At 47.9% G+C, this 60948-nt stretch overlaps 1 protein-coding gene across 1 annotated transcript; it reads left to right on the forward strand.

Annotated features, from left to right (window-relative positions):
- Positions 1-44108: 44108 nt before the first annotated feature.
- PODXL (podocalyxin like) lies at positions 44109-59264 on the forward strand (the record flags this gene model as incomplete). Its single annotated transcript, XM_080359975.1, has 10 exons — positions 44109-44149; positions 44413-44854; positions 44976-45264; positions 47504-47658; positions 48641-48706; positions 54524-54680; positions 56019-56080; positions 56181-56345; positions 57733-57789; positions 59070-59264. 10 exons carry the CDS (start codon positions 44109-44111, stop codon positions 59262-59264), a joined length of 1629 nt encoding a protein of 542 aa, XP_080216101.1.
- Positions 59265-60948: the final 1684 nt, after the last annotated feature.

Below are 60948 nucleotides of genomic sequence, written 5' to 3' on the forward strand. Positions count from 1 at the left end.
ATAGTAATACCCCTTAGCTCTAATATGTCTAATTTCATTGCCAATGTCCCAGGCTGAAACAAGAATTTCTTTTTACCGGCACAAGGTTGTAGGTGGACTCCCTCCGGGTTGGCTTGATTCTCAAGTAGGTGAAGTGTTTGCACAAGGTTTTGTGGCAATAATTTCACAGTGTCTGGGTGGTAAATTTGGAAGTGGCTTAAGCTGAATCCTGCCTAATCTGTCCTAGACCTGAGTACCAGAGAGAAAGTTAAGCCCAACACAGGTTGCCAGCACTTATCTGTGGCAGAGAAACATATCATAAACGTTTTCCAGGGTGCACCCATGTCAGCCCTTCACTGGGTGTCCAGGCACTGTGCAGAGGAGACATGATGATGATGGGATCTCACATCCTCAAGTTCTTTTCTTTCCCAGCTGCTTGGAAGGCTCTGAGATGTCTTTCATTTGCAAACACCATGCAAAAGTGTCACCCTGGAGTTGGGCTGATGTTGCTGGTACGTTCTGTGCTGGAGGTGGCCACCTGCACAGAGCTGGATGGTGAGGGACTGGCTGGACTGAGATTTCCCCTGTTGTCCTCTCCCCGTTTTTCCTTTTCCCCACCACACACCTTCTTGCAAATGCACTTGGCAAAGTACGTAGCTGCCCGGCTCTGTGCAGAACAACCATCAGAGGTGAGGGTAGGGAAGTGAGGCTGTACTGCCTGTAGTTCCACTCTGCCCCTATTTGTCACCAGCAGAGGGAAAGGGACACAGAGAGGTACAGAATCATTGAATCCTAGAATAATTTGTGCTGGAAGGGAACTTCAAAGCTCATCTAGTCCAACTCCCTGCCATGAGCGTGGACATCATCTTCACAAGCTCAGGTTGCTCAGAGCCCCATCCAGCCTGGCCTGGGATATCTCCAGGGATGGTTCATCCACCACCTCTATGGCCAACCTGGGCCAAGCTCTCACCACCCTCAGTGTAAAAAGTGTCTTCTTTGTGTCTACAGTTACACTGAGTTGTACTACAATGAAGGAGTGAAGGAGAACAGGCCAAAAACTCACTGTTAACTCTGTTAGTCTTCCTTGGCAGCCCCTGGGAGTGGTGCTGGGCACATGGATGGTCAGTGGTGGCATGGGTCTGGAGGACAGTATACCTGAAGAAGATGCTCCCAGAAGGTGATGCCTGGGTGCGAGTAGTCTTTGAAGAATTTGCATGTCACACAGTCTGCTCTCAGCAGAAGAAATCCTGATTACACCAGTATCAAGGTATAATTAGTCCCTATTTTCTACATTTCATAGAATCATATAATGTCCTGAGTTGGAAGGGACCCACAAGAATCATCGAGTCCAGCTTCTGTCCATGCATAGGACAACCCCAAGATGCACATCATGTGTCTGAGGGCTTTGCAGAAGCAACCTAAATTCAATGAACCTCTGGCTGTTTATCATAGTGGCGTCTGTTGCAACCAATACACATGCTAGAGAGCATCAGCTCTCTTCTACCATAGAGTTATTGTGGCCATATGTTGTGCAATCAGGAGTTTTCCTGTCTCCTCTGCACCTGTCCAGCAGAAAAATATAGGACTTGTATCTCCACTATTATTAACATTTTGGTGATACTGTTTTCATCTAAGACAGACTTAATTTCTTCTCCTGTCTCTCTGCCCCAGCCAGGAGTCACCAGCTATGGTTAAAGTCCATGCCAAGGAGTGAGACAGCATGTCTGACTGATGCAGTTTAGCTTTGTTGTCCATTAAATATGCCAAATAAACTGAAACATGTTGTGATTTGTACTTTTCTTTCTTAGGCTGCACGGATTTAAGGGGGTTCTTTGTGCAACCGATGTCCTTATGTAATTCCCATTACTGTTGATGAGAATGACGTATTTCCACTAACTGGATGAGTGTCCTTTAAATTAATCTTCACTATAACATGGGAGTAGGAAAATAAAAGGCAGACAGTGTTTCAATTAGTTTCCAGGTTTTTTTTTTCTTTTCCCCAAATACAGGAGAGCTCCATAAAAAATATGTTAAAAGAAAAAGAAAAGAAACACTATTAAGCAAGCAGAAGAGCAAATGAGATTATCTGTAAAACACTTCAGTTCCTGGAAATAATAAGATTTATTGTAACTACTGCATGTTCTTTCTGTAGGTCTCAAAACCTTTCAAAGAGCAAAACCACTATTGTCTTGTTAATGTTGTTGAGATGCAGGGTGCAATTTACAGCTTGCATTGGGAAAGTGAGGCAATGGAAGGGAAAAATGCATGTTAAAAACTGAACTGACATCAGTATTAGAAATGAGACTTGGGATTCACCTCATCTGGCTGCAATAATCTGGCCTAGCTTGAGTTGCCACCGAAGAAGTTAATTCCACTTACAAAAACATGTTTCTTCCCTTAGTCTGCTGCAAGGAAAGGCCAGTGTAAAGATGGGATGTTCTGGGGGATGAAGGATTTACACCAGCTCTGCCACGTTTTTGTTCCAGAGAGGAATTTTGGGGAAAAAGGAAGTAAACTGTGGCCATCCATATCTCACCAACCTGCAGTTCATACCTGGCATAAGGGGAACTGCTCAGAAGATGAGCTGGGAGCATCATCCCCATAGTCAACGTTGGAGCATGAGATTTTTGATGACACTGAAAGGAGGTGGAGGGGTTAACAATTATTCTGGGACATGAGGTTTCCATTTGACTCCCTCTTTAGTCTTTATTTTTCCATCACATCTAAAAAAGCACAAGGGAAGCAGGTGGACATGCCCTAAAATGCTTACAATCAAGGGCAGGACCAGAGAGAGGAGCAAATAGGACTTGCCCAAGGCTACCTGACTCAGGCTGACCATTAACCCTCCCATCCTGAGTCCCAGCTCACTGCAACACTCAGCATCCCTCACTGGCCACCATGCACCCCCACAAAGCCCTAATCACATCCTAAATCATAGAATCATAGAATCATTTTAGTTGGAAAAGACCCTCAAGATCATGGAGTCCAACTGTTAACCCAACACTGGCAATAAACCATGTTCCTAAAAACCTTATCTACGCATCTTTTAAACCCCTCCAGGGGTGGTGACTCCACTGCCCTGGGCAGCCTCTTCCAATGCCTGACATCCCTTTCTGTGAAGAATTTTTTCCTAATATCCACCACGCTACAGATGGGTGCTTCATGGAGGGGAGCCCACAAAGAAAAATCACATACAACCAGGTCTCCCCCATCCCTTTCCTCTCTCCAGGCTTCAAACCATTTGCCTCATCTCTAATAATTCAATGAGCTTTGTTATGACAGGATGATGCAGTTAATGGAGAGTGAAACTGAAGAAGAATGTGTGGAAGTTGCAGCTTTTATCTCTAAAACAAATAGTGAATTCCTTGGGTCTGCTGCAGCCCCAAACAACGATTCAGGCTGCCGGACCTTTGCAGGTTGCCCTGGTAACTTCCAAGCTGGTTTTGGGGCAAATCCTTGTCAAAGAGGGAAGAGAGGGAGACAAAGCCTATGGGAAGAGATGTGGAGTTGGTGCTTGGAGAAGAGCATGTACCCAAGTGGGAGGCCTGGGAAATATTTGGGTTGGAGGGACATATTGCATCCAACACCAAGGCCCAAAGGATCACCTTGGGAAATTCTCGCCCAATCCAGGAGACTGGGACCCCAAAGACTTCCCCTGCTCCATCTGGAAGGAAATAATGCTGGTTCATTTACCAGCAAAAGAGAGAAATTCATGCCAAATCCAGTTTAGAGGTCTCCTACTGGTCATTTAAAGCCTACAGACCTCTGCAAGAGTTTGTGAGGAGGATGAACAGAAGGGAGTTTGGGACAGGAGTGATATCACTCTGGGCTTGGAAAAAGAGATGTCTCTTTAGCTGGAGACATATAGAATGACAGGTTTCCACCAGTGCCTATTTCTAGCAGCAGAAATTGCATCTAGCTGCTTGCCTGTGCCTCCTAGAGGGCTCTTTGTTTTCCTTTCCTGCATCCCTCCTCCTTCCCTTTAAATACAAACCATTAGGTGAGCTCTGTGTAAAGGACAATGCAAGACAGAAGCAATATGAACCCTCCAGGTGTATCTATGAACGCTCCTTAGCCCCAGTGAGGAGAGCTTTCCCTCTCCACATTGTCCTTTCCAATGCGCCTGCCATACAACATCCATTAGTATTCAACACTGAAGCTCCACGCCACCTCTCTGGGAACATGCTTCATGCCATGAAGACATCTCCACTTGCCATGAAGACATCTCCAGTGCCTGAGATGCTTCTAGGCACCTATGTCTACTCCATCTCAAGTGCACCACGTCAACAGTTGAACTAGGGCTGAAGTGTTTGGAAAGGATTCAAGGAGGAGGCACTAAGCCAATGCTGTTGCATTATCTGGTGTGCAACATGGGCTTCTGTTGAGATTACATTGGTTGTTGAGCGATCTAAAAGCAATGCTTCTCCGTGTACTGTATGTGGGGCTCAGCCACAAATTCAGGTGCCTGATAAAGCCTTCTGCAGCCACCTGAGGTGCCCTAGGTTGTCCCAGGCCTGGCAGATGTGACAAGGGACATGTGAGATAACTATGCATCCTTGGATTGGCAGGTGAAGGCTGGGTAGGACCCTCTACCAAGCAGAATATCTCTTTTTATGCAATTGAATTGAACCCCAAGTCAATGCGATGAGTAGGGTTTAGATAGTGATTGAGACCACTTGATGTCTTTGTGTCCTTCAGGCTGGTAATTTCTCTCCAGGCTCTTCAGAGAAGGGACAGGATTTGGTTGCTTAGGCAGAGGCTGTGTGATGTGATTTTGCCCACTGTGGTGTGATGCCAGCTGAACCAAAACTGCTGCCCCATAGGGCTTGGGATTCACAGAAGTCTTGTGCATCCACATGAAGACATCTCCAGCACCTCAGATGCCTCCAGGCACTGATGTTTAAGCAACAGCACTGTCTTCTCCTTTTTCAGTGATGATAATGGCAGCTCCAACACCACCTCAAATGGAGACAGAATCATAGAATACCAGGTTGGAAGGGACCAAAAAGATCATCTGGTCCAACCTGAACTCAGTGATCTTTGTAGGTCACTTCCAACTTGAGACATTCGATGAACCTTTCTTGGCAAAAGCACAGTGTAGGCAAGTTGGCCCAACACCCTGTCCAGCTGAATCTGGGGGAGATTATTCCAATGACTGGTTGTTCTCATGGTGAAAAACTTCCCTCTTGTGTCCAAGATACCTACAGCTACCCTGGACACATGGATGCCCTAATGTAGGTGCCTTGATCCAGACCTGAATCCACTCACAGATGGGTACGTGTGTGCATCTGTGTGTGGCTGAGATGGTGAGCAGCCTCCTGGAGCATGTGCATTGCAGACGGGTTGGCAACCTGCCGAAAATGAGGTTTCTCACTTCTCTTAAAAAATTAAACCCAAGAGAATCAGCAATTATACCTGCCTGAGCGGCCAAGTCTAAAGCAAAGGGGAGGAACAGATGTACTTCAAAACAGGATCATAGTTGAGATCAGGAGCTTATTTCAGAGCTGAGCGCTGAAGCCAGATTTTAGAAGTCTTTGTCTGATATATCAATTCCAAAAGGATTTTTGCCTCTTCACTGGCAGGAGTTTGGGAAACTGCAGCTGCACTGTGAGCTGCATCCCAGACTGTTCTTAGCTTTCTCAAGACAATTCCTGCCCCTGGGGCAAGCTGCATTTCAGTTCCTCCTGCTGGGTCAGGTGCAAGGCTAAGAAATAGACCCCCAAATGACATTCTGGATGCCCCATCTTCCGAAATACATGGAAATTGCCTCCATTCCCCATCTCATGCACACCACAGACTTTGTCCCTCTTCTCACGAGTAGTCTTTTTGCTTTGCATCTAGCTGCAAGTTTCTCTCCATCAGTGGTCCCATTTCCTATCTATCAGGCAGGTGGACATCAGACCATAGGTATTTTTGTCTCTTCCTGAAGGAAGGGTAGTTTGTGGTTGCTTTTTGGTTTTGTTTTGATTGGCTGGTTGGTTTCTTTTTTTTAATTTCCTTACCGAAACAGCCACTTATGATCATGACCCCAGGAGCCCATGAGCTGTTGTTCATGCTGGAGGTATCAGCCCTGTGAGCTGCCATTCATCTTCCCACCCTAACCCCTAATCTGAATTCCAAATACTATGACTTTGTGCCCCATTGCACAAGGAAGATAGCTGATGACTTTCAATAAAATCGGATTACTGGCAAGTTAAATGATCCCAAGCTGGATCTCAGCCCGAGGATTTTCATACTGCATAGGCTTTTCTCGGTCATTTTTCTGTGAAAAGAGGTGAATATTGCAAGGATGCCTGGAGACGTAAGTCAAATGTTATGACGGACCTGAACACAGCTAAGAAGGTATTACATAGCATAGAAAATAAAAAGTTTTCTTTGGGAATTTATCCCAGCACTGTGAAGTACAAGAGCATCTCCTACTTTATGTTTGCTTCTCCTTCATCAAGTTTACTTTAAAATTGCAGAATAAATGGGGTTTCCATAGCCTTTGGGGCAACCATGAAAGCATCTTAGTACTTCCCCAACAAAGAACTCTTGTTTCATGTGAATTCTTCCTCCTCCTGAGACAGTTTCGTCCCAGCTGACTTACATACCTTAAAACCACAGGCTCCCTGTCCTGCTCTTTCACAATTTTAAGTAAATATTCATCTGAGACATAAGGAACCAGGTGTATGTGAATCTGTGCACATTATCACACCAATATAGGTTAAAATGTCATCTGACTGACTGAAGCCCATGAGATCTTTAATAATAATGATGTTAATAATAAATTTGTCTGTAAATTCTTTTATTTTTGTTTCTATTTTTCAGGCAGATGTGCAGACCAATCTCCAAAGGGTTTCTCTACACCTCTAAGTCATTCCTTTTCACGTTTGGAGTTAAAAGCTTAAGTCTTTACATAATTTCCTGACCCCAAGGTGCTGGTATTTAGGAAAACCTGCAGAGCTGGGACACTCGTGATAAAGCTCCCAGCTACATACGCTGAATGTTTTGGGGTGTAAAAGACTGCTTACCAGTTTCTATGAAATGCCAATGCGTGTTTGACAGCCCAAGAAGTGCACGGTTTCCCAAGTTTGGGCTTTTTCTGACTTTTTCCCCCAGCTGATGGTTAGGCATCGGAGCAGGATATGCTTTACAGACATCCAGTTTTTGAAGCAGTCACGCTAAATGTCCCTTTCTTTCTACCTTCAGCTGCTCGTGATTCATAGTCTCGATCTGACACCCTCTTAGTAATTATCCCCTTTGTGGCAGAGACGCAAGGCAGATTTGGAGTCGATGCAAGTGGGCAGGAGCCTGCACCCCGCAAAGCAGCAGAAATAGTGTGAGTCCTTTCTGCTTCCCCCTTGGAAAATGAAGTTTAACAGCATGTTTCTGGATGAATCGGTTTTCCCAATAAGTGGAGGCTGTGCTGTTATTTTAGCCACCATGGCAATCACCAGCACCCAGGATTACATCAACGGAGGAGCTGCATGGCCATACAGTGGGAGAGGAGGTTGGACACCCTCTGGAGATATCCCTGCTGAGTGCGAAGCAATAACCAGCACAGATGGCAGAGCTGTTATCACTTGAGTATCCACTGTTAACGACAAAAACCCCAAAGAAAAATTTCTGCACAGCATCTGTCCTTCCCTTGAGGTGGCTGCACCCTTCTCCTTGTCTATTAAGGCTTTTGCCTTAAGGTTCACCAGGTACACTAAGAGCTGACAAAACTCCCTGTAAGTGATAGCGTGCCTGTTCTGATAATTTAAAGAAAGTCCTACAGCCCAGATCAGCAATCTAAGCATCAAATGCCCATGGGCTGAGGTTTCCTCCTCCCTGCACAAGGCCAAAGGAGCACAGCCCAGATCTCTTGATGAGACCAACCAGATGAATTTGTTCTCCTCCTAAATCTCAGTGCAATAATTGCAGAGGAAACTCAATGGTTATTGAAGCCCACCTGATTTCTAAGTGGGTTTCAAGCCATTCTGTTTTCCTTAGGTCTACTTTTTGGCCTCAGCACAGGACACGTGGACACACATGGACCTGTTGGAGAGAGGCCAGAGGAGCCACAGAAATGATCCAAGGCTGGAACAGCTCTGCTGGGAGGACAGGCTGAGAGAGCTGGGGTGTTCAGCTGGAGAACAGAAGCTCCAGGGAGACCTTAGTGCAGCCTTTCTGGACTTAAAAGGGGCCAATAAGAAAGATGGGGAGAGACTTTTGAGCAGGATCTGTTGCAATGAGACAAGGGGTGATAGTTTTAAACCAAAGGAGGAGAGATTAAGGCCAGACATGAGGAAGAAATTGTTGCCCCTGAAGGTGGTAAGAGCCTGTCCCAGGTTGGCCAGAGAGGTGGTGGATGCCCCATCCCTGGAGACATCCCAGGCCAGGCTGGATGGGGCTCTGAGCAACCTGAGCTGGTGAAGATGTCCCTGCTCATGGCAGGGGGGGCACTGGGTGAGCTTTGAAGGTCCCTTGCAACACAAAATATTCTGTGCTTCTATGATTCTGTGATTTTAGTTTCTGCCAAGGCATCTCTGCTCTTGTCTATTCTCCCCACAGCCTTTGCCCAGCATGGAGACTCAACACACTTTGGGAGAGCCCTAGTCTCTGAGACACTGTTACCCCAAGTGCTGCAGGTTATTTTTGCAGTGTATTACAGTTGCTGGTGCAGTAAACAGAGAGTTCAAGGAGCTCAGCACCACTCCCCTCCTTTCCATCCCAGGGACACCATTATACTGGTGCACTTTAGGTTTTTCCCTAAGCTATCTTGACTTGGTAGTTAATACCAAAATATGCTGATTGGAAGAGCTGGGGGGGAAAATATGATCTGTTATTAAAAATATTCTGCAGAGAGAGAAGTAACTATAATACTGGCACAATTAATAATGTGCATCAACACATACAATCATTTATTACAACTCAAGTTTCAATGGCTTTTAGGTACAGCATAATGCAGAGTTGCAGCAAGAGGAGGTGAGGCTGGGCTGAGGGACATGGGAAGTCTTGCTGTGCTGACCCAGAAGCTAAAATCAGGACAAGAAGCCTTTTCTGGGGACAACATGCAAAGCAGGGAGGGAGGACTGAGCAATCTAACCCAAGCATCTCCTCAAGTCTTCTCAAGGTGACCTTGCAACAAGAACAAAGTCCACTTTTAACTGCAGGCATCAAGAAAACCAAATTTGAAGAGTCATTTTTGGAGTGAAGGTTATTTTTACCACCTCTGGGTCCAGGCTGGGAAGGTTCATGGATCAGCTGGATCTGCCGGTGCAAGGGGGAGGATTCGGTGCAAAGCTGTGAGCTTATTTTTAGTCTCCTCCTAACTGCAGCGAACGCTCCTTGCCTGAATGCTAGATAAAAACCTTTCAGCATCCTTCCCGCTCGCCATAAAAGATGTTAAGATTTGACAAAAAGTTTGTCCTCGGTACTTTGGGCATGTTGCTTCCTTCAAGTTGTTCTCAAACAGGTGCAAACCTTTCTCAGCAAATATTTTATTCAAATGTACATTATTTTATTTAATTACTATTTGAAAGCGCAGCTTAGTTTTGGAGGGGGCGCTGGAACAACGTGTGGGTCTGAAGCTTGGATGTAAGCATCAAGCCCAGTCTCTAGATCTAGGAGTGACCACAGCTGTCCCCCCAGCAAACCCCCCACTTTGCATCCCCTGGGCCTTCACCATCTCCTGCTCCAGGGATTTTTCATGTCACTAAGGAGGAAGAGGAGGGACCTGACGAATTTTGTACCATCAGAGCATAGCCAGTGCAGAGAGAAATCTCAGATTAGACCCACCTGCAGATAACAGCAAATCCACCCCCAGCCATGGTGAGAATCCCAAATAAAACCCTACCTAGATTAAAATCTCCAAGTAACCCCCACCCAGGTGGGAGTCCAAAACAATACCCCAAATCCCCAGCCAGATGAAAATCCCAAATCCACACCTGATAAAAATCTCAGATTTTCCCCATGCGGGTGGGAATCCCAAACTGATCCTCAAGACCCTATCCAGATGAAAATTCTAAATCCTTACTCATGTGAGTGGGAATCCAAAATCAATCTACAAACCCCCATCCAGATGAAAACTCCCAATTGTCCCACCCTCATAAACACCCCAAATCTCCCTACATGTAGTGGGAAGCCCAACCACCCCCAATGAAAATCCCAAATCCCTGCCCAAGCCCAACAAAGCACCCAGATCTCCCCATGCAAGTGAGAGCCCTGACCCCTCCCCAAACCCCCTGCCAGCAAAAACCCCAAATCTTCCCCAATGTCTCAACTCCAATGAAACACCCAACTCCCTCCTTACATAGATGGGAACACCCAAAGCCCCCCAACCCTCCCACCCTGGCAAAAACCCCAAATACTCCTATACAGGCAGGTGTCCCAAATCCCCCCCAAGCCCCCATCCCAACAAAACCCTCAAATCCTCCCCACCTTCCTAATTCCAATGAAGCCCCCTAATCCCCCCATGTTGCTGGGAACCTCAAGTCCTACCCGTGTTGCTGGAGACACAAATCTCCACCAAACCTCTCAACCTGCAAAAACCCCAAATCCCCTCCATGCAGATGGAAACTCCAACACTCTGCAAACCCCCATCTCAACAAAACCCTCAAATCCTTCCCACCTCCCTAATTCCAAAGAAACCCCCTAATCCTCCCCATGTAGGTTCAAACCCCACATTCCCCCTAACCTCTCACCCTGGCAAAAACCTCAAATCCCCCCAAACGCAGATGTGAACCCCAAACCCCCATCCCAACAAAACCCTCAAATCCTCCCAACCTCCCCAATTCCAGTGAAACTCCCTAATCCCCTCCATGTAGGTTCAAACCCCAGATTCCCCACTAAACCTCTCACCCTGGCAAAAACCTCAATTTCCCCTCCAATGCAGATGGAAACCCCAACCTACCCCCCAAGCCCCAATTCCCAACAAAACCCTCAAATCTTCCCCACCTTGCCAGCTCCAATAAAACCCCCAAATGCCCTGCATGTATGTTGAAACCCCAAATCCCTTCCAATCCTCCCACCTTGGCAAAAACCCCAAATCCCCCCATGCAGGCAGGTGTCCCAAATCCCCCCCAAACTCCCATCTCAACAAGACCCTCAAATCCTCCCCATCTCCCTAATTCCAATGAAGTCCCCTAGTCGCCCCCATGTAGGTTCAAACCTCACATTCCTTTAACCTCTTGCCCTGGCAAAAACCTCGAATCCCCCCCATTGCAGATGTGAACCTCAAACCCCTATCCCAACAAAACCCTCAAATCCTCCCCACCTTCACAATTCCAATTAATCTCCCAAATCCCATCCCCATGTAGGTTTGAACCCCAAATTCCCCCCAAACCTCCCATGCTGATGAAAACCCCAAATTCTCCCCCATGCAGATGGAAACCCCAAACTCCCCCAAGCCCCCATCCTAACAATAACCCCAAATCCTCCCCACCTCCCTAATTCCAATGAAACCCCCACATCCCCGCCATGTAGTTTCAAACCCCAAATTCCCCCTAACCTCTCACCCTGGCAAAATCTCCAAATCCACTCCCAATGCAGATGCGAACCCCAAACCCACATCCCAACCAAACCCCCAAATCTTCCCACTCAATTCCCGCCACCCCCCCCAACCACTTTGCAGCCACCCTCCATCCCCAGCCCTCCCCGCGGGTCTCTCCCCTCCGAGACGGGGGGCGGAGGAGGGGGCGGGCCGGGGCCTCCATGCACCTCCCCCGGCGGCCGGAGGAGCGCGGGGGGGGTCGGACCGGGGCCGGGGCCGGGGGAGGGCAGCGCCCGCCCGCCCCGCCGGGGAGAGCGCAGGGAGCCGCGCCGGGGACGGCAGCGCCGGGGACCATGCGGGCACCGCTGCTGCTGCCGCTGCTGCTGCTCGGTAAGTGCCACCTCTCCGAGTCTCCCCCAAGCTCATCTCCCCACTCATCTTCCCCTCTTTCCATCCCCCACTTGCTTTTTTCCCCCCGCTCCTTGTTGTTTTTTTTTCCCCACCGTTCAAGCATCCCTCTCCTTTTCGCCTCCCCCCGCTTTTTGCCTTTACTTTGAAGCAAATGGGGCAGAAAGGCGGAAAATAAACTAGAGGATGCTTAGTGCCCCCCTCCCGCTTTTTAAATCCAGGCTTATTAACCCTCTTATTTAGAAACTAAGCACATCAAACCGTCCGCGGCGGCTCAACTTGGGGCGCCAAGAGCCGCAGTGCTTGTTTCTTTATCTTTATGAGCCGAACGCGCCGCTTCTTCACTCATCCAGCTTCATAAAGCCGCTGGTCGAGGGTTTGGGCTCTTGTGAGACCGATATGGAAAGCGCTGAGCCTCACAACCCACTTTTGGGGTCCCATTGAGCAAAGCGAGGGGGGAAATTTGGCCTTGAGATGGTCCAACGCGCAAGGTGCTGCACGTATTGAACGTGAGCCCTCGTCCCTGGTTTGTGGAGGAGCTGTGGGAAAGGAGGGGGAAAAATCTCGTGGGAAACAGCAATTTCCTAATGGAAGTTGATGATGGAGTTGTGAAATGGGATAAACTTCTGGAGACCCTTCGCTGGGGAGCAGCTGTGTATCTATGCGGGATGGAGTGGGCTGCATCTCACTGGGGAGGTTTGGGAGTGGGAGTGGAAATCGTGTCTCGGGTCCTGCAATAGTGCTGGGATTAAGGGTGCTGTGGAGATGGCTGTGGGTGATACAGAGGGAAGTCTGGCTCTTCAGAGGGGTGTTTTGTTGGAGGAATGGTCATAAACTGCATTGAAAAGTGACGGGGAGAGGAAACGCACTGGTTATTTTTAAAGAGAATAAAGGCAGGGAGAGGCGGGTATTTCTACCCTGTGTTCAGAGAAGAGGAGGAAGAAGGGAAATAATAAAATAAAATAAAATAAAATAAAATTAAATTAAATTAAATTAAATTAAATACCATGCAATAAAATAAATAAAATAAAATAAAATAAAATAAAATAAAATAGGTGAAATCTTGCTTTGGGTCGTATCCCCCAGCAGAGCCTCCGCTGAGCTGAATGTGCTTTTATTCAAGGTAACAAAAGCTGGAGGATGCTCTGGAGGTAAAAGCACAAGTGGAGGCAGGGCCCCGGGGGTTTAAATATGGGGTGAATTCATGGAGGTCTGGCTGAAATCTCAGCCTTGCTGGGGTTTTTTCTGCTCCTCTTGGGACTCATCGTGTTGGAACTTGGTGGGTGAGCATGTGTGAAGCCCCCATCTACCCCTGACACTGATGTGGGCTTTAAAACCAGAGATTCCTCTTTCCATTAAAACTCAAGAAGTGTCAGCCTCATTAATATTGGCATAAAGCAAGAACCGTTAATGCAATTTTTCTTGTGCCAGCCAGAATTTAGCTGAGTTTAGCTGACTTTGCTGTCTCAGAAGGTTTTGTTCTGTTTTTCAAAACAGAGTGATAAATAAGCTGGGATTGGTACAAAACAGGCATTTAGCAGTAGGATGGTGGGGGGAACCTGTTTCTATAGCACTCTCAAGTGATCCTATTACGTTTTTCTGGGAAATTATTTGATTAAATCCTTCAAAACAGTGTTTTCCGCCATTCGTTACTGCGCCTAAGTTTTGAAATAAGCTTCTTAGAGGTGCTTTTATGTTGCTCTCTGGGTATTGGCACCAGGATTTTCTTCCTTAGGAGCCAAAACAGGCATCCCTCCTTGATGGGTGTTTGGGTTTGGGGTCTTAACTCTAAGGCTGGTATCTGCTGCAGTCATCTGAGTTAGTCCAAGCCTAAAATTCATCTTTCCCTCCCCTTCCCTAAAAATGGGAAGAAGTTGAATTTTTAAGCAAAACTGTAAGATTGTTGGTATCTTAAAAATCAGGATGGAACCCGCATGATTTGCTCTGTTTAAATTGGATGTGAAATTAGGATTTTGGAGCGTGGTTTTGGGTGTCGTGGGGAAGATGGTGACAACATCATGCGTGAGACAGAGCAGAATCAAGCCCAAGGTTGCTGAAGTTTTTAATAGCTTTAGTTTGCAGTATGACTCTTTTGCTAGAAATACTGGCTTCTGGGTTCATATCATCCCAGCCCCCTGATTCTGTAGATTCCGTCTTATTTCCCCTGCTGTAAATCAGAATAAAATCATCCCCAGACAAGGCACAGCCATTCTGTGCAAGAAATGCAGCAAATGTGACATCGGGCAAATAACATCTTGAAATTCAACCAGCCTGCAAGAGGCTCAGAGTTACCCATTACCGTGTGTTCACAGGACATTTTACTTTATTTATGCTTTCCTCATATTAGATCTTCTGTCCCACAGGGGGTATGATAACAAAATTTAATCAGGAAAAGAAAAATGATACTTCTTATCCTCACAGGTTTAAAAAGAGTCACAGCTCAAACCTGCCCTAGGGGCAAAAAAGGCAGGAAAGGGTTTTACTGGAGATCAACCCTTTGCCCAGCTGAAAGCAAACAGCAGATTGATGGGTTTTAAATCCTTGTTGCCAAAACACCCCTTTTCATACCCAAAGCTGCGCTGGCTCCTTGGTACCGGGAGTTCATGTTTGTCCAAGACGGGCTGTCAAAGATGTGTGTCTTTTTTAACAATCCATTTGATCTATTGAATACTAATCTTGACACAGGCAGGATCAGGCAATTTGGGCCATGCCTACGGCAGGAGGAAAAAATTGTTAACCAAAGAGTTTTAAAATCAACATTGAAGCGGAGTGTGTCTTATACATTTGCTGTTGGAGGAACTTTGATAAGGTTTTTACAGCTTTTTTGCAAGCCATTTCAGCAGTGCAATGCCTTTGACTCCCCAGTGGCAAAGCAGATAAAGTAATGATACCCCATGGGTCTGTTTAGGAGGCTTAATTAAAGAATTGTTTGTACAACATTTGAAAGATCCTTGGATGAAAGGAGCTGGAACCACGCAATACACTGATTTAACTCCAGAGAGCTGCTGTAAAGGCTTATGACGAGGAGACTGGTGATCATTCATGTTGGTGGTGATGTGAGACTGGCTGGAAATATCTGCTCTCAGCATTTGCAGGGAGGCTGGGGTTGCACTTTGCTTATTATTTCACCTATAAATCATGCATTTTATTTCCCCATCTGAACTTTCTAAAAGACTTAAGCCTGACGACACGAGCTCTGGGTTATTTTGGGGCTCAAGCCATGGAGACTGATGGAGGTTAATTACAGCCAGCAAGGATCCCTCAAGCTGTGCAGTAGCCCCTGTATTATTCTGGGTGTTATATCGCTATATGAGAGCAGAGATGAGCTGTTGGGGTTTAGGTGCAGGACCACATCCATCCCACCTGCTCGCACCTGCCCTGAATTTTGCTCCTGTCTCCACAATGTTGGATTAGGTGGCCCCTTTGCCCTGTTCCCAAGGACCCACCGCAGCAGCCAGAGCCCCTTGTTGCTCTGTGGGGCTGGGGAGGATGGTGTGAGTGGGGCTTCATCCTTACAGAGTGATGCTCTGGGGGGGAGATCCTGTCAAAACATCCAGCTGAGCTGCTCTGTGCTGTGGGGGCACAAGCCCCAAGCCCAGGTGCCCTCAGTAGCTACATCTTCAGGTGGTCCCAGCAGTAGCAGGACCAAGCACATAGCAAACAACCCACCCGTGGGTGCGTATAAATTCCTCCCTCTCCCAGCCTGACAGCACGCTTATGTCACAGCCAGTCACCTTCAGCTCTGCCAAGAGCCGAACGTCACGGGAGGGTTTGAAGTTCGCAGGAATCCGGGTGGCCCGGTTTGGTCCATTCCCTGTGTGCAGGCATGTGAAATCTTGCAGACTCTCTGCAGCGTTTTCACATGCTCCTGCCAACTTCCTCATCAAAAGCCTGTTTACGTGCACAGCTTCTTCCACAACTGGCCAATCTCCACCTAAGGATGTTGTTTCTGAATTCTTGCAATGCCTGCCCTTCCCTTCACATAGAGCTCCTGACCAAAACCCGCTTTTTCTTTTTTTTAATCTAAACGATGCACACAGTCATCTGGCATTTGTTGTTCTCCGCCTACCTGAGCTCAGTTCTCTGCAAGCCCCAGGGCTCTGACGAATAGTCCACGTTGCAGAGAGCAGTGCCTTTGGTCTTAGGACTGCCCAGCAAATCCACTGAGTCTTTCTCTTGCAGCATATGAGACAACAAGGCTTGAGCTTGGTTCTGCATGGGGACTCCCACTGCATGGTGGGGTTTGGGAATGCACCACCCATCTCCTCCAAAACCTTTTCCATGTGCCACTGGGTCTTAACCAAAAACAAATCCCTGTCTTTTCCCCTAAATTGTTTTTTGTGATGGTGTCCCACACCCCAGGGTGAGGCGCTTTCTCCCATTGCTTCTTTGTTATTTGGGAGGGATGGGGACAGCTCGTCTGAGCTTTGTCAGCTTTTAATGTCTCTAATATCTGTCTGTTGTAGTGCTGGGCTGAAGTGCCATGTTGTTTTGCTCTGAGGTATATGTAGATCCACTTAAAACTGAGTGGAGACAGGATCACAGCACCAGCCTTAATCACAGCACCAGTTTCAAGGTGCCTAAACATCAGGACTAGCCTATATCCTAATAAATGTTTCTTTTGAGCTAAACAGCCCTGTCCAAGTAGGTAGGCAGAGCTGGGGAGGAAAAGATGATCTTCCATGTTATTGTGCAAAAATCATATATAATAAGCAATGAACTGAAAAGCTGAAATGCTGCTTAAAGGACTGGTTGTGCCACAGCTTCTCTCTGTTTTGCAAGTATCTGCTTAAACTATGTGGAAAGACCACACAGTAAGTGTTCAGGGATGGGGAGATGCCCTCACTTGGGGTCTCGAGGGCTGCTGCAGTACAAATGGCATCAATGAAGACCCCGTGAGCAGGGGGCTGCAATGCAACAGCAGCTTTCCATGGCCAGAAGCAATCTCACGATGCTGCAAGGGGAGAAGTCAATAGTCACATTTAGAGGACTTTTGTGATACCCAGTAAATTTGGAGCTCAACCCTGTGCTGTGATTCAGGAGGAGTTGCTGATTTTGTATTGCTCATTTCTACCCGTCCCCTTTACAATGTGATCACCCGAACCCTTGCTCATGGAGGGGTATTTTTCTTCTAGCTAAAATTCCAGCTGATGGGTATCAGTGTCCTCGTCTCCTTCCACAGGCAAGGGAGACAGATAGGTTCCTTCGAGGATGACTCGGCCTGCTTCAGGGTAGCTGCTGGCTTTGAATTGCAAATAGTGCTAGAAATAGTGAATGCCTGGAGGAGTCTTGGAAAATGCCAATATTATTGTTACTGCCTTCTGGGAGTGCAGAGTTCTGAGGTGAGTTATTTTACAGAATCACAGAATGGTTGTGGTTGGAAGGGACCTCTGGAAACCATCCAGTCCAACCCACCTGCTAACGCAGGGTCACCAGAGCAGATCACACAGGAAGGTGTCCAGGTGGGTTTGAATGTCTCCAGAGAAGGAGACTCCACAGCCTCTCTGGGCAGCCTGGGCCGGGCTCTGGCACCTCAAAGGAAACAAGTTTCTCCTCATCTTCAGATGGACCCTCCCGTGCTTCAGTCTGTGCCCATTGCCCCTCATCCTGTCGTTGGGCACCACTGAACAGAGTCTGGTCCATCCTCTGACACCCACCCTGGAGATATTTATAACCATCGATGAGATCCCCTCTCAGCTTCTCTTCTCCAGCTGAACAGCCCCAGCTCTCTCAACCTCTCCTCATCACAAATATGCTCCAGACACCAGTTTAGGGTGACCTTCTTGGGGGTTACGTGCACATATTCGCTTGACTTGAGTGATAGTGTCTCAGAGTCAGCCTTTGGTATCAAATATTGCTGAAAGCCACTAGGAACCAGAAAATGTCAGAATGTCCCATCAATCCTAAAGAGAAAAAGAAACAACTCTGTCTTTCAAGACATGTAGTCAAATTGCTCCAAATCCCAAAGACATCAATATCCTCCATTGACCACTTACTTATTGGGACCCAGGTCTTCTCACTAAAGTTTTTTTCATCATGAAATGTGTCTGCTTTGCAAATCTTTGCATCTCTGCAGCACACGCTGCTCTGCATGTTGCAGGCACCTTTTCTGTCCCATAAATAACACAGGTGTCACGGCTTGCTTGGCCGCAGGCCAGGAGCACTCGGCAGACACCGGTGACACTTTGGTGACAAAGTATTGCAAGGAGACAGGGAGAATGCAAATGACTTATTAAAATTAACTCAGTATAAAACCTCAGCACCCAGCATAGAGCAGAAGGCATAAAGGAAGGGGAATGAGCCTTTATTTTCGTCGACGGGAATTCAGCGCCGCTGAAGCACCTGCTTGTAGATCTGCATCTGCAGTAAACCAGCTGTGGGAAGGCAAAATGCCAGGTTGAGATTGGGCTTTCAGCATGGCTCAACTTGTGTGTAAGGTTCAAATTCCTGTGCCTCGGTGTAGTGCTGGAGCTGGGTGGCAGCAAAACAGAAAAGGGCCCTGGTTTGGGCAACCTGGGATGAGCTGCCTGTGGAGGAAGGGAAAATTGAGAGTCCTGGTGTTGCCAGGTCTTCTGTAGCTGTTGGCAAGTTGGTTTTTCCTTCCACTAAAGGACTCAAGATAACGGCATGTAGGTTCAGATACTTAACCAAGGTGTTTAAGGTTGGAGCTGAGTTTATAGAATCATAAAACGGTTTGGGTTGGAAAGGACCTTCAAAGCTCATCCAGTCCAACCACCGTGCCATGTGCAGTGACATCTTCACTAGATCAGGTTGCTCAGAGCCCCATCCAGCCTGGCCTGGGATGTCTCCAGGGATGGTTCATCCACCACCTCTCTGGCCAACCTGGGCCAGTGTTTCACCACCCTCATTGTAACAAATTTCTTCCTCATGTTATTGTCCGTGAATCCAACTGATGATGGTGTTTCCAGGGAAAAGCATCTTCCAAAGACAACTCAGATGCGTCTTGGGATGACTTGACCCTTACAGATGTTTGTCTTCGTACACACTCTCCAACAAGGTCTGATATTACACCAAGAATATCCAGGATCTGCCCCTGGAAACCCTTATGTTGCATAACAATATCTGTATCTGCTTAAAAAACATCCAAATTATGTGGGTTTCAGGATTTGGAAGAACTCTTTAGTGGTGGGTCAGGAGTACACCTTAAAGGCTGCAAAATGGAAAGGTGGATGAGAAGAACGTGGTCTTTGGGTTTAAAAACCAGGTCTGTGTTTGGAGCCAGTTGCAGGACAGATGCCTTAGAAATTTGCAGACGGGATCTGCATTGAAACCTCTTCCGAAATGGAAAAGGTAATTTTTTACTTCTGAGTTAGCAGCATTTTAGATGTTACTTTGAGGTCTTGCTCATATTCTTAGTGTGCTTAATAAGAATTGGATTAATCCTGTGGCTTCTTCTCTGTCTTACAAGCTCTGTGTGCGGGGGCTTTGGTTTTGGGCCACATGGCTCATGAGACCAGTGAACGGGAGGAGGAAGGTCATTTTGCAATGGAAGAATAATGACAGAGGCTGAAATTTTCCCTCTCAGCCTTAATTGATTTTAGTAAATTTAACTGGAGGACGAGGTAGAAATTGGCTTAGAGCTATTAAGCTGTAGTACTTAAAGACGTATTAAAACTGTTGTAGAGAAATGAGGAGACAACCTTGTCAGACATTTATTCTAAGTGGCTTCTGCTAGATACAGGCAAAGAGAAAATGCCAGATTTCTAACTTTAGCAAGGGGGACTTGAAAGGCCCTGCAGAAAGGTTTGGAGAAGCTGTGTTTGAGAAAGTTCTCCTTTGAAACCTAAGAGCAAAGTCTACTTTGTTTCTGTCCTCCCTGGAGTCTGAAGGCAGGAGGGTGAGATAAGACATTCCACCACGTACACAAATGGGGAAAAAGAAAATGGAAACGTTTAAATGATACTGCTGCAGCCTGCGGGAAATGGATAGTTCTCAGGGTGACTGTTACACGCTGCTTATCAAGATACTGTATGCCTTGACTATGAGAAAAAGCAGAGTAGTTAAAGCGATGCACTGTGCTCCCCAGCACAGACTCGGTTAGCAGTGGTTGTACTGGAACAGCATCAAGGAACCAAGGTCCTGGAAATATATATATAGCATATATAAAAATATAATTTTAGATATAGAAATATATGTATATTAAATAAGCAATTAAAGTTGCCCTTTTGGGACATTTCTCGTGTATTAAGCAACAGAAGAAATATTTAAAGCACAGGTAAGAGAAGCACCAGGTCCTAGGTCAGCTAATAAGGAGAACCCTCAAACCTGGTTCTGATTGCACGACCCCAAAACCAGCGTTTTCATTCAAGCATTTTTTCAGCCATCTTGCTCACTCTCTGGCTGCTGGTGACCTGTTGGTTTTGGAGCTGAAACAAATAAAATAAGAAATTAAAAAAATAAAAATTCATTCCCGTGGGTGTCTCTTGGAAAAGTGGACAATACACAGTAAATGCATGAAAAGACCACCTCTTATTTTCTTTTTCTTTTTCTTTTTCTTTTTCTTTTTCTTTTTCTTTTTCTTTTTCTTTTTCTTTTTCTTTTTCTTTTTCTTTTTCTTTTTCTTTTTCTTTTTCTTTTTCTTTTTCTTTTTCTTTCTTTTTCTTTTTCTTTTTCTTTTTCTTTTTCTTTCTTTTTCTTTTTCTTTTTCTTTTTCTTTTCCTTTTTCTTTTTCTTTTTCTTTTTCTTTTTCTTTTTCTTTTTCTTTCTCTCTTTCTTTTTCTTTTTCTTTTTCTTTCTTTTTCTTTTTCTTTTTCTTTTTCTTTTTCTTTTTCTTTTTCTTTTTCTTTTTCTTCTTTTTCTTTTTCTTTTTCTTTTTCTTTTTCTTTTTCTTTTTCTTTTTCTTTTTCTTTTTCTTTTTTTCTTTTTCTTTTTCTTTTTCTTTCTTTTTTCTTTTTCTTTCTTCTTCTTCTTTTTCTTTCTTTTTTCTTTTTCTTTCTTCTTCTTCTTTTTCTTTTTCTTTTTTGTTTTTTCTTTTTCTTCTTCTTCTTCTTTTTCTAATATTGGTTTAGTTTTCAGATGGATTAGTGCCCTGATCTGGTTTGACACAATACTGTGAAGTTTTTGCGCACTGCCTCTTCCAAAGGGCACATTAATATATCCCAAATCAAAGCAATGTCATAAACACACCAAAATCAAATGTTACGATAAAAAACCGGGTGGCAGCGGCACGTATGCCGAAAATGTGACGAACTGGCAATTGCCGTGAGGCTTCCAGCAAAGCCTGATCCAGCCAAGAGTCAACCAGGGCAAAACACGAGTGGAACGGGACACGGCATCATGTCGGCTATGAAACCGGCAAGTGAAAATCACACATTTGACTCCCTTTTTGAAGGATGCGGGAGTTAATCTCAGCCCACCTCAGTGGCTCTCGAGATTATCGCTTCCACACCTGCCCAAGCCCTGGGGTAATTCACACGCCAAAAGAGCAGTGACCTCTTTGGCACAAGTGATAACTTTTCCTGTCCTGAACGGTCATATTGCAGAAAAGTTTTGAGCTTATTATAATACCCTAATATAGAAAATTATTTTGCTTCCTTCAGATTTTCCCAGACAGCCAAAGAAAAACCCCTCAAGACTCAGTATATGCAATTCTGAAGGCCTCAGTTTCTACCCATGATAAATCCCCATTAACTGCGTTCAACAGGAGAACATCCTTTTTTTCTCATTAAATCCTCACAAAGAGTTCAAAACCTCATCTTATGGCAGGGTGCTTTATTTAAATTGATGTGGCTTAAATTATGAATTTTAATCACGATTTAAAGTAAGGAAGAAGAAAGTCTTAATTTGAATGATGTGATTTTAATCATGTTTTTCATTTACAATTCATAGCTATATCCCTTAAGCAGGGCTTATTCTCCTTGGGTGCTCATTGTAAAATTTTGAGATTTACAGACAACTCTTGCCTTCCAGCTGTGTTTTTTTCAGGTAGAAACACTATGAACATATTTGTTTAAGCAGTTATATTGCCTGCCTGCCACCGCTCCATTTTGGTTTCCGATTTATGCATCTTTTAAGCCTTCCTAGGTAATGATGAATAATGTTAATTTTGGTCTTGTTGCTGGCAATCGCTCTTTACTTGTAGAGGAAATTTCTGTTAAACTGATAGATGCAAAATAGCATTTACAATTATTTTAAAATACATCAGGTAATCAATGGCCCGGATACTTGGCGCATAAACTTTCCAACATATGTTCGAGTTTAACACTAGGCAATTCATTGAGCAAATCTCAAGCATCGATCTTTGGTGGAGTTTGTAAATGAAATGAATTGTTTCATGTCCCTTGAGGGTTTTGAATAAACAGAAGACGCTTTCTTAAAACTCACTTTTAGTCTTTAAAATGGGAGAGGATGGGATTTTATTTTTAACCTGCCAGTTTCCAGTAGTTTTCGCAGCTTAGACTATTGATGGAGCAGCTGAATATGTCTCTTCTTGATCTGCAGAGAGAATTTAAATAGCTAGTCGAGGTTTATATGTGTAACTTGTGATTGTCTAACTGAAGGCAGAAGAAGCCCATGCTTAGTGTCTGGATACCCTGGATATCTGCCCATAGTGTGAGCAGACAGTGATTAAAGGAAGGAAAAGCAAGAATTAATCAGCCTTCCTTTACTTGCCTGCCCAGTTTTTGTCTCACATCCACATCCAGTCCCATTTAGCATTGGAAAATCCAAGTTCCCCAAGTGCCATGGGGGTCCTGGTTGGGTTTAGTCCTGCTGCGATGTATTTGGTCTTCACTTTGGTGCTGGATGACAAAATTTGGCCTTTCACAAATTAGGAGGGGATTGGGACTTGACGGATTGTGGCCCATGGCAGCACACACACCCTTTCCCAATGGGACAAGGCTGGCTTGGAACAATCCTTCTTGTGTCCAGGAAAACAACGTAGCCTAATAGAACCTGGTGGATCTCCATCCCTCCACACTGCATGCCTGTCATGCCTCCACATTGCATGCCTGTCATGGGCATCTGGGGAGGATGGGAGTGATAAACTCAATTTTCTCTCTTCTTTCTAAAGTAAAACACTATAATAGACAGTTCTACAAAGCCTGGTGGAGCCTGGAGCCCTGCATCCAGCTTACTTAGATGCACCTCCTTAATCCTGACAACTGATAGATCCCTGGTGCAGTGTCTGGAGCTCCTCAGCATAGGAGGACCTTTTCAAAGGACATTTTTGTTAGGCAGGAAGCTGCAAGAGCAATCATTGCCACACAGATGACTGCAAATGCCACTCTTGCCACCACTGCTCTGCACGTAGCTGTTACAGCTGTTGGGGTATCACCTCCACAGTGTGGATGCATCTGCTTCTTCTTAAACATGTCAGTTAAGTTGTCTGATATGCTGCAGTTAGGCCCAGCTCAAGGTGGAGGATGCTCTAACATCAACCAGGCTCTGGGTTGGATCCAGCAGCCCCCACTCAGCATTTCATTAGGCCAAGTCCTTCCCAGCCTGTTGGGAGGAGAGATATCCCATGATGGTCATGCTCCAGAGAAGCTCTGCCATGGTGAATGGTTCTCAAAGTCCGGTGTATAATTTACCATCTCACCTAAACCTCTGTTGTCTGAGGGATTTCCCAACAAGGAGAAGGTCGACAGCAGATGTGTTGGTGTTAAGGAATTACTAATGAGGGCAAGGGTGGCCGGTACAACCATCACCATGGGCTGCACAACTGAGCAGAAAGCCTGTCGCCCATCACTGCCCATGTTCCCCATGTTGGTGTTTCTCCAAATCGTGGCTCCATCTACTGGGGAATGATTTGGGGCAGATGAGTTGGGGAAAAAAACAAACAAACAGACAAAAAAAAGCAGCTCTTCTTTTGGCAAAGGAAGTGGCACAATCAGAAGAAGGGCAGAGTGGTGGGAGAGGGGTAGTGAAAATGGGCACGTAAGGTTGGGTTGGCAGCAAGAGAAGTAGGAGACCTCATGGTCAGCGTGTACTTTGTATGGTCCTTTATGATCGCCCTTTATGAAGGGTTGGGGAGGGAAATGCAGAAGTCCGAACTGATGGGTTAATAAAGGAAAGAGCTGAATTTATGCTTAATAAAAAAATCCATCCTTTTTTGTGCTTCTATTATGAAGTCTGGCCATGGGTGGCTGACAGCTGTGCAGGGCGAAGTTTTGAGGGCTATAAAAGGGCTTTGGTGGCACAACCTCTGAGGGATCAAGGTTATCCTACCTCTGATCACATTAGAAATGGAGATTACAGCATCTCAGCAGCATCTCTGATGAAGGCAAAGTGACTCAAGCCTGCCCACAAGCTCCTGCAGGACCCTCTGCTCATATTTCCCAGTCAGCCCAGAAGCTCCCATCATCTCAGGTCATGACATGGACAACTGGATAGACGTTGGGATGGGTGCAGAGCCCCAGCATGATGCTTACTGGTGGGAAAGTGAGGGGGAACCACGCTAGTGCATTTTGGACAAGACCCAATGCCAAGCTCTGGTGGTTGCTGAGGTCCCACTGCATATGATTCTGTGTATCTCAGCCTTAGAATCATAAAATAGTTTGCGTTGGAAGGGACCTTCAAAGCTCATCCAGTGCCACCCCTGCCATGAGCAGGGACATCTTCACCAGCTCAGGTTGCTCAGAGCCCCGTCCAGACTGGCCTGGGATGTCTCCAGGGATGGTTCATCCACCACCTCTCTGGCCAACCTGGGCCAGGCTCTCACCGCTCTCAGGGGCAAAAATTTCTTTCTTGTGTGTAGCCTGAATCTCCCCTCCTTTAGTTTAAAACCATCACTCCTTGTCCTATCATAATCCCTCTAACAGTCCTGATAAAAACCTCCAAAAACCCCTCAGAAAAAAGTATCAGGAAACCACCAAAATAAGCTGCTGCGTGTGCCTGGCTTATTTGATGAGAAATGCCTGGGGGAGAGCCATGCCAAAGGAATGCCGGCTATTTCGGGGCTGTATTTGTGTTTGAGCTGGCAGATGAGGGTTGCAGCTCTCTGCTTTGTCTTCCCTGAGAGCGTTTGGCGTGTCTGGCGGGATCACTCCAATCTGATTAGGAAGGGGCTCTCCCGGGGGGCTGCAGGGATGCAGGGATGGATGTAAGCTGCTTGCACCAGGGGCTGCCCCAAGCCGGTGAACACAGCCCAGCTGGCCTTTTAGGGATGGTTTCCTTATAATCCAGCTCAGAAGCAGTTTTGGGGTCGAGGTTTATCTTTTTCTTGGCTGGGAAAACTGATATCCTGAGGCGCTGGAAGGAGGAGGCTGAAGGCTGACGCTCATCACAGCAAAGGGTTTGGGGAAGGAAAGGGTAAGAAAAATGCAGCCCGTGGGCTCTTTCTGCAAGGATTTTGGCTTAGTCTGAGCACAGATACACATCCCATCAAGGGACAGAAGAGGGCAAAGGGTAATAAAATTCTGCCTCTGCCCAAATCTGACAAGAGCAGATTCTCACATCCTGCATCTGAAGTAGGTAAAGGTTTTCCTAATGCAGGAATTTATTTTATAGAGGCAGAGAAAGATGCTCAGATCTCTCAGGTCCTGTTTTAAGCAACAAGGCTGCTCTTCACTGAGATGGATGGATGTGTATGAGGTGCCTGCCATATTTCCCATATTTCTCCCCTGAAGCACAGGGAGAGGTTTGTTACAGCAACTTGGTGCCACCTGGACCTCACAGGACTTCCCAAAGTCCCAGCAAATTGTCCCAGCCTGTTCAGTCTATGGCTGTTACACAAAACCACAAAGAATGGGGAAAAGAGGAGACCTCTCCTTGATAATATAAATTCAGAATAATGCATTGGTTTTGCAGCAATAAATACCAGGGTTTGGATTTGGTTAGATCAGTAGTTGAGCCAGTTTCCCAGGGTGAGACCCAATGTGTGTGTGTAGCAGCACAGTGCCAAATGTCCTGCTGCTGTAAACTCATCTCCATCCCAGGTATGTTCAGCCCACCATCCGCTTGGGCTGTGTGCAAGATGGGGATTTTCTCCACTTCTTGCTTTTCTTCAACATAGTCCTGCTTGCATTTCAGAGACCTGGTTCAAATCCTGCAGCAGCAAAGGACTTGGCCATCTGCTGCGTCCAATGGTCTCAAAATGCAATGCCTGGTTTCCAGCATGCGTGTCCTATTTATTTGGCTGATGTGCTGTGCAGAAGCTTGCTGGGCAAAGGACCTGGCTCTGTTGTTTCGCATCATTGGAGCATTTCAGCCTCTCATCTGTGACATTGTGGCCCACATAGAGAGGTCTGGGTACTGGAGGGAAGTGGTGATGGATAAGCAGAGGTGTTCATGTGCTAAGCACCCCCACCTAACAGGGGTCAGGAGCACACTTGTAGCAGAGAGCAGTGTCTGGAGTAGATAGGCTTGATAGTTATTAATTATTGAAAGCAATAATACAACAATTCATTACTGAGAGTTATCAATAAACATCGCTAAAGGCCACCATTCGCTTTTGATGCCTCAGCTCTTTCTTGCCTCCATGGTCAGGAGGCTCAGGGGTTGATTTCTACAAACTGCCCTGATCTGAGTGAAGGAGCATTTTGTGCAGATAATCATTTCCAGAGACATCTGGATGACGTCAGGCTCAGGTTAACAGGAGGGGTTTTTACACATCTGATTGTGCTTCTCCAAATGCAGCATTGAAGTCTGTGTGGGGACTTTCCAGTTGCTTCTTCAGCCTTTCTATGATTGGGGATGCTGGTTTTATTGGATCTCACAAAATAGGGTGCTTTTTTGAAGCAAAGCCATGCTTTGATGTGGCAGTGATCACCTAGGCTGTTTGCCTAGCTGCAGCCTTCATGGGTGTAGCACATCCCTAACGTGGAGCTCCATTTACTCTCCCTCACTGCCCCATATTAACCCCCCAGCTGCAGGGTTACAACCAGCAGCACCCACTGAATCCCAGTTCACTGGTCTCTCCCTTGCTCTCCTTTGCTCTGCTGATGGCTTTCCGTGGGTCCCATCATGGACCCAACCTGCAGCCCTTGCCCTCTCCTCTGTCTCCAACTCCACCAGAACTCCAGCTTGGTTTTCTAAATGAAAAGTGCAAGCTGATGTATCAGAGTTTCACAACTGAACCAAATGCAGGATCCAGTCTCCGACATCCCAGGACTAAAATATATTTGTATATTATGAAAACCAGGTCTGTATCCCCTACCTGTGCCCAGAGCTTCTGGTCATCTCTCCAGGTCCCATTCAAGGTGGGAGCCCAGTGTGGTGTTTGCAGGGCTGCCAGCCTCAGGAGAAAGAGGAGGATGATTAACAGCAGGGAGGGGATGCAGCTCCTTCTTCCTTCCTGCTTCCTTTGCTCCCTTCCCGTGCCCTGCCATGGCCTGCCCTGCAGCACAGCTGCCAGACACTGTCCTGGAGAGAAGGGTTTTGGTGGCAGGGAGATGGCAGTGAAGCCCTGAGCTCTAAAGGTGCTGGAGCGAGTGGAGAGAAGGGAATGGAGCTGGTGAGGGGCTGGAGCACAAGTGTGATGGAGCGGCTGAGGGACCTGGGGGGTTCAGCTGGAGAACAGGAGCTGAGCGGAGACCTTCTGATCTCTGAACTGCCTGAAAGGAGCTTGGAGCCAGGGGGGGTCGGGCTCTGCTCCCAAGGAACAAGCGCCAGGAGCAGAGGAAACGGCCTCAAGTTGTGCCAGGGGAGGTTTACATTGGATATTAGGAAAAACTTCTTCCCAGAAAGGGTTGTCAGGCATTGGAACAGGCTGCCCAGGGCAGTGGTGGAGTCACCATCTCTGGAGGGGTTTAAAAGACATGTAGATAAGTTTCTCAGGGACATGGTTTAGTTCCAGAGTTAGGTTAATGGTTAGACTTGACAGTCTTGAGGATCTTTTCCAACCAAAGCTACTCTATGATTCTATAAGGTGACATAGACAAGGGTATTTTCCATCCAGATCACTCCAGGTATAAGCGCTGCAAGCTTTTCCTTTCCTTTCCTTTCCTTTCCTTTCCTTTCCTTTCCTTTCCTTTCCTTTCCTTTCCTTTCCTTTCCTTTCCTTTCCTTTCCTTTCCTTTCCTTTCCTTTCCTTTCCTTTCCTTTCCTTTCCCTTCCTTTCCTTTCCTTTCCTTTCCTTTCCTTTCCTTTCCTTTCCTTTCCTTTCCTTTCCTTTCCTTTCCTTTCCTTTCCTCTCCTTTCCTTTCCTCTCCTTTCCTTTCCTCTCCTTTCCTTTCCTCTCCTTTCCTCTCCTTTCCTCTCCTTTTCCTTTTCCTTTTCCTTTTCCTTTTCCTTTTCCTTTCCTCTAGATACCATTTAGGATTTTCCTCCCTAACAAGCAAATCTCGTCACTAGCTGGACCTGCTTGTCCAGGGAGTTTTTTTGGGGAGTTGAATATGACCACTATTGCATGCTATATTTGTATTGTATCTTTTGGGTTTTTTTCCTGGAACTTTTTAGCATGCAACCATGCCATTAAAACCTACCGCAGCCTGCTAGCGCTGAGTGCAGAGCGCTGCATCACCAGCCCAGTGACATCCCACAACTTCCCATGCTCTTCTGCTCAGCTGTAACCGCGCAGGAATCCCACTCCTTGCTGGGCTGCTGGGTGGACAACATTGTTCCCCTGTTGAGTCATAGCAATGAGGTCGTTGGGCTGGAAGGACAATGTCATTCAGCAGCCAAGAACCCAGCTGGCTGGTCCCGGTTGTGTCTCATCTCCTATGACAAAGCCACATTTAATTGACTAATTAAAACCGTTACAGGCTCCATCTTGGAAGGGGTGACCAAAATGTGCATTGTTCTTTGTCAGCATTAAGTCAGGCCAGTTGGACAATACTAAGTGATACCCTTCTTCCTTCTCCACTTTACTACTTGTCACATAGGCCTAAATTTCTAGTCCTAGCAACGGAAAAACCATCTTGGAGGTGTGCCACCATATGTTTCAGGGCAAGCTAATGGCTTGAATGAGGATCCAAGGACCTAAAGAAACCCCACTCTATTCCAACACAATCCAGCTCAACCCACTTTGGGATGGCATCTTTGCATTACCATCTTACCTTTTGTCGGACACTCAATATTTTGGGTTCCCAGCTCCCATAGGAGTCTGATATTGCACCTAAACCTACAGCATTGGGGTGCTCCTGTACCCTGTATACCCTATGAGGACAATTTTCTTGCCCCACACATACAGTCAATGGGTCAACTTCAGCCCAGGACTCACTGTGGACCAGGAGCATTTTTCTTCCCATTTATGGGTCATCTGGTCCTTTTTGTACCTTTTGGGTGCCTGAAGTGTAAGCAGAAAGCAGGAAAATGTCCAAGCACTGGCAAGCTATGTGTCTACGGTAAATAGAAGGTTCCATCTGAATCTGAGAAACTTCTTTACTTTGAGGTTCCAGAGCCTGACCCAGGCTGCCCAAAGAGGTTGTGGAGTCTCCTTCTCTGGAGACATTCAAACCCACCTGGACACCTTCCTGTGTGAGCTGCTCTGGTGACCCTGCGTTAGCAGGTGGGTTGGACTGGATGATCTCCAGAGGTCCCTTCCAACACCAACCAGTGTGTGATTCTGTGAAATCTCTGCTTCCCTCAAGTGAGTGCTCCTGTAGTGTTGGGACCTTGACTGCTCTCTGAAGGAAGATGTTTTGAGCCCTGAGACCAGTGGACACTTCCGCTCTTGACATTTCTTGCTCTTCTTGCCGTTCTGAATAAGATCATCCCTTAAATAGTGAATAAATGTGCCCTAAGGGACTTCTCAGGATAAATGCTGTTTAGTGCTGCTAGGTTGCCATTTCCATTAAACCCTCAATATTTTTCCTGCCCACAATGTGATTGTCTTCTTAGATCAGATTTATCTTCTTTTTGCTGCCCAGGCCCAGCTGAGCAGGAACGCTGGGTGTATGTTTACCGCGGCTGGTGTCCCAGCCCTAAAGCACAGCAGCCGCTTCTTTTGAAGAACATACAAAGCAAGGAAGAGGAGCAATTGTTTGGGAGGAAGTTGAACCATAATGTAATAGACTCCCATGGGGATTACTATTAGTTATTATTTGTATTGCTCTGGCATCTAACCAAGGTTGGAGCCCCAGTTAGTAGGGTGCTAGACCAGCCCGTAAATGAAGACAGCTCCTCTATCCAAAATCTATGCACTCTTGCATATAGAGACAGGTTACAAAACGTAACCAGGGTTGTTTCAGAGGCTTGTGGCTGAGCAAGGATTGGAGCCAGGGCATAGTGCTTACAAGAGCATTCTTCCTCTCTGGGGTGAAATGGTGAAGGCTCCTCTACTTGTGCTGCTCATGGATACATAAAAGAGCCCACTGGGTAATAAATATACTGTGCTGGAGAATCCTGCACTACGACAGCACTGGAAAAGGTCATCTCTCCCTGTTTGCACCTTTCATCAGTGATTCCTGTGATTATGTGTATTATTTTAAGGAGAGGAAGAGCAGAAGTTGTTGAAGAACAGAAGTTCTTCAAATGGAAACCAAGTCTCAGTGCTCTTGAAAAACAAAATAAAACAAACAAACAACAAAAAAAAAGAGTTAAATTGGATATTCTTTTCCTGTAAAACCAACTGTTTCAGGAGAGTTAAATAATGAGGCAATTATGAATTTGCCAACAATAGAAGTTGATCAGATTACACAGCCTGTAAAGCCAGATCGTCACTGGGGCCATTTGGTGGGAAAGAAACTCTGCGCCAGACAGTCTTTAAATAGTTTTGAATAGGAGGGAGGGTTAGCTGTGTCCTTCCCTTCCTAGGCTCTCCCCACCTAAAGAATTGCACCGAGCCTCCTGCCAAGTCCACCGCATCCACTCAGTGCCCGAAGGCTCAGCTCTCATGCACAACTATGTAAATATATGTAGGTGCACGCTTATATGCATGTATATATAGAGCTCTGAATTATCCGGGAAGACTCTACCCTGAGGGAGGTGTGGGTGGAGACCTGAAAAAAAAAAAGGTGGGGCCCAAAATAGCATCGGCACACAAAGGATCCCAAGGAAATGTGGAGCCCTCCTTGCGACATGAACAGGAAATCTCCAGGCTGCTGGCTCGGTAACCCCGGCTAGCCAAGGTCATGGGCGACTGATCGTGGTGGAGAGACAGATCCTGCCATCCAGCTTGACTCTTCTGCAAAAACATGGGGTGAGGGGTGTGTGGTGGCAGCTTTTATTTCATAGAATCACAGGATGGTTGGGGTTGGAAGGGACCTCTGGAGATCATCCAGTCCAACCCACCTGCTAACGCAGGGTCACCAGAGCAGATCACACAGGAAGGTGTCCAGGTGGGTTTGAATGTCTCCAGAGAAGGAGACTCCACAACCTCTCTGGGCAGCCTGGGCCAGGCTCTGGCACCCTCAGAGTAGTTTCTCCTCATATTTGGATGAAACCTGCTATATTTCAGTCTGTACCCATTGCCACTCAACCAATTGCTGGGCACCACTCAAAAGAGTCTGGTCCATCTTCTTGACACCCACCCTTATGTTGGTGAAGTTTCGCAGGTGTCCCAGACGTGCCTGTAGAGTAACCTGTTCCCAGCACAGCGCAAATGAGCAGCAAAGCAGATGGCACTGGGGAGTGAGTATTTAACTAGGAATCACCCAAAGCTTACCTAGACATCTAGAGAGGCTGAAATGCTTGAAGGGGACCACCAGTGTCTCTTGGAGATATCTGCTAACTCACTTGGCATCACTTGTGTGTTTAGCCACTTCGCGTCACAGATTTTGAGCTTCGATGGACCAAAGATCATAAAATTCTAGAGTATCTCAAGTTGGAAGGGACCCATAAGGATCATCGAGCCCAAGACACATTCAGCTTGTCATCTTTGGGTCCATCCTGGCTCAGTGTTGGGCAATGGGCTGGGGAAGGCAACGTGACTCTCAGCCCCGAAAAGGTTAAAATTAAAGTTGCTGGCTGGAGTGTTTAAATTTGGGTTGATCCGTCAAAGGCGCTGGGTACACAAGGCAGGGTGAGGCTTCGGCTCTTATCGCCTCTTTGCCATCGCTTTTCCGCTATCCGATGACCAATGACCATTCTGCGCTGGAGTGGACAAGCATGCTTGAAAGCCTCAGGGGAGGGAACAGGCAGAGACTGTTGCAGGAGAGCAATTCCTGCTGTAAATCTTCTGGAAAAGAGGGGAGGAAAGGGAGGTGCAAGAAGTGCAGGACAACACTTTGCAGTACTATGTGCCAGCACAAACTGACCTTCCAGTCACCCATCTCTATTTTATTTCCCCTTGCACCAGAGCTGCCTGTGACCAGGCTGAGGTCTCCTTATTCCTTTAGATTTGGAGTGTCTCCTCTAAAGACTGTAGTTTGGACCTTTTCCATGCTGGTCCTCCAGCAAGTGTCCATCTCCAGTGGAGGTTGCCATCGTCAATTTTGCTGGCATAAGTTTGGGCATTTGATCCCTGCTGCCAATGCCACCTTTAATGCCCCTTCATGATCTGGCTTGGTTGGGCTGTGAGGTCTCAAAGAAGCAAACGTCCCTATTTGGGCTTGGGGTTGACTCTTTCCCTTTAGAAAGAGCCCCCACCACAAGATTTGTTTCTCTCTCTTTCCTCATTGCAAGAGTTACTGTTTTCCTCATGAAAAGTGGGGGGTTGCTGCAAAATGTACCCACAGGAAATCATAGAATCATAGAATAGTTTGGGTTGGAAGGGACCTTCAAAGCTCATCCAGTGCCACCCCTGCCATGAGCAGGGACATCTTCACCAGCTCAGGTTGCTCAGAGCCCCGTCCAGCCTGGCCTGGGATGTCTCCAGGGATGGTTCATCCACCACCTCTTTGGCCAACCTCAGCCAGAGTCTCACCACACTCATTGTAAAAAAATTCTTCCTCATGTCTGGCCTGAATTTCCCCTCTTTCAGTTTAAAACCATCACCCCTTGTCCTATCGCAACAGGCCCTGCTAAAAAGCCTGTCCCGATCTTTCTTTTAGGTCCCTTTTAAGTACTGAAAGGTACTGAGATCTGCACATTTGTTGCTTTGTGAGACCCCTGTGGCTCTTGTCTCTCATGGATAGTCTAGACACATCGCTGATGCACTGGCGCCTAACTTGAATGACATTAGATGTGACAACTTTTCCCTGGTGCTGGCCAGCTGGCAGAGGTTCAGACAGCAGGATGAGCAGCTCAAGGCCAACTCCTTCCCCGCATTGCTGAACATGAACCAAAACATGTACCCAGCTGGCTGGAGAGGAGGGCAAGGTGATGAATTCAGTCTCCTGTGCCACCCAGAGAAGCTGCTTCTCACTGTGGATAAGCAAGCCCACCTTACCCTCTGCCCTTGCCTATTACATAGAATATACTCTCCTAGAGCCACAAAGTTGGTAAAGGGTTTGGAGGGGAAGCCATATGAAGAGCAGCTAAAGTCACTTGGTTTGCTCAGCCTGGAGGAGACTGAGGGCAGAGCTCACGGGGCTGCAGCTTCATCACAAGGGGAGCAGGAGGGGCAGGGCTGAGCTCTTCTCTTTAGTGACCAGTGACAGAACCCAGGGAATGGCAGAAGATGTGCCAGGGGAGGGTCAGTTGGACATGAGGAAAAGGTTCTTCACCCAGAGGTGCTGGACACTGGAACAGGCTCCCCAGGGAGGTGTCACGGACCCAAGTCTGACAGTGTTCAAGAAGAGATTAGACAATGTCCTCAGACACACGGTGTGAACTGTGGGGTTGTCCTGTGCAGAGACAGGAGTTATACTCAATGATCCCTGTGCATCCCTTCCAATTCAGGACATTCTGCAGTTCTATGATTCTTAGAAGACAGCAGATGGACCCCACTACACTGTGTGACCACTCCCCAGACCTGCAGTGGGGTCTGTCCCTTGTCTTCTCATAGTCTTGCCTTTCTCCACGACAAAAACTGAGCAATTGGCAAGAGCTGACTATGTGACATGAAATCTGATTTCAATCAGAGTTTTCCACGTCCAGGAAGCAGGAAAGACCAACCTTAGCTGGGGAGGCAGGCGTGCCCCATCCTCAATGTCTGGTGAGTGTAAGTGCACAATGTGACATTTGGGGGCTTGTTTGTGTGAGGGCCATCACCAGAATTCTCTTGAATTAAGTTTCTTAGACTGCATCAGCTCCCCCTTGTCAGCCTTCAGAGCTAAGGAGACTTTAATTTGATTTAACCTACTTCATTTTGGCTATAATTAAATGAGGGCTGATTTAAAGCTGAACAAGAGTGGCCACCTGGTGGGTTGTGTGCACTTTAACTAATCCACTCTGAAATCATACCTTCTTTTAATTTTAGATTAATTTGCTTGAGTACTTCTGTGTAGACAAGCCATCAAGCTGAATAAGAATCAATCCTGTCTCCGGGGATCATGTCCTCACTCCTTCTCAAGTTTTCTGGAGTGGTCCTCCAGGAAAAACCAGAAAGGGATGATTCATCTTTCTGGGTTGAAAAACATGAGGAGGAACTTCTGCTGTGTTTTCTTGAATAGATCTGTTCCCTCAGATGTCTCCATGCACCAAAAAGCAGCTCTGGGCTGGATAAAGGAGGTCAGGTCTCCAGGAGTGGTTGCTGTGATGTGACAGTCCAACCCTCCAGAGCAAACTGGTGGCTTTGGCCAAGTAGCTCTGGGCATTGGCTTCTCTAAAGGTCTCCTTCTCACCATCTTCCCAAGGCCTATGGAGCTCCTTACTGCTGAAGCCAACTTGTGGGTCAGCCTTCAACTCTCACTGAAGAGCGGTGGTGGAGCTGGGTGGTCTCCTCATGGAGTCAAGGTGGCATTGCCAATCCAGTAGTCTTAGTCTTTTGGCCCTTCTTGTGGACCTGAGATCCCTCTCCAAATCCAGACAAATCTAGTCTTTTAATCTATTTACTTTAAAAAGTAAAAAAAAAAAAAAATAAGTAAAAAAGTAAGGGTTTTAGCATTCATGTTCACAAAAAAACCTGAAATGGCATCTTAAGGACTTCCAATATGAAAGTTATACAAGAAAACCCCAAAATGTTCTGTCTATAATAAAGTCATGGAGTCTTATGACATTCTTGTGATTTTTCAGTGTCATTTTGATTCATGGTCACTGTTTAGAGCCAGAAGTAGCTGGGCTTTACCTTGCTGCAGAGCGACTTTCGTGGCCCATTACTCAGTGTAAACCTTGAGTTTCTTCCAAAGTCCCTGGGTGACTTTTGCAGAAATAGAGGGGTCTCAGTGCTAAAATGTGGCAGACATCGTGTCCTTCAGCCGATGAGTGATTGATACAGGGTTAGGCTGTACTGCCACAAACCTTGTTTCGAAGCAGCAAGGTCATCGGGGGGATAACTCCACGCTAACGGTGTAAAGGAGGCAGGGGAAGGGCAGGAGCGTGGCTACGCTTCGTGCTTTGCAGAGTCTGGTTGGGCTGGGATGTGCAGATTTTTTGGCTCGTCCTCCCTGTGTTTCCGCTCCAGCAGCTCTGCTACCGTTTCCTGCATAATGGGGCATTTCTCTTCGGGCTGCAAAGAGTCCCCGGTTCACTTTGGAGCCTGGGAAAGGTGCGGGGCTGGAGCAGAGTCCCTTACAAATCCTGTCAACCCCTGGTGGAAAGAGGAGGTTTCCAGGCTCGGTTTTGAAAAATGTCTGTGGGTGGTGTGGATAGAGATGTGCACGTGTGTGTGTGTTTGTTTGTCTCCTTGACAACCTCGTGTGGAGGATTTTGGAACCTTCATTTTCCACGTTGGTCTTCCTGTCTCCTGTTGATTATTTGTGCTTTTTTCCCTTCAGTTCTTAGATAGCTACAGAATTTCCATGGGAAGAGACATGGAGACAGTCCTAAATAGCATGTCCTATGTTTATCCCTAAGTGAGGCTGGATTGCTCCCACCAATGGCACCCCTGACCTCTGGCTGGAACTGGACATACATACTAATGGCACCACCTGGGATGGACCAGCTGAGTCCATTTGGGTGAAAATTGCCTCTGCTCACAGTTTTCTGGCAATAACCAGTCTTGGAGGAGAAATTCCGGAGAGGTCCAAACGTGGCATGAAAGTTAATTCGATTATGATGTTTTTGAGAAGATGGGAGTGAGGAGTGCTGAGATACTTTTACTTCCTCAAATCCACTGTCTAGTCCTCTGGTTTTAAACTAAAGGAGGGAAGATTCAAGGGAAGAAATTGTTGACACTGAGGTTGGTGAGACCCTGGCCCAGGTTGCCCAGAGAGGTGGTGGATGAACCATCCCTGGAGACATCCCAGGCCAGGCTGGACGGGGCTCTGAGCAACCTGAGCTGGTGAAGATGTCCCTGCTCATGGCAGGGGTGGCACTGGATGAGCTTTGAAGGTCCCTTCCAACCCAAACTGTTCTATGATTAGTAGAGCAAATGAACCCATTTCTACATACCCAAACTTGGTGTTTAGAAGGACCATAGAAAAGCAGCGTCAGGGCTGCAGGGGAAGAGGAGTGTGTCCAAACGGGGAGATGTGCCTTGGGATGATTATTTTTAATATTTGTCACACTTCCAAATGAAACAGCAGATGAGCTGAGCTGGCTCAAATACTTGCAGAAAGAGCTGATGGGGAATTTGTTAATGAAGCAGGTTTCTTGTCACGAAATGCCAGTTCATCAGAACCTGGATTTTGGAGATGCGTTGCAGTCCTGGCAGAAAAGGCATCTCAGACTGCAGGTGGGTTTCTTGGTTGAAACCAAGCAGGTTTAAAGGGTATTGTGTGAATAAAACAAAGTGAGGCAGATCTAACAGGAGGGATGAAACAGCCAAAGCCCACATGAGGTTTGGTTCAAGTCCTCCTCTCTGAGCTTCAGGATTACTTCTATTGGGTAAAATAGGGAGAACTTAAAACTTTCCCAGGTCTGAATTAAAGCAGAGAAGATTTTGGCTACTGTAGGGATGTGAGTGACTGCAAAATCCTGCAGACTGATTAGAGTCCTCAGGATGATGCTACAGGGACATGCCCCAAATCTCCAGCTGAGGGGTATCTCCAGGTTGGTGATGCAGCCATGCAGGAGGAAGCCCTGGATGTTCCTCTCAATCTGGAGATGGAGAAAAAACCCTGAGGTCTCGGAGCACATCCATTTCTATCCCCGTGTCTAGCCACAAAGGGCTTATTGGGTAAATCCTTCAGGATAGGATCTGTGGCTGTGGGTTCATTTCATCTGACAGCAGAGGACACTTGTTAGTATTACTGCCTTGATTTTGCCATCATTTTGCAAGATCTAAGCAACACTGATCTGAAGGGTCTTTCTAATAGACTCTGGTCATAGCAGAGTAAAGGAGGTTCCCTGCTAAAAACAAGCCTGGTAGCTTTAAATCAGAGTGCAGACATACTCATTTCCTTCCCAACTGATGCTATAACACTAATTAGATCCAGCTGTTAGGCCTAATCTTTAATATTTTGCAGTGCAATTCTATCAGGACCATTCTGCAGCAGTTTTTCTTGTGGCAGGGTTTTGGAGAGGACAGACATCCTTGCACTGGATAATTGGACTAATGGATTAGAGTTTGAAAATGCTCTTAGACCTTTCCCCATCTTCTCACCCAGGAAGCCAAGTTGGTCTTTGGCCGGGATGAAACGGTTGCATAATATTGATGGTGAGACTGGCAGCAAAGGGGTTGGGTGATGCCAGTTTCGAATCGTATTTTCTGGCATGGAGAATGTCTTTTTGCAAGGGCAAAGGGTGGTGTGCATGCTAACAGCATCCTCACACCACATCCCTCCTTGAAACCTCAGCAGATAGCTGGGGAGGATGGTGCTGCTTGGAGCCCATCTCTCCCTAAGCAGATGGGAGAGACCCTCTACACAGGCAAAATGTTTAAAAACCTATGAGGTAACTATTCGGTTCCAAGCTTAATTCCAGGACAAATAACACTGTTCTGTGATATTCTGCCAATCTGATCGCTCTCACAGTTTTAAAAGGAGGTGACAAATTTCCTGTCCTGTGCAGCAATGGGTCTCTGCTCCAGCTCGGACACGGCTGCATTGCGGCGGGTGGATAAAACCCTTCTTTTGCCTGGGAGCCTCTTGTCATGCAAAGAGACCAGGAGCCTCCTCACTCACTTTCGCACATGCTTTCCCCCAGCAAAGGCCACCCCTGGACCCTCAGCCCACGCTTTCCCTTTGACAAACACAACGCGGGTCCCCTATTTAATCAGGAAAGGCTGCAAAAAAGGGGAGGAAAATAGGAACTTCCTCAGTCCTGGCTCACATCCCTTCCCCTTCCCTGGGTTGCTCGGGCTCCTGAGGTTTCTCATCCCGCCTTGGGAGGAGCAGGAGCCGGCTGGCGTAAGACTTTGAGCCGGGCTTAGCCCGCCAGCATGGGGTGTGTCACCCACCATTTCCTAAGTTATTCTTTTGGGTTTCCTTTTCTCACTATTAATAGATTTTCAGCCAATCTGAGCTGTTTCAACAAGGTGGATGGGGGGGGCGCTGAGGGAGGAGGCGTTACCAAAATAGGAAGCGGGAAGCTGTTGGGCAGGGAATTAATCAGAGGATCTGCATGGAGAGGTGGTGGCTTCGGGGGGGCTGATGGGAGGAGGGACGGGACATGTCCTTTCACTTTGCGTTTTGCGTGAGTTTGCTTCTCCTTTCGTGCTCCAAGTCATGACCTGAGCATCTTCCTCAGCCTGCAAAACACAATGCATCTATTGTAGAACCATAGAATCATTTTGGTTGGAAAAGACCCTCAAGATCATTGAGTCCAAACGTTACCTAACACTGGCACCAAACTACATTCCTAAGAACCTCATCTACGTATGTTTTAAACCCCTCCAGGGATGGTGACTCCACCACTGCCCTGGGCAGCCTGTTCCAATGTCCGACAGCCCTTTCCAGGAAAAAATTTGTCCTAATATCCAATCTAAACTTCCCCTGGTGCAACTTGAGGCCATTTCCTCTGGTCCTGGCACTTGTTCCTTGGGAGCAGAGCCCGACCCCCCCTGGCTCCAAGCTCCTTTCAGGCAGTTCAGAGATCAGAAGGTCTCCCCTCAGCTCCTGTTCTCCAGCTGAACCCCCCAGGTCCCTCAGCCGCTCCATCACACTTGTGCTCCAGCCCCTCACCAGCTCCGTTCCCTTCTCTCAACTCGCTCCAGCACCTCAAGGGCTTTCTTGGTGTGAGGGGCCCGAAACTGACGCCAAGATTCGAAGTTTAGCCTCACCAGTGGGAAATAAGATTACAACCACATCACTTCATGGAATGGCTGGTGGTCGTGCACAGCAGCTGAAAATTGTGGACCTCAACTGCTATTGGAAGGAACTGCATTGGCACAAACCAGAACACCTTCTCTTTTACATTCTGGGTGGCTTTACACATCCCAGCAGCTCCTGACCAAAGCATTCCTTGTCCAGAAGGTCCCACAATAACTGGGAACTGACAGTGGCACTTGCAGCCTCCCAAATATTGCTCACAGCGGGGCTGAACAAGCCCATCTTGATAGCCAGCAACAAGGGAAAGTTCTTTCCCCTCCGGGGCTGTCCCCATCGCAGAGACACTGTATCATAGGCACAGTCATGGGATACACATATCCGGAAATGAAATCATGTTTTTGCAGCGGACTCATTTCCCCCAGGTTGTTTGGCTGCCATGCACACGGATGCATGTGTGGAGGGCTTGCACTTTCCTCCTGTGGGCTACCCCACACCCAACACAGAATTGGAAGGATTTGGGGCTTGCTTATACGTTCAAGAGGAGAGTTGCAGACCAAAGCATTAGATTCACTGCAACCAGTGCTGTCAAAATACGCCAGTAGCTGCTGTGTTACTCTCATTTTCCTTAAAATAAGGAATTGATGACGGTCCAAAAAGTGAATCAAATGAGTGGCCTTGCCCTGCCAAAACACAGCTAGCAAGGTGAGGGGCGGGTAGTTTATTCTGCCTTATGTAAAACAGGGTGAGGGACTCTGGTTGAAATTCAAATGAACTTTCTTTTGGAAAAAAACCACTCCCCCATTAAGGGAGTGATAGCTTAGAGGACCTCTCCTCCATCCTCCTTCTCTTTCATAGCATGCATTAAATCCTTTTATCTCCGGAGCTTACAGCGTGAAAGGATCATTTGTTTCCTGCAAAAGGACGTACGGTATCTTTTGTGAGCAATTTTCATGCTAAAGGGGCACCAAACATAATCCTGTCCTGGATGTTATTACCATCAGTCTATGGTTACAGGGGTTTTATTCCTCCTTCAACCAGATCCTTCTTGTTTCTTCTGTTGAGGACAGTCGCCAGGCAATACTGGCTACCAGCCCAGGCAAAGAGGGGCTCATTACCAGCTATTACCTCTCGGTCCACTGCCGAGATTTGGCACCGCTGGCTAGTTGGGGAGGAAGAGATAAATAATAGTTCTCTGGCATTTGAAAGAGATACAGCACGTGTGGAAGGAAAACGGTGAGTCCTTGCAGTGCTCTCGCTGCTTGTTCTGTGTTTGTTTCTGCTTTGGAATTAAGCATTTGCAAGGCTTCTGAAAACGAGAGCGATGAGTTTTCATAACTCAGGACTTCTGCGGGCGGTGAACCTGCAAGACACCAAAAAATGCAATTTGTTTTTCCTCAGGATAAACAAAATAGATTTTTTTCCCAATGCTGCAATGAGACAGAGTCCCTAGACAAACAACTCATATTAAACCCAGAGCAATAAAACTGCAGAAAGGTGTGCAGTCCCATGAGTGCAGTGGCATCTGGCTCCTTGTGCAACAGCAGTGAGAAGAACAGTTTAATTTAATGCAACTGGAGAGAGAAGGTAAATTTTGCTGACAAATGGGTGCCCAAAAATCTCTGGGATGGGTGTTGGGATGGACAGGGATGCCAATCCTCCATGGAAGGAGGATGTCACTCAGCCATAGACATGGATGCTGTGGGTCCAGCCCGTCATGATGCACATTGTCTCAAAGAGCGTCAAGATTGCAACCTGCCTGGATTTCCTTTTCCCATGACCATCTCCAGGGCTGGTGTTCACCACAGCCATTGCAATTCAGCCAGCAACAATGGTTCTTTGAAACAGTCTGATTTGAGGCAAGCAAACTGTGGAAGATGAAAGAGAGAAAGGGAAAATTTAGTAGCATCTCAGCTGAGCTGGAGTGGAGGTTACTAAAAAATGTCACCTTCAGAAAAAGTTTGAGATGGGAGATCTTTTGCAAAAGGCTGCCCAGTAGTCCCATCCAGCCTGATAGATCAGGAGTGGGATCTTAAGAAGGGAATGGTGTTATGGAGTGTTTTCTGGTTCATATATCATTTGTGTTGCCACTTGCCAAAGGCATGCAGGTCATTACTCACCAAAGGAGAGTGATTTCTACCTCTGTGGCATTTAGCATAGCTTGACCTCATCCAGGCCCATGTAGTAGGATGGATGGCATTGTACCTGCCAGCGTGGTCAGCAGTCATTGAATGCATCTATCCATTCATCCATCCATCCATCCATCCATCCATCCATCCATCCATCCATCAGTCCATCCACCCACCCACCCATCCATTCATCCATTCACCCACCCATCCATTCATCCACCCACCCATCCATCCACCCATCTATCCCCCTGCATGATGGTTCACCACTTCCAAGCAGGAGTGTGCTGTCTCCTCAAGTTACTTTGAGCCCACTTAAATCATTGGTCCTGGCTTAATGAGGAAGAATAAATTGATCTTTTAACATCTCTTGACCTTAGCAGGAGAGGAGCACTAGTAGTGAATGCAGAGAAATGGAAAGATAAAATGCCAGTAAGCTTTGTGGGCATCAGCTTGAATCTTGCTTTCTTGGACTGTATCGCCCTGTGTCCCTTGAAAGAGACTCCACTACCACCCCAGCCAGGGCAAGTCTGAAAGATCCCACCAGATTTCTCCATCAGCGGAACAACCCCTTGCTTTGTGTTTTTTCCCCCCATTTTTTTCTAAAAGTGGTAAAAAGGTATCCGCAGCTCCCCAAGGTGGGATGGGGAAGTGCTGGGGCATGGACATTGGTTCTTGGTTCACAGCGTCCTCGCTGGCCACTGAGGCTGGTCCTGATCCAAAGACAGACCTGCCACTTTCTCATTTGGACTGAGCTGGATTGAATTGTCTTTTCTACCTCTGCTTCGGTGCATGTTTGCCTTCTGCTTCTCTGTGATGGGGCTGGGGCATGAAAACAAAGTGAGAGCAGCAGGGGATTGTCTCCACCTTCCTTCCAAACCTTTCTTTATTTACATCTCCCATTTCTGGCTTTAGGATAATTTTTTTCCTCCTTTGTCAAAATCACTGTCACACTTTCACAGCCCTGTTTATGGGATAGACCCATTTTGTGGCTAACTGGATGCCTGGTCTCTAGCTTGGTGCAACCATCACTGAAGATTTAGGCCAGGCAAGTTGATAATACAGCTAAGGAGGTGGCTCGATAAAAATTCCCTCCAGTCTTTTGCACTTGGGTTTCCTCTGCTAAGTGCCTGTGTTTTGCTTCCTTACCTCTTATCCTGCAGACAGTGGCCATCTATAGGAAATATGAGTTAGAATCACAGAATAGTTTGGGTTGGAAGGGACATTCACAGCTCATCCAGTGCCTCCCCTGCCATGAGCAGGGACATCTTCACCAGCTCAGGATGCTCAGAGCCCCATCCAGCCTGGCCTGGGATGTCTCCAGGGATGGGGCATCCAACACTGCTCTGGGAAACTTGGGCCAGTGTTCTACCACATTTATTGTGAAAAATTGCCTCCCCAAATTTCTCTCTACAAACGCTCTTTTCCCACAGATGTAGTAGGGATAGTTTATCTCAAGTCCAGGGTTTCCTAAGATAATTCGTGTTGCTAGTTCCAGTTAAACTCACATGTTAATGGTGCTTTCAGATTTGACAGCTGCTGGAGAAACAGGAATAAGAACAGTGTTTCAGGAGGGGGTCTGCACATCTTTTCTCCTGGGTCTACCTTTCCTTGTTGAGATTCCTATGCAGAACCCAACTGTAGACCTCCTCCAAACCCATCCTGTCCCCAGGCAGCTCCCATGGGACCCCAACCTGCTGCAGGATCACAAACCTCACTCTCCAGGTCTCAGAAACTCAGTCTCTGAAGCACAAACAGAGCTAGTAAACAGCTTCTGTAAGAGAAAATGCTTTGCTGGTATGCCAGCATAGAGGAACAAACCAGATTTCTGGAGAGTAGCAGTAGGATACAGCTAAAAATCAAAGTATGGAAGTGTGACTCCTGTTTTGGAAGGCTGGAAATAATACACGAATGCCTCATGGGGCAAAGATATAGCCTTCTTCTCCATAGTCATCAAATGAAACAACCTCCCTCCCAAAAAGAGGAAAAAATTCGGGTTGCTTTCTTGACTCCAGACGGATTCGCTGGTGAAGCGGCTCAGTGCAGCCCATAGTTTATGAAAGGTGAAAAATTGGTTGTACCTTTCTTGGAGTGAATCTGAGAATGTGCCAAGGGCTTGAGATTACCATGTACATTGGAGGGAAAATTATGTCTGTGGTAATTGGTGAAACTCCTGCAGTGATTACAAACAGAAAAATGGGCCCAAGGTTTTATATCCAGTCTAGTAGTGAATATACCAGGTTTTAGCATTACGGGACATTGTGATCTTTTGTCTGGCAAACTGTTCTTCAGCTGTATCCCTCACTGAGAAACAACTTAATAATCTGAACATTTAAAGTATTCTTCAGAAATCAACTGCAGATCTCCCTTACGTATGATAATGTGGGATGATAACCGAGCAATGGACAATTCTTTTTTTCAAGACCAAGCTTTTTCCCCACTTAGATAATATTGTCTCTTGGTAAAATATTTCACAGATTTCCTCAAAAACAAATAAGCCATCTTAAAGTAGAATTTCTATGTGGTGTACAAATGCAGGGTAAAGACCATGTGAAAACACATGGGAATTTGATGGTTCAGAAGGTGGCACTAGGGATTTGCACAGCACATATGGATGGAGCCCTTCATTTTCCTGGCTTCCTTCCTTTTCCTAAATGCATTTTTTTCTTCTTCTTCTTTTATTTTTTAAGACTATCCTTTGAAAGTGAACACTGACTTTAAACATCTTTGTGTGACCTTCTCAGAATAGTAAAATAATCAGCTAAACAAGCATGTGATTGTAGATTGGTGATAATATTTGCAATGGTAGCTGAACTGAACATCCCTAAAATCAAAATCATGCAGCTCCAAGTAGATGCTTTTTGTATTTATTGGCAAACTCTGCCCAGTGGTGACCCATTCTTTCAGAGCAAGTATAAGAAACACCGTTTCCACACTTCATCCAACTGGGAATTTCAGTCTGTACAAAGTTTCGTAGAATGAGATAATGGCTTGGGTTGGAAGGGACTGTTGAAGATCATCTAGTCCAACCCCTTGCCATGCACAGGGACATCTTTCCCCAGATCAGGTTGTTCAGAGCCCTTTGTTTCGGGGATGATTTGCAGCACTTTGCACAAGAGCTGGTGCACCTCCCATCTGAGGGAGACCAGCCTTCTGGGAACCATCATGTCCTGCCCTCCTGCTCACCCTCCAACCCCTGAAGTCCTGTGAGTTTGAGTACATTTGTCATGAAGGTTTCTCAAGCTTCCTCTGCCTCCTTCTCTTCCCCCTCCTCTGCTCTCCTTTCTGCTGGACACGGTGATGCCAGAATGTGGGATTTGCTATGAGCTTGGAGAGCATGAGACAAACCCCGAGTGAATGACTAATTGTTTCTGGTGAGCATTTATTTCTACAAATACCTGTTCAGGGTGGAAACCAAGGGTAGTTTCCTTAGTTTAAAGTTTACCTTGGCGTTTTTACTTTTCTCTAGGTGTCAGCTCTCAAAATGTTACAGATGCCCCAGGAGGACAGGGTCAGAAACTCACAACTACAGACACCAGCAAGATGCAACAGACCACCCCTACAAGCAAGGCAGAAAACCCACCATCCAAAACTACGGTGCCACCTTCCACAGTTCAAAGGACCACTTCTACGAGCAAGCCAGGAAATCCTCCACCCAACTCTGTGATATCACCCACCACTGTTCGAACGACAACCCCTACAAGCAACCCACCATCCACCCGTCCAACGTCACCTGCCCCAGCTCAAGGGACCACCTCTACAAGCAAGCCGGGAAATCCAACACCCAGCCCCTCAACATCATCACCCCACCTGTCTCAGCAGGTGGGATCTTCAACCACCTCCGAACCCTCAACAACCACCACTGCTGCACCCCCCATTGTGGCCCAGCAGCAGACCAGCCCTACAGCCAGGTTGGGAAGCTCGGCAACCACCACTACTGCAAGTCCCATCCCCGCAAATGGGAGCAGCCCTTCAGCCACCTTAAGGGATCCAGGGACTGTGGTCACACCCCCTCCCAGTGGGAAACCTCAGGGAGGACAGCCTTCAAACCAGTTGAGCAGCACCACTGTGAGCATCAGTGTCACAACAAGCAGCCCTCACCCTGGGCTCAAGAACTATAGTGTCCCTCCTCCCACATTTGTCATCAAGCAGCCTTCCTCTTCTCCTAGTTCTCCAGTCTCTTCCGCCAGACCTGGGAGCACTCACACTTCTGGTACCCCTGTTGATGGATCTGTCTCTACTAGTAAAGCGTCTCTGACTTTACCACCTGGCAGCATCAATAATGTCTCTGAGGCAGCCACCACGTCGACTGTTGGAGCAGGTACCAGAAGACAAGAACCTTGATTTCTTGAGTTGGGAGGCCCTTCTGTAGTCTTTTCCTTTGGCTACTCTAAATACCTCCTGTCATTATGGGGTGTCATTATGTCATCACCTTGTCTCATTTTAGGACTTTCCAGCATAGTTACCTCCATAACAAATGGGTGTTTTGGTCCCTGCTGTCATCAGTGGAGGTTGAGTCAATGCAGTTAGTGAAATTCAAGGCAGACATGAATCAATTGGCAAAACATAGACATTGGCTTTTGGATGGACCAAACTGTGCCCAAAGCACCATCAACTGCAATGACTCGATCTTTAGTGACTGCAAGAGGGATCCAGCAGCAATGAGTTTGGAGGTGGAGTGTGACATTTTACAATGTCAGTGAATGAGATGGACAGCACTCCAAATGCTGACTCTAGAAGATCCCTCATATGGCTGACAGCTTAGTGAGGGCTGTCTGGGCTCTCATAGAAAATAAGCTTTAGATGACTAAGGAGATTTTGTGGCTAAACTGAGTCTACAACCTCTAAAGGGTCTAAGCAGTTGGGTAGGATATTCACCATTGCTGTGGGCTTTTGGCTGCTGACTTCTGTCTAAGCAGCATTATGAGCATCCATGCAGTGTTTAGGATCTTGCTGAACACCATTAACATATTTTCTCTAGACTTCTGGAGCTTTCTAGAGCCATGCTGGTTCATAACTGTCGTGATGAGGCACAGTCTCTGGTCCCCACTGGCATTTTGTCTGGTAGCATTTACAGAGAAGCAATCACACTGTGGGGCTGTGAGGGCTCCATGGAACCTTCCAGACTTGGGTGGGGTTGTGGGTTCAGCTCACATCTGGCTCTAAATGAAAGCTCTGATGACACTGAACCCCTTCATTATCATTGGCTGGAGAAGGTTGTACTTGACCCAATTTCCAGCTACCTGCCATACAGAAGCTACTCAAAAAACCACCTCCTTCCCTCTTCAGCCTTCCAGGTCCTCCTTGCTATCAGCACCATGAAATGAGCCAAGGTCTTAATGCAAGATCATCTTCACTGGCTTGATCAAAGCCATGTTTTGAGCTTGATAGCGGATATAGATACATATATATATATATATATATACACACATATATATATATAGGTGAAATGAGTGTCTTCATGAAGGATGTTTCTTTACCCTCCTGCTCCACAGGACTGTTGTCCATTAAAGGATGATATATGAAATCATGTTAATTCAAGTTTGGCATCAAGCACTGAGCTTGAATAGGTTTTGAAAAAACCTTTACATTTAATAAATAGGTGACATAATGCAAAAGAAACAGATGGCTTTGAAATCAGTTCTCTTCTGGAGCCTTCAGAATGTGCCTGGGAGAGAAATATCCTTCATATTTTCTGTGGAAGAGGCAGGAATCCCAAAACAGGCTGAGAACAGGATGTGGTGTTTCAGTTCTCCTTAACGCCATTTAAGGATCAGTTAGGAACCCAGGGGTGGAGATCCAGTCCTTCAAAAGGACTTGGGGAGGCAGGAGGTTCCTATGCTCTGTGCACTACTCCCATTGCACAGGAAAGTCTAAGACACTATAGACCTTAACAAAGGCCTCTGAGATGATCTCAGGTATCTGAGACACCTGCATGGAGCTGGTAGATGTGGGGCATGTGGGCTTCTGGAGCAGCAGGCAGGCAGGACACCTCAGGCTGTCTCCCATAGTACCAGAAACTGCTCCTAAGCCTGTCACCATGGGCTTCTTCCATAGCTGATGGAGTCAACCAAAGTTAGGGTGTTTCATCCCCTCCTAACGGAGGCGGCTGCAGTTGTCAGTGGGATTGCACAATGAATTCCACTCGCTGGGACACCCTGGTTAATCAGCCAGACCTCTGTTGTAGAAACCTCCATGGAAGACACCCCAGATAAAGTGAAATGAGGGCCATCCCATTTACCCAGCAATATTCCTTTGTTAAGTGATTACCCAGCTACAAATACACAGCTATCATAACCTTCAGGTTTTTCTCTCCAAAACAGTCTGATGGGTTTCAGCAACAGAAAATAGAGTCTGCAATATTTTTTTCGTATCACAGTTAATTAACATTTTTAAAAAGGAAGAAGAAAAACCCCCAAACCTCTCCAAGCTTTGACACGGTGAGCTTCAAAGCAGGGCTAGAGCTGAAAACTTACTTTCACCTGCTCATGAACAGACCTGTCAGCTGTATTCTCTATACTGTATCAGTGTCTGTCTGCTTGTTTTTTGCTGGGACCCAGACCAGAGAAGCCAAGATGTCAAATCTGTGTCAACCAAACCTACAAGTGCTGACCAGAGCCCTACCAGCACACAGCCATCAACACCAGCCCCGGGGGACCAGCCGGCGAGCAGCAGTCCTGGCCACCAGCATCCTAGTGCTTCTTTCCAAAATGAGGTAATGATGGTACGGGGAGGTGGGCACTTCGTAGTGGTGTCTGTTAATATTTATCTGGCATCTCACGTACATATAAAACCTGCAGCCCTTCTTGCTTTGCAGGGCTGTGTCAGAGAGATCTGCGTCAGGAGAACACAAGGCAGCAGTATCATTCTAGATTATAGAATCAGAGAACAGTGTGGGTTGGAAGGGACCTTCAAAGCTCATCCAGTGCCACCCCTGCCATGAGCAGGGACATCTTCAGCAGCTCAGGTTGCTCAGAGCCCCGTCCAGCCTGGCCTGGGATGTCTCCAGGGATGGTTCAGCCACCACCTCTCTGGCCAACCTGGGCCAGGCTCTCACCACCCTCATTGTAATTAAACCCCTTTCTCCCATAGCTTTCCACTGAAGTGAAATGGAAGAAGGAGTTGAAGGGGTTTAATGTTTGGGTGCTGAACAGGGAAGAAGTGAAGTCTGGGGAGAGAGAGGGAAGAATTATGGAGAGCAGAAGCTGCCTTGAGACAGGGCATGATGAGAGTGCAAAGACCACAATTCAGCGTCAACCATTCAAGGGTGATATTAGCAGAAAATGGTTTGGGAGTGCAGAGACATCTCAAAACACAAGCCAGGATAACTGAAGTGCTGGGAAGGAGGGAAAGGGATGTTGTTTCTAGATGGTCATCTTTCGCAGGGCAGGACAGCATACTTGGCCCATCGGCATGGATCTTCTACTGCCAAAGACATTCCTGCTTCATCCCATACTGCAAATCCTAAGCCTGGTTTAGGAAGGGCATTAGCAAATATCCCACAGATAACCACGTCAGTTATCTGTGAAAATACTTATAAAGTGTTGAGTAAAGGGCTCCCTGTCTTGTTTCCTTAAAACAGATCAGAGCTTTGGTTGGGATGTCTCCTGCTTTGGGGCAGTCTATTTTATCAGTGACCAACTGTCTTTTCAACCTATGTCAACCATTTGACAGTTGCTTTTCTTCTGTATTTCCAGGTCATCTGTAAAGACCAAGTGCAAAATAATCGGCCCACCATCTATCTGAAAGAAGCTAAAACCTGTGTAAGTACCACGCTTTTGGACTTCTATGTAGGATTGTTGTTGTTGGAGGTCAACTTTTGAGCTGTGGTGCTCTGGGCATGTGAGCCTAATTTCGTCAATGAGAGTAATTTCATCAAAAGAAGATGCAACCACTTTTCGAGTGTAAAATGGTAAATGCAAACCCACACTCAGCAGTATCACCTGGTGGGGGATATGACAGGCGAAGAGGCTCATGTGGTCTTCTTCAAGTAGAAGGACCAGCTGAACCCACCTAGGTCTCAGAAAAAGAGCAATGTGAGATTTTAGAGGGTGAAACTTTCCCTTTGCGGAGGCTAATGAGAAAACTTTTTGCCTTAGCAGAAAGACAAGAAGTTCATCACAAAATCCAAGCAAAAAATGTGGAGTTCATCTGTTTGTTGAGTACTTGGTGAGGTCTTGCAACCTCACAGCTGGCATAGGGTGGGATCTGAGTGCAGACCAACTGGAAGCACAGCATACTGGAGTTTGGGACTCACTGTGCTCCTTGATGTATATCACCCTAAATTGAGAGCAAAAAACTCCATTTCATTTGTTTCAGACCCTTTACAAGACCAAGGAGTAATAAAATGTAATACCAAGGTTGGGGAAAGGCAAGCCCAACACAAGACTATACACCAAGACTCCTTTTGGTGGGTGGCTACTGTCTGCTGGCTTTTCTGGGGGATACCCACATTCAAAATGATTCTTGAGGAACCTATGAGATTCCTACAATAGGGAAGAAGCAATATATTGATCATTTTTAAATAGGCTGAAGTTTTAAGTTTATAACAATGAGGAAGAGACAATGTCACATGGCTGGTGAGATCTTAACGAAGTGATTGTGTCTGAACTGTGAGTAGAGCTCAGAGGTGGTTTTTGGTATTATAATGCTCCGGTTTTTGGATCTCAGCACTGCCACAACAGCATAAGCATCAACCAGGAAATTGGCACTTCATGGACCTTCTCACAGCTTTTGCTGTACAGCATCAGAAATAGCTGCTCAGGGCCATGAACATTTACTTTCCCATGTGTAAAATGGACTGACTCTTGACTGTACGGTGGTGAGACCCAGAGTGAACCAACACTGTGTTCATAAAACCCCCTGAGATATACGTTGAGTATAATCATTCCTACTGACCACAGCAGCTCTTGAAATTCCCCGTGCCTCGGTGGTGGCCCTGCCTGGCAGTCCTGGAGAGGGCTTGGACCTCCCGATAGCACCCACCATGCTCCTGGAGGAGGGGAAATGCTTGTCTGCTGCCATCTCATGGTCATTCCCTTCCTACTTTGGCTGCTGCTGGGTGTAAATGTTCCTTGACTGGACACCTGCAGAAATCTTCTTAGTCATGCTGCCCTTAACACTGAGGATGACTTATCCCAAATAGCAAGTGATAGGACAAGAGGAAATGGCCTCAAGTTGCATCAGGGGAGGTTTAGATTGGATATTGGGTAAAATTTAGTCCCAGAAATGGCTGTCAGGCATTGGAACAGGCTGCCCAGGGCAGTGGTGGAGTCACCATCCCTGGAGGGGTTTAAAAGACACATAGGTGAGGCTGTTAGGTACATGGTTTAGTGCCAGTGCTGGGTTAACAGTTGGACTCAATGGTCTTGAGGATCTCTCATAACCAAAATGATTCTATCAATCTACTCCAGGGAGGGACCTTATTACCATGATGCCCATGGCCCAGATGCCTCAGCAGGACAACCTCTCCTGAGAGCATCCCTGCTATGTGCAATGTCTGAACCTTCTCATCAGATTTTATATTGAATACATGAAAGTATTTCATCAGATTAACAAAAAATCTCACTTTGGAGCCTAAAGCACCTGGGCAACTTACGACCATGCTGGTGTTTAATGATTCCCACCTTCTGGGTGCAGTCGTAGAATCATAGAATCATTTTGGTCAGAAGAGACGCTGAAGATCATGGAGTCCAACTGCATGTTCTGCATGGAGCTGCTGTCTTCCCTGTGGCTTTACTGGAGCTGTGCTGGGAGGATCTTTTGGAAATTGGGATTGTAAGGCTGGAAAATGCTCAGGGGTGGGTGAACATCACGGTTTGGCGTCATCCATCGCTCCTCTCTGCCTGCTCCGCTGGAGCTGGCGAGCCGGCGAGTCTGCCGCCCTGTTTCCCTTAAATTCCCCTGGGCATAATAACGAGACGAAGCATTGTTAGTATAAAATGCCAATTACGCCTCGAAACAGCTGCAGAGAAACTGCCAGGGTGCATCCTCCCATAGCATCGCTCTCCTTGGCTGCCGAAACACCTCCCGCCCGCTCACCGTTAACTTTTCCACTCGGTGTATTCCTGAAAATTGCAGCAAATTTTATGCCTCCCAAGCCGAGCAGATAACAGAGAAATGGCACTATCTGGTTTCCCTGCTTTGTAGGCCCGATAAACAAGTCTCTAGCCAAATCTTGACAGCAAACTGAAAAAAAAATAATCACTTGCATTCTGCAAGCCGTGGGAAAACAGGAAAGTGCGTGCTATAAGGAAAAATGTTCCAGAAAGGGCTCCGGCCCTGGTCCGCAAAAACCAGGCAGAGTCAGGCAGAATTGTGCTCACAGCTCCAAAGTAAAGCTGGAGGAGCATCAAAGGTATTATGGGGAATCAGTGGTGGGGGACATGTCCCAATCATACATGGCAGGGGAGGGGGTGATGCCAGCTACCCCTCCAGTGCGTAGCTGGGCTCATGGGGCAAGGCTGGCAATGCAGAGACCTCAGCAAAACAGTTGGGAATTGCAGCCCAATGCACCTCAATTTCTCCAGCTGCCCTAAATTTTAAAATGAAAAAGTTAAACCTGAACATCTTAAAAAAGAAGAGCCAAAGACATGGTTGGTACCACTTTGTGGACCAAAGATACTTTATAGGCTGGTTGGTTCCCACCATCCTCCCTCTTCAGTTGATGCTTTTAACCAGCGTTGAAGTTTGATCCATGTTCCCCCATCCTCCCTTTTGCCCCTTCTCCTTCCTTTGATTACACCACGATCTTAACAAGTTTCTTAATGAGGCTTGTTAGCTTGATGACTTGCATTACATAGGATGGCTTTCCCAAGATCTGGTTCACAAGTCTTTCTTCAGTTGGGTTTTGTTCGCTGCTTGGGGTGCTCCAGCCTTCAGAGGGATGGATGAACCTGCTTTAGCAGGTGGGTTGGGACTAGATGATCTCCACAGGTCCTCTCCAACCCCAACCATTCTGTGATTCTGTGATGAATGGATGGATGAGCGGATGGCTGCTCTGTTCCACATCCTAACTCCAAAATGCTTTAGATGAAGCAAGAGGTGACCACATCAGAGGTGGCTGGCATCCCCCAAGCTCTGGTTGAGCCACACAACCCTGTGGCCACCTCCCAGGGTGCCAGGGTGACTCCTCCATCATGTCCCCAGCTGGGATTCAAACATGACAAGTGAGGCAAGTTGGAGGACACTGGAGAGGAACATGCTCCAGAGAGGGGATGCAAAAGCAACAGCAGGACCAGGACCACCCAAACCTTCATCCAAGCATCCGAGGGAACTTGCTGTGTGACACCCACCTTACTGGGGACAGCAGGATGGTTCCCCAGAGCAGGTGGAGGGACCCCCTCACCAAGCAGGGCCACGGTCCCCCTTGCCCCATCCAGCTGGCGGGGATGGATGTTGATTCAAGTGCCATTACCTCATTTAGGGATGTTAGTTTTAGGTCCCCGCCAGTGTGGGAACCGGATTCGAGCTGCTCGGCAAGCATCTGTCAACTCCAGCCAAGGAATGCGAGCGGCTCCGGTGGCGGGAGGAGAGAGATGCCGGGGCCATGGCATCGTCACCGGGGCATCCCTGACGGCTGCTGTGGGCTTTACCGTGTCTGGGCTTTACCGTGTCCCCCTTCAGCCCTGGAAAGCATAAATCCCTCCAGCTCAGCCTCATAAGGGGTTTCGGCACCGCTCACCATCCAGCAACAAAGCACTTCAGTGCTCAGATGGATTTTAGACTCGCATCTGATTTCCTTTCCCACCCAAAAGGAAAAAACATTGTAAAGGTCTTTTTTTTAAACTATTTTAATCCTATGGAGTGGTAGGAGAACTGAGTTATGAAGGGTCGAGGGAACGCAAAGCTGAGGCAAAACCTGGGGAAGGAGGAGACAGCAGAGTGGCTTTTCATGCCCCTACCGAGCAAAAAACGCTGCATAGGCAGGGACTGATTCACCGCAGGACATTTAAAGCGTAGGAGCACAACCCAGCGTCCGAAAATGATAAAAGCACCCTCCCTAGCAAGCTGTAACCCTCTCCTCCCCATCCTGCTGGCAATGAGCTTTCCGGGAGATGCTGCCTTGCCAAGGTCTCATCTCACTGCCCCGGCACAGAGCTGGGGCAGGTTTCCCATCCCTTTTCCCAGGGATGCAGCCAGGATGCTGCAGGCTTGAGGAGGGACCTGGGGTAAGTTTCTACCCATGGAAAGTGAAAGGACAAGCAAGGCCCAGCAGCGGTTCCCAGGGACGGACGGGCCCCACAATGCTGAGCTTACCCCCACCCCGGCAAGCGCATCCTGTCTCTCAAACACTTAGATAAGATAGGGTGAGATTAGGTGCCTTCCTCAGCCAGGCAGCTCCCACCTTTACGGTGGAGCAAGCGGGACCTGGCAGGGATGGTGTTGCAGGGAGACAGGAAGGTTTAAGGTGTTGGAGCGGGCAGGGGCAGAGCTCTTTGCAGGCTGGGCAGGTTTTGCCTGGCACCTCGTTTCGGTGTGCATGGAGGAGTTCTGCACACAACAACTGTGCAGGTGAGACCTCATGCACGTGGCATCCGTGCGTGAAGGGCTTGTGTTGGAGTTGTTCAGCCTGGAGAAGGCTCCAGGGAGACCTTATTGTGACCCTATATGGGACAGACAATTTAGCAAGGCCTGTTGTGACAGGACAAGAGGTGATGGTTTCAAATGAAAAGAGGAGAGATTCAGGCTGGACATGAGGAAGAAATCCTTTACAAGGAAGGTAGTAGAACACTGGCCCAGGTTGGCCAGAGAGGTGGTGGATGAACCATCCCTGGAGACATCTCAGGCCAGGCTGGATGGGGCTCTGAGCAGCCTGAGCTGCTGAAGATGTCCCTGCTCATGGTGGGACTGGATGAGCTGTGAAGGTCCCATCCAAACCAAACTATTCTCTGATTCCATGTGCATGCATTACCTGTGCATTTAGGAGCTGTACATACAGCATCTTTGCCTATAAGACCTGTGCACACAGCATCTGTGCAGGCAGGAGGGCAATCATCTCAATCTCAATGAGCTCACAACTTCTACAAAGCACTGAGCAGATGCAAAAAGCCTCAGAAACATCTCAGAGGGGACACCCATCTACCATCCCTCCCGTGCTGACCTCTCCAGGGATGCTCCAGTTTATCCAAAAGCAAAACATTTTCTCTTGCCTCTGTGCAGCCACAGAGCATGGGGAAGCCCTTGGGAGGACAGGGACGGGTGTTGGTGGGGGCAGAGGGTAGAAATGCAGGTAGTGGGGGGGTTGCAAAGCTTTGTCCTGTTCCCACTGTGGCCCCTTGGCCTCCCCCGCCCTCCCCATTCTGCTTCCCTTGGGGACCTGCTGTTCCTGTAACACCAAAAGCTGCAGCCCTCAGATAAGGCCAGCACAGGGCCCTGGTGAGGAACGGCAGCCAAAAGCTCGGCTTCTCGTAAAGAAACTACTTTTAAGCCTTTCCTGTTCCCCGGGAGGGCCGGTGGCGGTTGGGTGGTGCAAAGGGATGGTGGAGGATGGGGATGGATGATCCCTGGCGATGGGGTCGGATGCTCCTCAGCGTTCCCCAGTTTGGGAGGACGCTGCTGAGCCCCTGCTGTCACCGCAGGCCGAGTGGAGGACCGCCAGCACCAACGTCTCTTTCTTCGAGACCTTCTGCTCGACGAGCCAGCACGCTTTCAACGCCAGCAGGGAAACGTGCACGGTGATGCTGAGCTCCAGCGAGCCCCGCTCCCAGCACTGGGCAGTCACAGCGATTGTGCACCGTGAGTACGGTCCCACCAGCCTGCCCTGAGGATGGTGGGATGGGAGTGATGTTGGGGGCTCCAGCGTGGGGATGAAGCCTGAGGCTTGGGAGAGCCCTTGGGGTCTGCTAGAGCTTGGCTGAGGGGCTCCGTGCATTGAGTTGCTCTATCTCAGAGCTTTGGGAGAGACGAAAGGACCCCAGAAATGAGCTTTGCTCTCCAATGAATGCACCAGATCCCTCTCCTGTCCATGATAGCACCAGCTGGGAGTGGCCAGAGGAGGCCACCAAGATGATCAGAAGGATGGAACAGCTCTGCTGGAGGACAGGCTGAGAGAGTGGGAGTGTTCAGCTGGAGAAGAGAAGCTCCGGGGAGACCTTATTGTGGCTTTTCAGTACCTAGAAGGGCCTTGTAAGAAAGATGGGGACAGACTTTTTAGCAGGACCTATTGCAACAGGACAAGGGGTGATGATTTTAAACTAAAAGAGGGGAGATTCAGGCCGGACATGAGGAAGAAATTGTTGTCCCTGAGGGTGGTGAGAGTCTGGCCCAGGTTGGCCAGAGAGGTGGTGGATGAACCATCCCTGGAGACATCCCAGGCCAGGCTGGATGGGGGCTCTCAGCAACCTGAACTGGTGATAATGTCCCTGTTCATGGCAGGGGGGGCACTGGGGGAGCTGTGAAAGTCCCTTCAAACCAACCTATTTTATCATTCTATAAGGCAGGGACCAGTCTCCAGAAGGAAAAAAATCCTTACAAGTGGTTGAAACCCAGTGCCCAGCTCAAATCTTTCCCCATGGGACTACCGAAGGGAGTTCCTTGTCCACGTCAGAGCCCTTTGGGGAAATCCCAGAGGTGGTCAAATGACGCTTTAGCACCAGGGGACCAGGAGGATGGAGGCATCAAGCTGCCTTAGTGCCAGGGGGAGGAAAGACTGAGCCATATTGTCCTCCTCTTTGCCATCAGGATAGAGGTCCAGTCTCCAGCACCCAACCACAGGCAGAGCAGCCTGGCCCTGGGGACTGATCCTGCACCACTCCAGCATGGCCTGGAGTGGCCAGTTACAGCCCCTCACTGGTCCCAGTCACAAATCACCCATCAAAACAGAGACACCCACCAGGGCGTGCATGGCCCAGGGCTGGGGGACAATGAGGAACTGGGGTCTCCAGGGCTGTCCCCCTGCCAGGAGAAGATGTCCCAGCTTCTGTTCTAGCCATGGAGGCATCTGCAAGGGTTGGCTCCATGCCCACACATCTCCATCCACCTCCTCCAGAAAGGGAGTCATCCCATGGATCAGGAGGTGGTGGCACAACCTTCCCCTTCACCCTGTGCTCATTGCAACCTCTTTCTTCCCCCCAGTCCCTTTGGACCCTGAAAAGGTCCTCGAGGAGCTGAAGGAGAAAAAGGACAAGTTAGAGGAGGTAAGCACGCCCATGGGCACAGCAGATTCCCTGCTGATGTCCCCCAAGGTGGGTGGCACAGGAAGCCCTCCTTGGGCCTGACCCATCCCTTCTGTGGCAGCTTGGCATCGCCAACATCACCTACGACAAAATGGAGAGGGAGATAATCAACGATGAGTTCAGCACGCCCTTGATCATCACCATCGTCACCCTGGCGGGCTCCCTGCTGCTGATCGCGGCCATCTACGGCTGCTGCCACCAGCGCTTCTCCCAAAAGAAGGACCAGGTAAGGTGGGAGAGGGGTGGGACAGGTACCCTGGGACCTTGTTGTCCCAGAGGCATCTTCAGGAGATGAAGAGCATCAGCATTGCAACCTCCGCTGGTGAAAGCATCCTGGCTCACCCAGCGGGTACCACTTTTGGGTGTTGCCCAAGGGGTGCCCAAGTGCTGTGGGTGCTCTGGAGGTGCTGGAGCTCTCCTTTGGGGGTGTCAGGATGGCTAGGTGTCAACCAGGATGAAACACAGGGAAACAAAGGGATGGTTGTGGTGGTAGGGTACAGCAATGAGCAGCATCGCTGCCACCCAGGGCAGCTGAGCAGCATCCTCAAACCATAATCTTGACAAGAAAAGCTTTCTCAACCCAACAACTCCCTCCAAACCCAGCCATTCCGTCCTAAAATAAATATCAGAAATACCTTTATGAGCAGGTTTGGGTACCCAGCATCACCCCGGTGCCTTCCCAGGGGTTCACCTGCACTGGCGGGGAGAGTTCTACCATGGACCTGTGGTTTGCATTGGTCCCTGTTGCTCTTGCTGAGGATTTAGCTCTGGAGAAGAGACAGCAATGAGGCCAAATGATACAATTAGAGTAAACCACTCTCCTGATGGAGAAGCAAACGCCTGGGTCCTACTTCAGGTTGTTTCTCACCCTCCAAACCAACTCATCCTTCCCAGGGGGTCCCAGCATCTGCCCCACGTGTCAGGAGCTGCATGAAGGAGAAGGATAAGGCGACCTTCGCTTAAATGTTTGCCATCCAATGGAGGCAAACGCAGGAGGCAGGGAAGAGCAAACCAGTGCTGGAGTCAGGCTTGTTTTCACAACGTTTGATTTTTTCGGGAGGGAATGGGAGAGGGTGCAAGACCTCAATAGATATTCGACCTCCGCTGTGCTGTGATCTCCTTGGAGCTTACGGGGTTTTGCAGATGGACTCTCCCTCATCAGGGTGAAAAACACCCATGCAGGGACAGGGAGCAGCATGAAACGCTTGCCCCATATTGTTGAGAAAACAGGTAGAAATAGGGTATTTTTAGTAATGGGAAAGCATGTCCCTGAAGGAAGGTGGTGCAGAGGAGAAGGTACCAGACCCAGTTGGATGCTCGGGAGGTAAACACCCACCAGACACAGGGTAAGGTAGTGAAACCAAAGTAATGGATGTCAATTCCCAGTACAACTCTTGCTCAGAGCACCAGAAAAGATCTTTTCCCAAGCAGCTGCAATAGGTTTTTTAGAAAAATCAAACACGTTTCACCTTTCTGGATTTGTTTTGGGTGGTTGCTTTTGTTTTCCTCCTACTTCTCTTCCAAAAATGACTTGAAAGTTTTTATTTTTCTCCAACCTCTCCTTCCCCCCTTCCTTTTAAACCTTGCTGTTGTTTTACCTTGGAAATACCCAGCACATCCACCCTGATCTCCCCGGGTTTGATGATGGACATGTGGCCCTGATCTTTAATGTGAGTTTCAACGCAGGGATCGGAGGGGCGGGCGCCGCATCCGTAACACCCCAGCTCTCACCCCCCCCACAGTGCTTGGTAGGGTTCGATAGCTTTTAACAGGACTAAAGCCTACTAAAGCCCAGCTTTACAGACCCCTTCCCTTTGCTGCACAGTGCTGCCTGAGCATCCATCCATCAAGGGGTTGTACCAGCATGGTACCCTAGGGGGCAAAACAGCCCCTGCGAGCATCCCAGCTCAGCTCCAGCATCCCTGCCCGCATCCCCCCACCATGTACAGCCCGAGGGCCCCCCCAGCAGCACCTTCGCAGCCCCCCCGCTAGCACCGAGCCCCGCAGTTTTGCTTCTCCATCCCTTTCCTTCTCTGTGGATTCCCTCCCACGCCTGTCTCTTGACATTTATTAGGAGCGCTGTAATAAATCAAGCTGGAAATCCAGGCAGATTTTCATAGGGGTGCGTAGTGAGAGCCCCATGCTCCCCCCCCGCCAAAAAAAAAAGGGTTGACAAAGGAGTGCAGCTCCTCATCGTGTCCCTCCGAGGTGGGAGGGGATGAAGGAATCACTGTGGTGAATGCAAAATTGGGATGGGGGGGTCTGCCAAGGGCTGAAGGGCTGGGTCAGAGCCTGAAGCACCACGTACCGAGGGAGAAGGGTGATGCAGCGTCTGATTCATCCGTGAATCAGCCAAAACCACGCACGGCCCAAGGGAAAGGAGCAGGAGGGGCTGTTCTTTCCCCGCCTGGTTTCCATCGAAAGCTTCAGAATAGGACTCCGGGATGACGCTTACGGAGGGGAAAATGGGCCGGTAGCAACTGCGAGGTGGGAGCTGCCCCTGGGTCAAGGGGGAGAATAATGATAAAGCAACTAAAAAGGGACAGGGGGGTAGGAAAGGGAGGAGTGGAGTGAAGCTGGGGAGGTGGGGTTGGGATGCAGGGTAGGGGTACAGCAGTGATGCTCAGCCTCTTCCCGAGGTCCAGGGGGGACCTGGATAGAGCTGGCAGCTCCTGGAGGTTTTCTGTGCATCTCTGGCTGCTCTTTCCTCCCTGCCACCATCAGCAGAGTCTCTCTCTTGCCAGCTCCACGCTATCCCCTCGCTGCGCTGGTGCTGACTGCAGCCCCCAGCCTCAAACCCACCATGAAAGTCTCTATATATAATATATACATCTATGCGGGGCAGTGGCCGTGGCTGGCTGGGAGGTGACAGCCCCGAGGTGGCACGTACAGCACGACCAAGCTGTTTTTTTACCCGGGGGGGGTGTTTCTGGGTTTTCTTTCTTCTCAGCAGCGCCTGACCGAGGAGCTGCAGACCATGGAGAACGGCTACCATGACAACCCCACGCTGGAGGTGATGGAGACCTCCTCCGAAATGCAGGAGAAGAAGGTGAACCTCAACGGTGAGCTAGGGGACAGCTGGATCGTTCCTCTCGACACGCTCATGAAGGAGGACCTGGAGGAAGAGGAGGACACGCATTTATAGGATACAGAACTCGATTAAGCAAAAAACGACCACCCCCCCTCGTCCCCAAAAAGAAAAACCCACACCATAATCCCTACACACATACAACTCCAAAACAAGGCAGAATTCCCAAGAGACTCCCCCAAAATTCCCTTAATGAACTAATCATGGTCCCTTGTGCCAACATGTGGGGTGCAGGATGGAAGGAGGGACATGAGAAGACACCTCTGGGATGTTTCATCAACACAAGCCACTGTGGTGGCCACATCTGGACAAGCATCCTCCATCACCCATGGGTGCTTACAGCAGGACCTACCACACCAGACCTGCCCAGCTTCAGGTGAATGGGGTGTCTCCTGCCAACGTGTCCCCCCTCATTCTGTGTCCAACCGCAGCCTCCAGCTACTGAGCAACTCAAAACATTAGAAAAATATAAACAAAGTAAATAGGATTAGAGAGGGAGCACAAGCACAACTCCCAACAGCAAACCGGCACCTGGCAATTAGAGCTAGAAAAATCCTCTAGCCCACGCGGTTTAGTCATCGCTCGGCCCTCCCCGACACGAACCGCCCAGGTATCGAGCAGGAAAAACTGGAACAGCCTGTTCCTTTTTAATCCCATCTCCATCCTCTCCCCATAAAGTGCCGGCTAAAACGCACAAGAGCCCCCGCGTTGTGCCGCAGGCAAAGGAACGCGGCTGGACTCGGCCGGACGGGGGGGATGCAGTGATGCCCAGTCCTGGATCACTGCACCAAAAAGGGCTGTGGGATGTATCCTGCACCCAGTTGGAGTCCAGGAGAGGTGCAGAAGCTTCTTGTCTTGATGCAAAGCGGAGGGAAAGCAAAAGGAGACGTTCCTTGAGATCATCCCTCCTATGAAGGGTTTAATGAGACCGAGAGCGACACCTGGTCACCAACCCAGGCGTGAGGTTGGGGAGAAACTCCAGCACAGACCAGCTCTGCATTTCCCTGCAGAAGCGTTAATTGCCTCCCAGTGATTACGCAGCAGCATCTCATGGCCCATGTCCATCCTTCTCCCGAGACCGTGGGTTACGTGCGTCGTGATGGTTTGTGATTTTGTGGTTACGTTTTCCCGCGTGAGCAGCAGAAGCGTGAGCCAGGTAGCTTGGTGGTATTCAGGGTTTTCCATCGGTACAGCCCTTGGTGTTTCCTCCTCCTGAGGTTTATAAGCTCAGTCTACATCCTCAAGCTTTTCTTCAAAAGCAGGTAGGACAGTAGAGACCTGCAAAGAAAATTCCAGCTCAGCAGCAAAGCTGGGACCGAGCTTCACTCCACAGCCCTCGATCTCCTGTCCAGGTCTCCCTTGGCCGTAAATCTTCAGAGATGGAGGGGTGGGAAATATGCAGGAGCAGAAAGTGGGTGGACTGAGGCCTTTTCTGATTTTCTACCCCCCATCACAATGCTTAAACAGCTCTCTGAAAGGGTGGGGAGAGTTTCAAAACCTTTGCTCCGGCTCTGGTGAAGCAGTTCAGCCCTGGTAGGTGGGGATCAGAGCGGGGTTGCATCCTCCAGCATGTGAAATAAGAGAAGAGGACTATAAGGTTGTTTGGGCAAGTGCATCTCCCAGCACATGGTGGTCCAGGTGGAGAAACCCTGGTCGAGTCGATCCGCAGTATCACAAAGGAGAAGGTCGGGGTGGTTTCCAGAAGCTGGCAGATGTGTCTTCTCCAAGGGACTTGCTCTTG

This window comes from Nesoenas mayeri, assembly GCF_963082525.1.
Source record: "Nesoenas mayeri genome assembly, chromosome: 1".
Classification (NCBI taxonomy): Eukaryota; Metazoa; Chordata; class Aves; order Columbiformes; family Columbidae; genus Nesoenas; species Nesoenas mayeri.